Here is a 65,029-nt window from a genome sequence, read left to right on the forward strand (position 1 = left end):
GACATAGGGACCAAAACTGCAGGAAAATGGCAAAAGGTCAAAACAGGAGCAAGCAGGCAGCAGTTCTGGTGAATCATGTCAGATTCAGTCAATTACAATTCGTCCAGAAGAATCTGATTTTTCAGATTGAAATTAACTTTTGAACCTTTAAGCAAGTATCAACATACTTTTTTGCTAAGCCCACATTTCTTTTTGCATAAATAGTATTTTATTCATCCAATATTCTAATTTTAAACGTCATGTTTTTATTAGCTGTAAACAGAAAACCTTCATAATTCATAGAAATTAAGAATTTGAATCATCCATCTGTGTGCAATTAATCTATAATGTGTTTACCTTGGTAATAAAGAGTTTTCAATAACATTTTAATTTATTGAATGAGTCCACATAGTGATTGTTACAGACAGCTCACTCTTATCTCACTCAATTTCCTTTGACCTTCAAATGAAAATACAGATTTTGTGTTTGGCAACCAACTCAAGTTGGCAAAAGATGAAACTCTTCTCATAACCGTTCTCTGATCTAAGTGGAACATTATGTGTTTTAACTTTAATAACACAAGCAAATTGTTATTTCTGCTGCAAGAAAATCTGTATAAGATCATTTTACCCTGTCGCCCGTCCCTTCTTCAATATCCTTTGGAATGCTGCCTTAAGATTAAGAAAATAGGCTTATTGTGATAAATTGGAACCAATTCAAGACACAGTCATAGATAATAGATATTCAGAGGAATGCCGAAGACTTGGCCTAACATCATTAAAAATTAAATAACAACTGATCTATGATCATTATCATCTGCCATTAGTTAAGTGCTGAAGACAAACCAGCAGGGTATTGAGTTCTTACTTTTGTTTTCACCAAAAGAGTGAAGGTTGAACAGTGTTTATGATTCATGACTTGCTCTCTGGAGATAGATTTCGAAACAGAACATGTAAGAACGCATCTTGGAGTTTCACTGACAAGCCCTGAAATGGTGCAGCGACCTCTTTGCCTCTGCATTTCAGTAGAAAAGGGTTAACATCTGGCCACATTACAGCATCCAATTTCACCCTGATTAGCTCTAAGAATTTATCAGCACATCAATTACTGCTAAATCGTTTTGCTTCATTAATACGTCAAACTGTAAATAACACGAGGCGTATTCTCCGATGCTATGATTGTAGTCAGTAAAGTTCGGGACATTGGCGTTGAATGAAATGTAGGAATGATCTCGCAACCCGTTCTCTGCACTCAAAACAACTACCTTAAACTTCCTAGGGTATTTTTGTGTTTGTGGCATTCGATGATGAGTTTCAAATAAAGTTTACACGATCAGGTGCAGATAGACCTCAAAATACTCAAATCGGTTAAAAGTATGTTAGAGAATATCACTAAACCCTCATAAGGTGGAGTGAGAATATGAAGGATGATATTCAAAACTAAAACTAAACTGTGAGAACAAAGTTAAACTACAGTGAGAAAAAAATAAATAAAAAAGACATGGATAGTACAGAAACTAATGCAGTGCCAACTATTCCAGCCTAAAGAATAAAAGCTACTATTAGATCTTAAATAACAAAAAGGATTAATAATTAGTGAAATAAGTTTGGGTACTAATTAGGTATTAATCTAGATTTTTGTCACAATGTCAAAGTAACTAAGTAAATATCGGACCACAATACCCCATGCTATATTATTTAATCAAAAGTTGTAAATAACCTTAAAGTTTTAATTTTTTAAAATACAATTTAAACTTCCAGATTTCTCTATCGGAGTAGTTTGTTGACTTTTCCACATCTCTATATTACTTCCTGGCATCATTCAGTCTTTAATAACAATCCACAACTTACCTGGGACAAACTTAAGAGAAAAAGAAACTGAAGGTTTACAGACTTTCCTAAAAGAAATAATGGATTCTTGTAGTTTAACTGTGTATATGAAACACAGTTTACTGTTTGGACAAATCTCTGATCTAACTTTGCTCAACCATGAGGACTCTTACAAATATTACAGATAGATTTTAAAATGCATAATTAAGGGTTAGAAAAGGAAACATCCATCCATTTTCTGTTCACCCTTATCCCCAGCGGGGTCGGGAGGTGCTGGTGCTCCTCTATCTAGTCTGTAGCAGGGCAACACAGAAACAAACAGGACAAACACACACACACACACACACACACACACACACAACACACACACACACACACACACACACACACACCTAGGGAGAATTTAGAGAGACCAATTGACCTGACAGGCATGTTTTAGGACTGTGGGAGGAAGCCGGACAGAACCCACGCACGCACAGGGAGAACATGCAAACTCCAAAAAGGAAGCAAACATGTATTTATTTATATTACTTTATGATTCATGGCTTGCCTTGTCATATGAGCAGCCATCTTCCTATCTATAATGATATAACAACAACACCTTCAGATTTTAGGTGTGTTGAAAATCTCCACCTCAACACACCCAAAGTGGATTTAGGTTATTTTACTTTAAATATTAGCAGCAGGAAAATGATCAAATGTCCTCCTTCTCCTCCTCCTCAGCCTCTTGACAACATAATTAAAACCGAGCCAGTGACCTGGGCTAGCATTATTAGGGCCACATACTCAGCGGTTTTCTTGGCTCAAACTGAGTGAACTTGGCTGCTTAATTCAACGGTGTGAAATTCAAAATTAGGCTAGTCTCCCAGCATGAGCTTCCAACAATTTAAAGCAGAAATATTATCAAAATTACACATCAGCCCGTTGTTGTTTGTGGTAATCAACACTAAAAACAGGTTGTGTTTTAAGTGTATTACAGATGGTTGTGAAGGGGACAGGAGAGGCTAGAGGGGCCCACTTATTTCATTTACATGCACTCTTGTAATATGATCAGCGCCCGAGTAAGACAATACCCAGATTGGGACTCTCATACAAACATCCTAACAATATTATCTTAGTTGCATTATGGTTGTAATGGAAGTATGCACAACTTGATTTACAGTGATGGATAACCCATTGATTTTTAAAAGACTTTCAGCACACAGTATATAGAACATACAGAACATGATACAGGAAGACGATGCTTTTACAATCTACAAGTGGAAAAGCTCTCCGTCAACAACTGGCACAACTTGTATGAATGTACTGCAGTAGTTTGAACCAAAAAATCACCACTCCAACATGCTCAGTGAAAGGAAGAACCGCTGCGGAGCAGGAAACAGTGAAGCGTAGCTACTGTTTGTTTCTCTGCTGGGTGAGTGGCAGTAAGGGAAAACCACTTCCTATTTCCTGAAGCCTTCCGATCCTGCCCGCTTCTGAGTTTCTGTTTTCATCCTCAATGCCACCTGTGTCATTCAGATGTCAGCGGCAGCCCGACAACTAATAAATCACTGCTGCTAAGTGAGCTTTTCCTTTTTACTGCTTGCACACAACAACTGGGCTAATTTATAACCAGACGAGGCATGAGGCAGAGGCTAAAACTGGCTGTGGGGGTCAGAGGGGTTATCTGACAAGTCTACGCTTGGTGTGAAGGACAAAACGCTGCTGCGATCTTCTGTATGCACACATACACTTTCTCAAAGCATGTTTTCTGCTTTCAGATTGGACAACAGCTTTATTAAGAAAATTAAATAAAGTTCTCCATTCAACCTTTTCAAATTGATAAGGACAGATTCTGGGTCAGGAATGTGACTCAGAGTAGGGAAAGTCATTTATTGTACTGGTTATAATGTTTTTTTAATGATTATTCTGAGTAAGAATTTTGATAGTGCTTATATATGAATAACGTTAATATAATTTTTTTTGTCACTGTTCTATGAGTGCGGTGAAAATAAAGTATCTAGCATTACACAGTAATCTGATCTGATTTTCATTTTCTTTTTTGCTTGTTTTATTTTTTCTTTTAAAAAAAACCAGACAAAATGTTTGTGGATTTTGACATAATCTGTCACAAAAAAAAGACTACAAGGGATTTTTAATCATTATTTTTTATCCATATTACAATAAATGCCACAAAATATACTGGTAAATCTTTAAGTCTGTATCACCCATCCCTAATTGAGAGGATACAGTATTTCTTTTTCTCAGTGCTGAGTCAGCAGTTTGTGGTTTTTAGCAGGCACAGTTGGTGCAGAAAGAGGAGCCACCTCTGTTAAAAGTGCAACTTTTTGACAGCAAACTTCACGAATCCTCATGACGACGGCCCACTGTTCTGCTGCTTCATTATACCGTGACCTACATGCTCAAAATAGAGAACTAGATTGTGCAGTAGACATTGTGTCTGTGTCTATAAAAGAGCTGCGCTGCTGACTGAGATCCAGCACACACACACACACACACACACACACACACACACACACACACACACACACACACACACACACACACACACACACACACACACACACACAAAAATCCCCTGCATCATTTAAATAAGGCAAATTAGAAACAAAGACACGATTAGTTGAAATTACAGCTTGACTGCAGCTTCCACAAAAGAAATATGCTCACAATTGCAAGTCAAGATATTTAATTCCCATGTTGCTGCCATGTCTAATGACAAGAGGGAGCGAGGGAGGTAGAGGATGAGTCAGACAGAGTCGGGGTCTGATTTCCTCAAAGAGACGAGAGAGAGAGAGAGCGAGGGGTCAAAACCTGCCAACAGCCAATGAGCCAACAAGGTGAAGCACATAAATCACTGCACGAAAGTTCACCGGCTGACCAAAATCACTTCACTTTCTCATTTCATTCACGCAAAGTGAGGATGGTTGAGAAGTTTCTCACAGGTGAGGTTGAAATAAAAGAGCAAAGGAATAAATGGTGACTTCTAGCAAATGTTTTTGCAAGTGAGAAACTGCATTTTTATTTATTGTGTGCAGAAATAGGAAATAAAAAATAGTTTGCAAGTAATTTGTAAAACATATAGAGCTAATTCAAGATTTTAGAAATGCACAGAAACTAAATAAACATAAAATACTAAATGCAGCAATTCATTGTCAAATAAATACATAGTTCAAAATGTACTATAAAGATGCACAGAGTGCTGCTGAGGTATCCTTTAGATTTATCACACAATAGGCTCATTCAGAGAGCCTGCAGAGAAATGTTCATTTGCAACTGCAGCAAAATCTACTAAAATCTACTTCAGCTTTCTGCAGGAAGCAGACAGCAGTCATAATAATCTGTTACCTTTCACTTCAGCAACGACACCAAAAAACTTCTACAACCCTGAAGCATTTCAACAAAGGCCGACCAAATCCGGATCAGCGCTCGGCCGACAGGGCTTCACAACTCTGAAACTTTTGCAGATTTCTGGATTAAAAACAAGTGAGCAAACAATTTGTTATCAGACATGCTTGGTTTACAATTATGTAATATATAAGTTCTCTTGATCTTGTCCTCATTTATTTAAAAAATTGAGCTTTTTTGTGTGTGTGTGTGTTCTACAATTTATATCCGTCACAACTGAGCATTGGATAAATTTAATCAGGCAGAAACGCAGATCTCCTTCCCTTCAGCTCCAAATACAAAAGAGACGCTTCAGTGTCAGTGTCACAACTAAAAAAGTATTTTCGAGCCATCGTGCCATTCTCTTTGACCCCACCAAATTCCCTTCCCCCACACGGCCCCGTTTTCCATCCCCCCCACATCAGTCCACCTTGACCCTCAAAATTTAAAATTCAACAGCCTCTTACAGCCAGGGGACGAGAGCAACTTGAAACATAAAGTGAAAGAAAAGTTCTGTTTAATCATTTTGCCTGAAACAAAACAGCAGTCCGAGACTTAAAAAAAAAAAAAAAAAACAATTTGCTAGCTGTGGAGCCGGGCAGGCAGATGGAGATTCTCACTGACAGAACTTCTGAAAAGTGCTTCGCTAGAAACAGAAGAGCACTTACCACATAGTTCCCGACATCTGAGCTCGCAAATATAAGATTCCTCTCGCTTTATCTCCGATCCGCTTAAATTTTTTCGGAGCTTCCATATGGCACCCCCACCCCTCCGACAGGCAGAAAGCAGAGACAGCGCGGCAGAGGGAGAGTCAAACACCCCGAGAAGAGAGCGGGAGAGGGAGGGGAGCATTAGCCCTGGTGTGGGGAAGATGGAGGGGATTCTTGCAGCTGTGAAACACCACCACCCCCTCCCCAACCCACCCTGTCAGTATCTCCTCAAATTCAATCCTCTTCTCCATGTGTGTCTGCAGCACCGCGGAAAAAGGCTACGGAAACAAAGTGATCTCCTTACATGCAGCCCAGAGAAGGAGGCAGAGGGAGGGTGGGAGCAAGCGAGTGAGAAACATGCGCAGGCAGCGGCGGGGAAAGAAAACAAGCGAGCCGCTAGGAAGGCCGAGGCAGCCGGAGGAGAGCAGCAGGTTCAAGTTTTCAGCGTTTTCTCCACTTTTGTTGTAAAACTTGCCGGCTGAGTGGGAGGGAACAAGCGCTTGGCTTCTAGGCAAGGAAATAGTCCATAATATCTTCCAGCTTCTTTCACCCCTCCACACCCCTTCTCCCTCCCTCTTTCTCTCACTCTCTATCACTCTTTCTCTCGCTCCGGTAATAAGCCTGGCTGCTCCCACCCCCCTCCTCCAGGCAGTGGAATGCAAAGAGAGGCCCAGTCAGACAAACCCTGGAGTCAGTGCACCTTGACCTTTAGGTCAGATGTAGTGTGTGTGAGGGGCTTGCAGCTTTAACTGTGACTGTGTCTGTATATAATTATAAACATATATATATCTGTGTGTTGAGTGGAGGATGGGGGGGGGGCTCCTCATGAGATCATGTAACTGTGGTCAGAGAGCCACTTGACACAGATAATTCTGTCAGACTCTCAGAGCCCATCAGCACCAGCATTCCTCCGGCTGCTGTTACCTTCACATAATACAAGCCTTCCCTCCAATACAATCGCTCCGTTGAAGGACTCGGGAGCATTACTGAATGTTCCCTTTTATTTACTTAATAATTCACATCAGCAGGAACCGGCCAATTACGGCGCTATAGGGAGAGACGATACGTCCAGTAGAGTCTGTGGTGAGTTTCTGTATTATAGATTTGGTGTCAGATTAATGATGTAATGATGGCTGAGAAGAGGGACCGTTTTGCATTGCTTTATTTTGATGTTTTCTTTTAATGTGGTTATGTTTTTCGTTTCTATCAAATTATTTTTGTGGCCTGATAGAAAGGTTGATGTTTACACTATATAAATGGACCTTTTAAATGTTGGCCGTTAAAACGGTTGTTTCTTAATCAAGCTTAATTAAACAAACTGGCTTAAAGTCACAGATTCCAGTAATGGTTAAATTCCATAACACTGATTGCAATGTGTTGAAAATTTTAACCCTTCTAATGGCTTTTTTTAAACATACCAAAGGTTTTAGCCAGAACCTTCGTACTCAGGTGTTTCTGGTACACCCATAAAACTGACGCACATCCACAAAAAACAATGGACGCCAAAGCTGCTTCTCTTGGCCCACTGGGTGTTAATTCATGCTTCACGAAACGATTTGATGGGACGCCGGAAAAGACTCGCTGTGTGCACATTGTGCTAAAAGGAGTTAGCCTGTCAGCGAAGCTCTTCAAGCCTAAAATAGCATCTCAACGTTAAACATGCTGCAGCAGCACAGACGTTCCCAACGCTACTGTCAGCTTCCACAGTCAATATATCTAAAAAAGGATTTTTTTTTTCAAATAAGCTATACAAATGATCTCTGGATGGGTATAACAGCAATCTGCACCAATATGATGTGAAATAAGCTAAATAAATTAAAAACAACAAATATCTCTGTTGTTGAGAGGATAGATGTATGCTATGTTAGACTGGAGACCCACCTCTTGTCCAATGAAAAACAGCATTGGCCCAGTAAAACAAAGACTTTCTAAGAAACTATTGTGACTGCTTGGAAAATCTTACACCAAAATATGAACACAAATTAATTTTTGGATATTTTAAGTCACGTGTTGCTCTGGAAAGCTTCTAGTGAAGAACTTTTTCGATTTATTGGACCCCTCTGGGCTCGCTAAGTCAGTGAATGGCCCAACTGGGCGTATGACGCCAAAAACTTAGACCACAATATATTTTTTTAAATACAGTGATAACTATATCACTGATGATACTCCATATTGGATTTATCCAAACAAATATGCAACTTTCCTTCATAAACAGTCATCAGAATAAAAATTACATTTTCCAAATTAATTTATCACATGTATTTCATTTCCTTTATGCTTGTATTCCCTCTTTATTAGTATAAAAGGAAACCTCCCTTTTAAAAATGCTCAACATCTCCATTGAAGTGTCAATATTTCAATTTTTAGTTTTCATTTTGTCCAAAATATTGGAAAATATCAGAGTTGAAGGGCTTTTTGGACAAATCTATATCTGTCCATATATAAAGCGTTTCTCATCTGGGTTTAAAACATATCACAGAAATGCCGTTTTAAGGGTTTTTAATGACATATCTTTAGCATTGGATTCTGCTAACAATGTTTTAATTGTGCTGAAAACATTGGGAGGCTCTCAATGGCAGGACGAACATTGAGATTCCTCCCACATCTCTGATAGGAGGCAAGGAAAAATGTCCTCTGACGGGACTCTGTGTCATCCAGTGACTCCGGCTGTCCTCCTTTGTTTGACTCCCAGGATCACAAAAAGTCCAGCATCACAAGTGTAGGTGTGAAATGGACCTCAGCCTAACATCTGGCTCACATGTCAGTGCTGTGGTTCAGTTTCTTTCTTTCAGTTGTTAAGCCCCTCTGCACAGACGCCACCTCGCGACATTGATCCATGCTGTTATCACATCATGTCTGGATTATTGTAACGCTCTTTGGATTGAAGTTGGCCAGCCTTCCTCTCACATATGCAGCTGGTGAAAAGATGCTGCTGCACAATTTTTAACTTGTACAAGCAAATGAAAACATACACATGTAGTTACAACTTCCCTTTGCTGGCTTCCCAGATAATCCATTTCAGATTTTATTTATTTCTTCTTTAGTTCGTTAAATGGTCTCGCCCCTTGTTATTTGTCTGATCTGCTTCACCTTTAAATGCCATTTTGTCCTCTTAGATCAGCTGGCCTTGTGGTATTCACTGACATTTTATAAATCCAGAGGAAACAGAGCCTTTGCAGTTTTGGCTCCTAAAACGTGGAACGAGTTGCCGGTGAACGTCAGGCGTCGCTTCCTGTTTTTAAAACTCTTTTAAAAACATACTTTTTCTCCTTGACTTCCAACCTGGTGTACCAGTGCTATTTTTGATTTTCTATGTAAAAAAAAAAAGGTGTTTTTCGTTTCTTTGTTCAGAGTAGCAATCTGTGTCCAAACTATGCAATGTGTGCAAGTTTTTAAAACTGATAAGAAATTGTCTGGTGACTCGGTGATAATATCATGATCATGAATTTAGTGTAAAAAATATCAATATTTGTATTAACTCCATATTTACTCTTAAATACTCTTAGTTTTAGAGAGAGGCATCGATAGATAGTTTTGATCAGGGCTGCATCTGACTGGGAAAATATTAATATTGCTATTTTTTTCAAATAGTACAGTATACATTGTGATATGAAAAAAACATAGAAATGTTCAACAGATAACTATTTTCTTCTTTCCTCTCTTTCTCATGCATTTCCATCACTCTGACCTTTAGCAGTGCCATTAGTGTTTGGTGTGAACATCTTCTGCCATAAGACCGTCCAACTGGCTAAATACTACATTAGCATGAAAAATGCAAGTTCATAACACTGGGAACAACAGCAGCCAGAAATCATTGCACTCCAAACGGTCCTTTGCGATGAGAATATTGCACATACTGATATTGTCGATGACAATGTATTTGAGGTATATTGTGCAGCCCTTCTTTTGACTAAACTTTATATTTAATTGCCTAAAAACACTTTGAACGTTCATTCTCAGTTCCTCTCGGGATTTCCCTTTAAGTAGTTCAATTAAATGCTGATTTGTTTAAATAACTGGATTATTAATAGAAGAAAAGGTTGAGCAAACTGTTGCTTTGTGTCAGGGTTTTTGAACAGCTTAGGATGCTTAACTTGCTCTAAACTGGACTAAAGTGAGATTCCACAGGGCATCAGGAGCTGCACATTTATGATACTTTGAGGTTCGACTACAACACTCATTATATATCAAAACTAATCTGAAGTGAATTGCTTAGGACCAACTGTCAGCACAGGGTTAATAAAAAACTTCCTGAAAACAATAATCACTTTCATGTGAAACGACGCCTCCTGTTATTTGTAAACCACTCATTATGTAGCGCAGCAGGGTGTATTGATAAAATCAATTTAGTGGTAGAAAGGTTAATGTTCTGGGTTCACTGTAAAAATATATATATACAAGTATTCAATTATCTTTATTAAAACATAGCAAACCATGATTAGCATGTACGTGCCGGACCGTGATTTTCCTGATTGGTACAGATAGTCAGGGTTTCCAGCAGTGCAACATAAGCCTGCCGTCGACACACACACACACACTTCCCCCATTTATTTTAAATAATGGGTTTTTTATACATCTTTAACAGTGACAGTAAAGCCTGACTAAGCTGGGTTTGTAGTTGACGCATTGAACTGGGCGTGAACCAGTCCCACCTGCCTGTTAGCTCATTTATGGCGTTTCACGCTAGGCGTCCCACGTAAAAACGTGGGACGCCTAGCGCACCTACCAGATTGCTTACAAGACTTTCTGGGAGAAACCCAGCGTATTCTTACGAAAAAATACAGAGCTGTTTTAGCAATAAACACCTGAACAATGTTCATGTGTGGAACCAAGAGTGCAATGCAATGTTCCGAAGAGCAACTTCAACAAGTGACACCAAATCAAACCCCCAGCAATCACTGAGCTCTGCTATTAGGAAACATTATGGTTTCTCAAGCAGCTGGAGCACAGAAAGAAAAGTGGATCAATCCAGAATCTTTCACAGATTTCATAGAGCCCCACTTAACTGAATCCCTCACTTCCACATGTCAAGACTTTTCTTGACAGAACAGAATTGATAGAATTAAAACAATATGTTTAATCTGCATTTAATCTTGTACATTGAATTGTCTTCCAGAAATATATGTATGAAAAAACCCAGAATAAGACGAATGAAATGCTTTGCTTGGAAAATCAAATCAAAGTTTTCAGAGCTTGTTAGATTGTGTTCATTCCACTTCCTTTAGAACAAACTGTGTGCTGTTCTTGTACAGCAAATAAATGTAACTGGTGATTTAGGGGTTAGAGAAATGAGACACAAACACACAGAGGAGTTTAAATTCCTCCAATCGTTGCAGGTTTGCATCATTTGAACTGGAGAAGGTGGTTCTGTCTGTCCATTCAAAGCTTAGTACTCGAGCTGCTTGACATGCAAAAACCTATTCTTCTGATTCATTCAAGTGTCCCTCTTAATACGGGTTCCTTCCTGCTCGCTCGCTCTCACTCTCTGTGTGTGTGTGTGTGTGTGTGTGTGTGTGTGTGTGTGTCCCACACAAACTCACTCCTTGCCAGTTTACACATGTTCAGCAAATACTGAAGCAGAAGAATTGATTGCAGGTTTGTAAAAGTTAATTAAAGGAAATAAAAATTTTTTCACAGCTAACTCTCTAAATTAAATCACATAAGAAAAAATGTGCTGTAGCTACATCACTTTTTGAGAAAACCCCCCCAAAACGTTCTGAGTCCACTCTTCTGGGACAGACAAAAGAAAAACAACCAATAATAAATCTGATCACTTGCCTTTAACTGCCACAACCAGGGAACAGACAGGAAGATCCTGTTAAAGAAACAAAAATGCATCACAAATTACATTCCAGAAGCCAGATATACTTTGTCTGCAATTACAGAAAAATAGTGTTTTATATTTGAAGAACCAGGACACATAATGCCCAGATCAACTCGCATATGCAGGCTTGTTTTTCATGAGTTCTGATTATTAAAAACAAAAAAAACTGAGCAGGGCTTAAGCAAACTTGGCAGCTGCTCAGGACCTGCTGCTTGCGGGCTTAAAAGAAATTGAGTTCATGCTGACAAATGCACCACTAAGGAAATAAATGTGTTATGTAAACAGACTAATTTCATCATTTCCATGACTATGCTTGGAAAATATGTTATTCCCACCTTAACTATTTGCAAATAAAACAGGTTGTCATTCAATTTGTTGATAATTAACACATCATCATACTCATGTAGAACGTAAAAAAAAAACTAAGAAAATTTGGAGAAACAAATCAACCTTAGACAATGAATGAAAGGTGCTGCAGTGAACTGAAACAAAATAAGTAAAATAGGCTTTGTGCTCTTTGTACTTAAAGGCCAACTGGAAGAATATCAAAAATAAAAAACAATATATACTGTACAGAATGCATAGCATAGATTAGAAATTCAATTGTTTTCAAATAAGTAAAAATTGTAGGGGTTTCTTTTATGTTCATGGCAAAACAGAATATTTACCAGAAGGTGGAGAGAAAGACTTGTGCAGTGATGGTTAGAGTCCCAAAAGTGACGTCACGTTTGCCAGAGTTCTCCGATCTCCCAGCACCTGCAGTGAAGGGACATGCTGGGATAGTGGAGAAACTGGAAACAAACTGGAATCTCATTAAGGCCTAATTCAACCTTGAAGGTAAAGTCTGTGATTTGTGTTACTAATTTTAAAATGTTAACTTTTTGTAAATTAGAATATGCTAATTCATTTGAACGTGCATTTCTCACACAGGATAAAGAAGTTGTTTGGATGTGAGAAGACATCAAGTTCACCAACGTTTTTAAACTGATTACTAATATATTATTCGTAGCTTAAATTTCCAGTTGTAGATCTTTGAAGTTGCATTGATAAAGCTAATCTGCAGTTAGCAGGTTAAAATGAGTTGAACAAACTTGTAAAAATTTGCAATTACTTCGCTAAAAGTTGAACAAAAACAGCCTTTTCAAATCATCCTCATTGAATTGTCTTTATTTGTTGTTTAGTAAATGCAAAGCTCAGCTTCAGAATTCACCAAGTCCAAGTCGGTGAAGTTGTCACTATTGCAACAGGTAAAGCTAGCCCGACATGAAAACTGGACGTTTCGTGTCCAGTTTTAGGAACTGAGCCTCATTCTGTGGTGACTTTTATTGGCCCCTCTGGGACATTTCATGACCGAATGATTGGAGACACAAACTGTGGGGCTTTGAAATGTCTCATCTTTACGCCACCAATGTAAATTCCTCTGATATCCTTATAGCAGTTAAAATGCTCACATTGTTAGTCCATTATAGGAAAAAGCTATGTGCCTCCAGGCTGATCATGCAAATGGAAGTAAACCATTTGCTGTGGCTTAAAACCAGTTTGTGTCCATTTTTTGCAAGAAACGCCCCCACATGTCAGACTGAAATATTATTACAGCAAAACAGCTCATTTGTGGTTGAGTTTTAGCTCCTGTCTGCAAACAGGGGAAAAGGAAAAGTGACGGCTTTTGTCAAATAAATGAATCACCTTTCATTTTTGTCTCACCTCATTCCTCCTCAATAATTGATAGACTGACAGAACATGAAGAGAAGTCAGATTATCATAACTGATTAGCTGACAAAATTCCATCTGCATGAGAAATAATTCTGGTAAATTACAGCCTGTTTAATTTAAAATACATGTTTTAACAATATTTCTGTTTCTGATTACATTCTGAGTTCAGGATATAGGAACTATTTTCAAATACCAATAAATCAACTTCCCATAAATAAAACTACTAATTATTTCTACAGTGCCTTGCATAAATATTTATATCCCTTAAGCTTTTCTACATTATTATGTAAGAATCTCAAACATCAATGTCAATTATTTATTTTTGCAAATTAGAGTAAAATCTATAATCTGTCAATTAGAAGAAAAATAACTGATTTTCTGATTTTATAAATAAAAATTAGTTTTAGTCTGACCAGTATCCATTCTGTGTGTAAAGATCCATGTTCAGTTTTTTCTCACAGTAAATTCAAGACATTTTATAATTTTTTAATTTATACTTTATTCTTTTGTTGAATTTTATTTCATTTTACCTTTCTGCATACATAATATGCACCTCCAGCGTTTTCTCGCAATTCCAATCAACATGTATTTCCTCAGTTCTTTTTATAATTCCTAGAATTGATTTCTCTCATTTCTTATTTTTTACTGTTTATTACTTAAAGGAAGTTGTTTTATCTGTTCACTTGATTATTATTCTGATCATTTTGTTATGAGTTTCCTGTATTTTGTCCGTCTGAGCAGCACATAACTTCTGGTTCGCCCCAGTCAGTTCTAGAACCATTTTAAGTTGCATTTCTCTCCACTCTTACTCTTGTTTTTGGTCCGAGGGACGCACTGACAGATCTCTAGCCCACTACTGCCTCCCGCAGGTTATAAACAGTCATAGCTCAATTCCTATTTATGCACAGCTCAGTTCTACACTCAGTGGGGCTTAAACGAAATAAAATCTCTTACCAATCCAGCTTCCTACAACTTCACAAACTGAGGCAGAATGAAGAGCTTCATGTCGAAACAAGATGATGTTTTCAGAAGGACAGACTGCAGCACAAGTTTCTTTACTGGAACGTTTTGAAAAATTCAATCAGGCAACTGCAGCTTATGCAACATGTTGCTGCCAGACACCTGAACCAACACCAGGAAGATTATATTATATCACACATGTCTTTACATTGGACCTCAGTTTACCAAGGAAAATATTTTGAAATGATGATGTTGGCCTATAAAACATCAAACATTCTTGGGTCGAAATACATTTCTGGTTTGCTGGCCAGTTGTGAGTCATGTTGACATGTTTTTAGACATTTTCACTAAAATTACAGTACAACTGAAGCTAGAATGAATAAACTCAAGTGGTTAGGTGAATAGTTATGAGTAGGTCAATATTTCTTGCCCAAGAACTGCTGGAGTAGAACCAGTTTTGACAAGTGACAGATAATTTCACATTTGGAGCCTTACACCTAATAGACGCGTTTCACAAACACGTAACTGAATCATTCGCACACATGATGACAGATGTGTAAATTAGTGTCAAACGTGAGACACACAGAGCAAGAGTTTACATGCAAATCTTACTTAGGCTGGGAAGAAATTGTTCTCAATACAGTTTATGTTAAATATACAGAAAAAAACAAAAAAAACTTCCCTTGTTTAATGAAAAGCATCCAACATTACGGAGCGCCCTCGGGGACATGGAGAATTTAGTTATTATTTCAGTTACCTCGCAGTAATGTACTGATCTGTTCATGCGGCATCACTAAATACTGTCAGCCCTTTTGATTGTCATTGTGCTTTCTGCTACTACATAAGGTTTACGTAAGGTTCTCACATGCACGTTAATATCTAAAGGTCTTTTTCTTTAGGAAATGCACCACAAACCTATGATATAACCTGAAGCTTTCTGTAAGAAAGAAAGAAATACACTAAACTAGTATTTGCACTATTTCTGAGTTATTATCACGGGGTACTCAGTCATCTGACAGTTTTAATTCTGTCTTTTTAGTGTTGATGGTCTGTTTTCCAGTTCCATCTAAGCTTTACACAAACAAACATAAACATGTCTGTTTATGAATAAATTGATTTTCAATTTATTCATAAACAGAATAAATTGATTTTCAATCAGTTTTTCGCACCAAAGAGTTCATAATAATAAACGCGTTTTCACCGAGGCTGTTTTAAATGTGTATATGTTTGAAACTTTAAACTGACATTTAAAGTGACTGAATGCAAAGTAGACTAGCAAATGTTACGAGGGAACGCAAAATATATACATACATATAGGTTTTTTTTTTGTTGTTGTTTCCCAATGTCCCCTATAGGCCTCCATACAACAAAAAATGAAAACTGAAGCAATATCGCTAGCCTGAGCTCTGTGAAATGTTCTCAAAATAAGGTCGGCGCTAACGCAGAAGTCCAACAAATAAAGGCTACATGTATACAGTGTATTTTCATCTTAATACACATAAATTAGTTCATTCGTAAATGAATGCAGGACTAAGAAGTGAGAAAAGCATGCACGCCCAGTGGGAATTTGTGAAAAAACGTTAATTGCTAACCTCTAATTAGGCCACGGAGGGAAGCGTCGCGAGAGGAGCAGCGAGGCGGGAAGTCCGAGTTTATTCACCCTGCAGGCGGTGAATGATGGGAGTTAAACTGGGCCGAGATTCTCTCGGAAACAGCTACGATATATATTTATGTTTTTATTGTAGAGCGCTTAAGCGCGCACTTTAAAATAAAAATACACGTCTGTCATCTGTCTTACCTGAAACACCTGTGGCCCGTGAAAACTTGGCTGGGAAACCCCGACAGTGACACTTGGCCCCGCCCCTTCAGTAGCTCGCAAGGTGATTCGCTGAATATCATTAAAGTAAAACGGAAGAAAGAAACAATTTCTGGTACAAATTTACCTTAATGATGATCACACACCGCCAAATGTTTGATATTTAACGCTCAAGACAGTTTTTTATTTTTGTAGTAGAAAAGCAGATTTGCAAATGACTTGTCAGAATGAAGAGACTTGCTGTTGATTAGAGACATTTTGTTTATCGTTACTATTGGACTATCCAGTTCTGACCCACACCCCCTTTTTGGACTTAAAACTCCTCAGAGTCATTAAAGCCATACATCCTGATCCATATAGTATTAATCAGTCCCTAAAGAATTGTTGACTGCTCATAATTGATGCTAATATCCAATTCCTCCACAGCCCAAGGTGCTGCGTTGGACTGAGGCCTGGTGAATCAGTACAGTATCCATCAGAGGTTGGAATTGGTTATTAAGGAATTGGAAATGGTCAGCAACAACGCAGCGTTGCCACTTCTACAGCCACAAAATTGGATTCTTAACAGCTCGATAGCTTTCTGAGCTCTCTGAGCTGGCAAACAACGGCGTTCGTCTTCATGACAGTAGAGCAGAGCGTGTCTGTTGAAGAAGGAGCTCTGCTGGTTTTCCTTGAAGCCGGTGGAATAGATCGTTCTTGCTGGAGGGTTGTTTGCTGAGTGATTTCCCATCCCTTACCGATTCGATCGTCTCCAGGCTCTGCCCAGTGATTTTCCTGGCCGTACTGACAAGTTTATTGAGTCTGCTGGCATCTCCGGGCAGCGATGCTGCTCCCTGCGGCACATCGCAGTATAAAAGATGGCACCTGCCTACCTGCCAGCTCAGACTGGGAGGATCCCTCCAGCATCTCCCTGCTTACATTACAGAGATGAGGTCATCGTCAGTGAGCCTGCAGCCTGTTGAGATGCACAGCCAAGTTCTTCTATGACTTTACACGACACTGTGTGAAATTAAATGATAAAAAAAATCAAATTGCAGCATTTTTTTTTAAAATACTCGGGGCTGAGCATCAGCACATAAGGCTTCTATTTGAAACAATACAAATCCAAGTATTGGACTGATTATAGATATAAGAACAGTAAATTTGTCAAAAATCTGGAAATAAGAAAATTGAGAAAAATACAGTGGAAATTTCTAAGTTTAAAAGTTTAAAATTAGCAAGAAAAAGACCCTCAAATATTGATTATTACTGATCAGTTAATCTCAGAAAACCGTGGAAGTTTTCATAAGAGACTCGGGAATGTTCATTTGTGTCGAGAGAATTTCCGAGATCAATCTCGAACTTTCTGTATTTATTCTAGCAAACTTTCAACTTTTGGAGCTGAAAGATTTCCTTGTTTTTTTTTCTGGAAAACTTCTGAGTTTCATGGCAGACATTTACTCCTCCATCTACAACAAGCTCTCATTCGCCGCAGCAAAACCCAGAAACATAAGAGTTTGAAAAGTTTCAGAAGGACCCTTTTAAAAAGGTCTTGAAATCCAATTAACCAGGACTGCTGACAAAAAACAAAACAAAAACGTAACTCTTAGAAGAAATATTTATTTCAAACAAACAGCAAACACATCTTCAAGTTCAGTGATCCATCATCTCCAGAAGTTCTTTGGAGCTAAATATATATTCTAGTGGTCTCCTATTACACTTTAAGGAATACGTTATTGGTAATCAATGACGCATATTCTAGAGCTAAGCTAACTTAAAACATATGCAAACTCTGATTTCTTATGAAACTGACTGCCTTTCATGCATCCTGCCACCTGTGTTTAAAATAGAGGCACAGAGGGATGTCTCACCTTGCTTTTCTTAGCACTCATCATATCGTGTGACACCTTCACTCCTAACACCTCTAGCATGTCTCATCTGCACTGTGTGTACGCTGCCGTACCTGCTCCACATGCATCGCTTTCTTACATAATGTGTTGACAGGATCTCTCTCAAAAATGAGACCTACAGCGCCGCAAATAGACGTAAATGCCTTCTCTACAGGCGGGTAAAATTATGTGCTGTTCATCTTTGTGAAGAGCCACAGTTGAAGGAAAGTGTGGAAGCCTTTACATTTTGGGGTTTTTCATTTTTTAGCCTGGATTTTCCCCCAGTCCTTTTCAATTTGTGCTTCATCTTTTACAAAGAAAACATTTGTTTTTTTTATGAACGGACGGAGGGTTTTATCACGTCTTACCATTCTGTAATTCTTCAACTATAGTGTTAACCCACAGATACAAAATCCCAAAATAGAACTCAGATCCTAGAAAAACATCATATCCAACTTCTTCCTGCTCCAGTTCGTTTGCTGAAGAGCTGCTGGGATTTGCTAAATGTTCTTTGAACTACAGTTAGCAGCAGCAAACCTCAATAATGTACTTGTCCGCTAATTGATGCCAACGTGTTTTCATCTTCTATATCCAATGCTGCAGGTGCATGCTTGCTAACATCTTGTAAAGTACCATGTGTGCTGCTTATGTAACAACATGCCAACTTGTTAGCATGTTAAAGAAAGATAAAGAAATCTGACTTTCTGCAAAGACGTTTGAAGCTATGGAAGTACTTGACTGCACAGCAACAAACTAACCAGTACGGCCAGAAAATCACTGGACAGAACCTGGAGACATTCGAATTGGTAAGGGACAGGAAGTCACTCAACAAACCCTCCAGCATGACCTAGTTAAAGTTCAAAGCAAGGATCCCCAGGCGTTGTCTTGAGCTGTACATCCACCAGTTTTAAATCACTACTCTAACATCAGTTCTGCTATCAGTGGAAGCTAATGATAAAGCACTAGCTTCAGTTCAAATGATACCCTGAAAAGACTACAAACCTGCAGCACCAATTTATATACATTTATAGTAGAACTTATATGTCAATGTCAATATTTATTCAACTGAAAACTTTGCAAAACAGACAAGCAAACTAGAAACTTATAATTTATAAGGTTAGAGAAGCTATCCTTAGGGTAGCTTAGCTTTCCTACACTTAGCTTAGAAAAGGCTAAGTGTGTAAACATTTTTCAAAGGTAGCTAAATTGCTAAACAAACAAAAAAATATGCTCAACTGTGCCTATCAATGACCACAACTACATGATTTTATACTTGCACAATATAAAATCTGATTCAGAATGATTTATATATTTATTTAACTATTACTCTAATTATTTATATACATGTAGTCTAATCATGTAGCCGACTTCCTATTAGTTGGTGCCAACAGTACTCACACTTTCAGACACATTGGTCAAAGTGTGGGTATGAAAAGGTTATTTAAGGACAACCTCATAAATAACCTCAGTGCTGCTTATTGACTCCTCCCGTGTAACAGCCGCGGGGTTTGAAATAGAGCGACATATGCCAAGTGAGCTGGCAGGGGGAACAATGCTCTCAGTAAGTTCCTCAGTAATCTGCGCCATGAAGTGGTGGGAGGGAGGGCAATTTGAAGAAGCAAACTGTGAACCGAAAGGCCTTAGGTAATGATTTACGGCCGTGGCTTCCAGTGAATTTAAAATATATCGAATGCATCAGTCCGTTTCTCCTCTGACTGGGAGCCAAGAGACTCTTTTTGCTGATTGAGAGCTGGCCCAAATGGAAAATTGAGTGCTGCGCATCAGGAGTGATTTTGGTGGGAGTTCTCGTGCTGCCACTGCTGCTGCTGCTTTGCTTCTTTCACACCTCATTCTCCCTTCATTCCTCGTTGGCTGCCTCTCAAAGAAAAGCACTTTGTCATTGGATTTTAGCATTTTTGTGAAGAAGACAACTTCTTGGAAGTGATGGCATGGGGTAGTTACAACAACTAGAGGTTTTTGTGATATAGAAATCGGATTGTGGGTCATTGAAAAGGGTCACGGGGTCAGATGTCTCCACCTTGTATTTGTTTCAATCTAAATCTGTTGTCTGATGAGAGCAGAGACATACATGAAGGGATTGACTGGATATAACGAGCTTTGGTCTTGGGTTTTACAATCAGTCACCTGTGCTTACAGTAACTCACATCTTTAAAACAAAACTTAACAAAAAGCAGCAGTGACGACCCAGTGAGAGAGTCCTGGATTCAGTGAGGCGGTGAAGTTCAGTTTATCATGCCAATGGGCGTCAGTGTTTCTAAGAGTACCCAGATGATTACATCCGATTATTAACTTTGGACAAATTTCCTATATGGAATGCATGTGGAGATAGTAAAAAGGAAAACTGGTCTTGTGATTCTTGTTTTTTTTGTGGATATCCAGGTGCAGTGGGCTGGGCTACACAGTGGCACAGTTTGTAGAAGCAGGGTCTTTATTCATGAGGACTGCATGTTCTACTGCGCAAGTGTCCAGGCACTTCAGCTTTGTCCCACGGTCACAAAAATTTGCTGTTGAGTTAATTGGTCTCTCTAAATAGTCCTTAGGTATGAGTGGATGAGTACGTTTATTTGTAATACCTTGTGGGGACCATTTTCCTGACACATACTGCGTTGTGGGAACGGGAGCCTGGTACCCTCAAGGGGAAACGTTGTTTTTGGATCAGGAGTTAGGTTTAGGATTGAGGTGTGAATTGAGTTTTGGTTAGGGTTAGGTATGTAATGGTTAGGGTTAGGATAAGGGTAAGGTTTAAGGCTGTAGAAATGAATGGAAGTCAATGGAAAGTTCCCACAAAGATAGCCACGCAAACGTTTGTGTGTGTGATGTGGTTGTTTGTCCTGTCCAGGGTCTACCTCACCTCTCACCGAATGACTGCTGGAGATATACACCAGTGTGAAGATTTTATATTCTTCTGACAAAAACTTGGGTTCTGCCAACCATGCAGATGTTAGTTAGATTCTCGCCACCCACTCAGGAGTTGTTGCGGCCTCCTGAGTCTGCAACAACGGCGTTTCTGTTCGTGGAAACAATGTCCCCCATTGTCTGTGACCTCCTTGAGCAGAGGAGTCTGAAATGTACAATGACCTGTTGGAGGTGTAGATCTCGATCCATTTGGGTATCTTCAGGATGTGCAGGGAAAATATGCTCAATTTATACAACCTACAGAATGTGAAGAAACTCCTGCTGACAACTTGGCACAACGTACCACAGCCCACGTTCCAGGTTCTGGGTGAAGTCCTCAATGGGTCAGGGATGTTTTGGCAGGAATTGCAGTTGGTTTCAGAAGATCAATGTGTAAAAAGCCAGACCTGTTTTTTTTTTTTTTTTTGGTTTTTTGACCGAAAAGTTTGGAAATCAAGCAACAAAATCACATCCAGACTAAACCTGGTCTCTCATGGGAAAGCAATAGGAGGCACTGGCTGATTTTCAGTTTGTGGAGGTAGACAAGATCCATACTTAAGATACTTCCATGTATCGGCTGAAACGTGGAAGTATCAGCCGATCTACCAAAGTTAGAAAAATTGGGCCAATTCATCATCGCACACCTTATAAATTCTGAAGCTGTTCCACCAGAGGAGTATCGGTCTTCAGCTTGATCTTGGCTTAAGCTACAGGAGAATGAGTGCTAACCTAGCGTCAAATCTGCAAACAGAACGGATGAAAAAAGAAAAGTACAGACCTCAGCCTGACTCAACAAAAAAGCTCAACGAATTCAAGCAACGCTGTAAGGACGTCCTTACATTCCCAGTGCAAAAGCACGGCTCATTAGCACATTAAACCCAAGACCAAAGATTGAAGTTTCTCATGAAAAATAAACTCAGCAGTCTGCTCTGCTTATCCCCTGGGCAGCCGATCCAACAGCTACAACACATCCAACCACGTGAGAAGAGATTTATGCTCAACATCAGTCATTACCACTAAATGGTGATTAGCGGAGCTCCCACTGACAGCCCAAAGAAGCACATCTCAGCACTTTCAGCTGCAGCTCCTGGGCTTCCAGTAATGAAGCCGCCGCATTTATTGTTCGTCCACTGATGGAAGCCGTGTTTGGCCCAACTGCGTCTCCATGGAAGTGCCACCTTGAGAGACTCCCTCGCCCACTCATCCATCCCCTCTCCTCGCCTCAGTCCCCTCGTTCTCTCTCACCAACTTTCTCACCCCGTCTCACCCCCGTGCGGCAGGGGTTGCTGTGAAACACCAGCCGCTGGGCTGGCACGGGGCCCAGGTGGTATTGTTCTCCACAAACAACTTTGATGTGAGCATAAAACACAGGCCAACCAGGGCAGGGCTCCCAGAAAGCGCCTTTAAACGCTAAACGACCAAGCAGCGGTTTGGAATCCCTTCTTTGCCATCAGCTTTTCTCAGGCCGCACTATAAAGAGGTCATTGTTGACGGATATTCAGTGCAGGGAGCCGTTAAAGACCCACATGGAGAAAGAGGTTGAAAAAGTGAATGTGAAGAATGCCGGGGTTTTTTTTTTTGGTTTTTTTTAACAGGACGGCTACGAGTTTTTGGCCGTTTGAACATGAATTGGTCTTTTGCTTTTGAGGGGCTTTGGTCTGAATGAGCCAGTGCAGCTGCACAAGGCCAGGCTCCCGCTGCATGTCTATTTTATTTTTATTTTTTGCTTCGCAGCCCGAAAGTGCAAACACGAAATGCTGAGTCAGCTGGAAAGTCATGTCTTTTTTTTTTTTTAGGAGGGAAAAAAAACGGACTCAAAAAGATGATTTGAACCCACAAAATCACACGGCAGTGGAACCGATTCAGTCCTGATGCATTTCCAAAACATTTTATAAAACAACGAGGAAGTTATATGCGATTTTATAACGTTTTGTCTCAGGGGGATGAAATTCAAACCCCCCCAAAATTAAACATTTCCAGTAGTTTAAAATCTCTTGCACACGATTCTGGATTTATTGATACACAATCTGGTTCAGTCTGCAGATCAGGTAGTTTGATCGTACAACGCTGAGTTTTCTTCGGTGTAAGCCGACCAGGAGGAGGAGTCACTGTCTAAATATGGAGAAACCTTTAATAAAATCAGAGCCGAGGAGAACTGACCTGAGCAGAGACTTTCAGAGGAAATGTACTGGAGTCACTAAATGCTCTAGCTCATATTTCCTTTGACTGAAATCTGATCAATTCTGTAGAATTGCGGCAAAAGCAAATGAGGCGATTTGGCGCAGTTCGCCAATGTCTGATGGGACACATTAATGTGGAAGATCGTCTTTCTTCCTGTAAGTTTAGCTGTTAGCATGCCGTGACCGTCGTGCAGTAACAGCATCTTCAGTCAGAAGCTTCTTTAGACTCGTTGCAAGAGTGACTGCTACTGGAGCTGCCCACAGCGACTCTGTGGATTATACGAGTTATGACGTCCAATTTCCCTTTGGGATGAATAAAGTATTTATTTTTAATTAAACTGAAGTAGTTCATTATAGTTAAAGGGTTTGTTAGTTAAACACAAACAAAAGAACAAAGGAACTAAGCTAAATTAAATTGTTATTGTTATTAAATCTGGGAAGAATATTGTTGAACTGTCATCTTTGAGGAAAAAGAAAATGCCTATTCACAGTTGGGTTGGTACCTGCAGGAACCTGGAGATATAGTATAAGAAGAAAACAAGGAAAGAGAAAATGTTTAATATTAGGAGGATAATCAGTTTACAAGGAAGCATTCAGCTTTGGGTTTTAGTTGGACAAAAATGGCCCTTTTTCTTTTTTTGCAAAGGCATCAACCACAAGTCTTTATCTCGCATAATGTGCGGATGCTCTTACAGCCACCTGCTGCCGCCGTCGGGAAAGCTCTGCACCGGTGGCCGCAGCGTGCCTCTCAGCAGAAGAAAGACGGCGCCTCACCGAGCTCCAGCGCGTCTCGAATTCGCCTCTTTTACGCGCGAACACACAAGAGTCGTCTTGATCGAATCCCAGTTCACACATCAGCGTGCGTCGCTCTCCGCAGTCAAGTAAGCTTGCGCGATTGTGCCCCGTTAAACTGCAGGTCATGAAACGGGTCCATATGTCGGTGATTCTTGATGTAGCTGGAAAGGCAGTTCAAACCACTCATTAAGTCAGTCTATCAGTATCATTTAAACAGCCTCTGTTTCCACTCTATAATCAGCAGCACGCCTGGCTTCGTGCCCCACGTCGAGTCAATAGAAATAATGAGCAAAATGAGGGGACGCCGCTGCCAAAAATAAGATAATTAATGCCTCATAAACATTTGCAAGCCAACAATGTCCACTTAAACATGCCTATCTCTCCACATGGGCAAAGTCAAAGGTGGTTACACACAAACCAAAAACACAGCTCAGCAGATGAGGACTCCAGCTTTTTTTTTTTCTTTTCTCCTCCTCTCACTCTCTCTCTCTCTCTCTAAACAAGGGTGAAACAAGGACAACATACAGATCTCCACCTCATGTTACTGGCTGGATCTTATAGCGGCAGTTAAATTCTCACACAGCGGCGGGTTATTGATCTGCAGATAGATGCTGCCCACCGCAGGGAGCGGGTGTCGGGTGACACGCCGAGTGCAGATGCTCAGATGAGCAGAGATCAGCTAACGGAGGCGGCGTGAATTCCCCTTAAGCGTCAGAAAAACCTCCATGATTCAGAGAGAGAGAGAGAAGTGATGGAAGGATGAGGAACTCTGATTGGCTCGTGGAAAACCCCCCCCCAAAAAAACCCACTTCATAGAAGTACGTGTTTCCAGAAAGGATATTTAATTCTAATAACTAAAAAAATTACTGCATATTAAAAGCAATAATTATTGGCCCCGTTTCCCCAGGGGGGCCCACAGTGGGGCCAGGGGAACCATTTGCGGCCAATCTTTCAAGAATGACTCAAATTTGGCCCACAGTAAACCTTTTATTTTCTAACTGGGAAGAAAGATTACAAACTGAAATCTTATCAAAATACATTTTGTAAGTAACTACACTTTCTGCACCGTTTTGCAAGGACAAAATCTGTCCAGTTCCCAACAGAATGATCTGATTTCTGCTTTTACTGCCCCAAACTGACTAAATCTGTTGCTATTTATTTTCAATGAACGCCTGTCAAACTGTATAATCGACTTTGAGCATGATGTTATGTTATTCCCTCATCAAAATCATACCTGTAGTGTTGCCTCGATTCTTTCGTGCAGGTTAGATTAGTCCATTCAGCTGCGGCAAACACCTGAGTGGGCCGAGCCCCGCCTTCGAGGCGCAGCTCCTCCTCCGAGCTGAAGTTCCTTTTCAATTGTTTTTTTTTGTCTTTCCATTGGAAGTTTGTGGTTGGAAGAACTTGAAAAACATGGAGAGGTAATTGAATTCTGGTTGAAATGATAGAAAATCAAAGCTTGACCAAGTTATTTTTGCATTTTTATTATTTGCGCCACAAGCCGATTTGAAGTTTGCGTTTCACTCCGTCTGAATACTTACTTCTAACGAGCAGCCGTAGAAAAGTCTACCAGAACTTTTACTTACCTGCCAAACGTCTGTGAACGCAACGAGCAATGGCAAAGGACGCAAAAACAAAAACCAAAACGAGGCGAAAAACAATCATTTAGTTGGCCTAAAAGGGCCATAAATAAAATTTTTATTCTCTCAAATTATTAACAAGCCACAGGAAACCTGCGGCCGTCTACCACAGCACTTAAAACATCTCGTTCTGGCACAGTTCACAAAGACATGAGACCCATGTGAGATCCTCGGAGACATCTCAAGGCTCTCCTCCTTACTTTCTTAGAAAAATAAAACATGGTAATACTGTACCAAACAGGTGGCAAGAGAACCGGAGGGTCCATTCCAACAAGAGGGGCGGGGTGGGGGTTCAGAAAGGGTCATTAGTGTGGCTCGGGAAGCTTGAATCAAACGGCAACGACAATATTAACTATGAAAAACCTCGAAGCTTCTTGTTTGTTTTTTTGTTTGTTTTTTTTCTTATGTTGCAAAGCTGAACCACAATGTGATTGCTTTCAACTCTTCTCACCTCACAATACTGTCTTCCCTCCCCGCCTCATCCTTCCTCTACTGTTCTGTCTTAAAGAGACGTGTGGAAATAATATTCAGGATGATAAAACTTATAGCAGCAAAAAAATATATAATAAAGAGTAACAGAAAGAAGAACGGCGAGAAGCGAGCGGCGACCCCGGGACTGAGAAGGAAGGCGTTGGGTTGACGGAGGTCCGTGAGCGAGAGGCGGCGGAGCGTCCCGAGCTCATCTCCCCTCGCCGGGCGCCCGGCCGACGGCGGCCATGATGCGGCCGAAGCGCTCGCACAGCTCCAGGGTGGAGTAGCTGGGCAGCTTGGGGGGGTCGTGGAAGCTTTTGATCTCTGTGGAGCAGTCCAGCAGCTTGGGCAGGAAGTCGGTGAGCTTCTCCTGGAGGTTGGCTGGGAGACAGAAAGGAGAAGAAGGCGGTGAGCAAACGTCCAGGCTGAAATCGCCAGCTAAATATTTGCGGAGTCCGCCGCGCGGAGCCGGGCGAGATCAGTGGGACGGGACCGGACTGCTCTGGGTGATAATGCTCTGCTTTCTGCTTTTCATGAACAAAGGACAGGAAATCAGACAAGCAGCTCTCAGGGAACTGATAAAAGCCCCAAAGCGCTTTGCTCCAAACTTTCCCACAGATGATCCAGAGCAAAGTGGCTTCCGGATCTTTACCCAAACATTTGCTCCTGTCAATGAGATGACTATACGCCTTGTAGAAACGGACATCTCTGGAACTTTCCTCAATTTATAACCAAATCTCAAGACTTTATTGGGATATCTTGTGATAGACCAACAATAAGTGGTAAATAACTGAAACGGAAGGAAAATGAGACGTGAGGATCCCCAAGGTTGAATCCTTGGACCTCTCTTGTTTAGTACCGTCATGACCCCACTAGCTCAAGTTATAAGACATACCATCAGTCACATGATGCACAGCTCTACATTACGACGAACCCATCCCACGACGGAACAAATCATTAACGGCACTTGCGAAACTTAAAAGCGGATGTCAGCAAGACGCTCTCCATCCAAACCTCAGCAAAAACTTCACAGCTGATTGAGACAAACTCCACCTAAATTCTGCCGGTTTAAATTCACGTTTCTCTTTGCTGCAATAGTCTGTGGAGGTAACATGACAAATATAACCAGGCTAATCAGTAAAATAATCTTTTTTTGAAGTGGAGTAGCTATTTTTGTTTTTTTTTAAACAGTCTTTGTGGTGCTTTACTGCAATCATCCTAACTGATGGTAAAATTCAAAGAACTGTGCACATGACTGATACAGCATATAAAACACTGCATTAATCTGCACAGCTGAAAGCGTTTCCTGTGGACAGGAGGCCCCCGGTACGTCAATGCTGATCCAAAACTTCCAAACCTCTGATCCCCGTCTGACTGCGTTTCCTGATCTTGCTCGCCTCGCTTGTTCTGAAACCGGATCTGCATCCTCCGTCGTCCGACCCTTCAGGCCTCCGGAAACAACCCTGGAGAGCTCACCTTCCATCTCCTGGCCCAGGTAGGAGCACCAGCGGTTCCTCATGTCCTCCACGGCGAGCAGGTCCTTCTCGGCCTCCTGCGCCAGCAGCAGGGGGATGCAGGGCACCACCAGCTCGTTCATGATGCCCAGGCCCGTGCCCACTTCTGGCTCCTCTCCGGATTCGAACATGGCAGCCGCTTGCTCGTTCAGTTTCTGCGGGGAGGTGATGGAGGGGGGGAGAGAAGCCGATGAGTTCAACACAGAGTTTAACTGGGCGGATAAACAGTTCGAATGTAAGCTGGCTCCGACTGGAGTTTAAACAGAGTTACTTTAAAGAGAGTGACGGGTGGCGCTCCTTCGGTTTCCCTGGAACGACGGAATGTATTTTTTTTCTGCGACCAGATGGCTTTGCAATCAGCTGAGGTTGTATTTATTTGGAGCGAGAAGAAAGCTAGTGGTGTCCTTCAAACCAACGTCACTGTCATACGGAGACCGGTGTGTTTATGGATGCATTGGATAACATGCAGGTGTTTTAAGGGTGACGGTTAAGAGGTTAATCCAGCTGACCAGCAATGTGCAGCAGCTGCTGTACTCCTTATAATCAGCCTGTTTCTCAATAGGATACAACTTCTGGTCATGTTAATAGTAAACTATGCCTCAAGGTTTTTTTCCCTACACCGTTATTTTAAGCATTCATCTTTGATTTTCACTGAACTCGTTTTGGAAAATGAAGCCTGAGCACTTTAGGAACGTTCCAAACACATGGAGTCGATAAAGCAGAAATTATTTCCTTAATTTTTGGAGATTGGTGATCAGCCGATACTTGCGTGTGAAACCAATGTCACCCACTGATCTCATCTCTTGGAAAAGGTCTCAAAAATCAACAACGGTTCTCTTGTTCTCTGCTGAGAAAGACCGGCCCACCAGCTCATGTCCGGACGTCTTCACTATCAGGCAAAATGGGGATCAGCAGGACAGGCTTCTCAAAGATCGGTAGTCTGCAATCGCCAGCACTGAGAGACGGGATACAGAGCGCTATGCGCCGTGTCGGACTGGTCTAAAGTTTGTTGTCGTGCTTAGAACTCAAAAATGAGAAAAAGACACTTTAACGTTTCCATTTGCCAGCCTACCACAGAAGAAGAGCTCTGAAGTTAGCCTGCTGCCAGACACCAGGGGTGGGGACAAAGCAGACGCCGCCATCCTTCACAACGTGTTGACAATTAAATCCGCCGCCAGTTTTTAGTTGATGTTCATGCTGATGAATTGCTGTGGCTCTGCTCTCAATGGCCATATAAGTCATTTAATTTCACAAAACTCCTTTTAAATATTACTGGCAAACTCTAAATGCGCGACCTTTGCATCACTGATAGAAAAGAGGAATGTGAAACCCGATGGCTGCATAAAGACCGTCTTTTACACGGCTCAGAAAAATGAAATCTGAACATTTAGCAACTGAACAACGCAGTTGCAAAACATTAACTTTGTTAATGTTAGCAGATTTTTCTTTCCTTCCCTCCCCGTCTCTCTTAGTCCCGTTTTATTTCGTCTCCTCCTTGAGATGTTTTTCATTTCCTTTATTAGATTTGGGTTTAAAAGCGGGTCTTGAAATCCTTGCCTGAATGCAGATACGAGCTTTTTTTTTTTTTTTTTTCCCCCTCTCTCTCTCTTTCCGTTCTTGGCCCAGCAGCGTCTTGTCGTCACACACAAACTCGCTGACCTCCTTCTCTGAGGAACAACCTGCTTTTCTTTTTTTCCTCTCTCCCTCGCTCTCCTTTCTTTTTTTTTCTTTTCTCCCTGCGAGCCAGTTTGGAATCGGGAGCGGCGGGCTGGATTTGCAAAACGTCCAAGTCCATTAACTGTGTCAACGTTAGCTGTGTTTTCAATTAAAACAAGAGGCGAAGGTAAACAGCTGCGAGGACGGCGTTCTGGCCGGGGATCTGAGCTGACCGGCCGGGCGGAGGTTAGCTGAGGACGCGCTTGTGTCTCATGGTAATGTGTTTACACTTGCTGGGCCTCCTGCTTCCTATTCCCACTACAATGATTACATTATGAGCACAATGCTGGTGTAAGGTTACCGAGTGCAGCAGCAGAGACAGAGAGAGAGCGAAAGAGAGAAGAGGTTCTGAGGACGGAATGGATCGGGTTGAGAGAGAAAAAAAAAATCCCCAGCCCTGACCAATAATACCGGAGCGCAGGCCGGTTTGTGGGGGAGAAATGAAAAGAGGCTCACATCACGACGCTGAAAGGATTTTCATCAGTCAGTATCAGATTAAAAAAAAAAAGAAAGAAAAAAAAAAAACTTTCTGTGGAATCTTTTGTGGGCTTGAAGCAAGCCAGAGCAATATCTCAGTGAAAGCAATCTGATTATAGCAACCAAGCTCATCGCTGAGGGGGGGAAAAACATCCAGCTTTGTTAGTTTCTGCTGAGTCACTTTCGCGACGGAGGCCTGATAGAGAGGAAAGGGAGTAAAAGAGAGGAGGCGGGGATCAGAGGGATGAACTACTTCACACGCAGATTTCAGGGAGAAGATAATGTCCTTCGATTGCGGGGATATTCCAGACGGAGGGAGAGCGTCTCACCAGCAGACACTCTCTGCGGTGATAGCCCAGCAGCTCCTCGTCATGGCCGCGGTACAGGCCTTTCAGCAGCAGCTCCCTGTTGTACTGGTACGAGTAGATGAGGTACATCAGGGCCTCCACGTAGCTGCACGGGAACACACACACACACACACACACACACACACACACACACACACACACACACACACACACACACACACACACAGAGAGAGAGAAACATTCCGGTCAGATAACAATGCTGGATCAGAGAAACGGTGGAAACTAAAGAGAGATCCAAGCGAAGAACTCATTGACCCCCGGTCTGCCATCAAACTGGGAGAGGCGATGACTGTGAAACGGTGCCCCCTGCAGGAGACGCCGGGACGGGACATTTTGCTGGTGATGGCTGATCAGAGGATTTTCTACAACATGCACTGACGCCAGCACTCCAACCGTCCCATGACATTCTGGTTTATATTCTGTACTAAAGCAGGTAAACTCAAGAACTATCTATGGTTTTTTTTTTCATTAAAGAATACATACAAAATATTGACATTTATTTCTAGCATATTTAAAAAATAAATAAATAAATAAAATGATCAGGCTTTTAATTTGTAACTTAACAAAATGCCAGATGGGATGGAAAAGAAGAATGTAAAGAGAAGAAAAATACAGAGTAAAGGAAAAATTTGAGGGAAATAAATGCAGAATGACAAAAAGAAAGAAAGAGGAAGAAAAGACGGAAAAACAAGTCAAAGACAAAAATAAATGCAAAAGGAAAAGAATAACACAAACTAAAACAATCAGAAAGAAAAAAAAACAGAACAAAAGACAAAAAGAATGATAGAAAGAAAAGAATGACAAAAAAAGAACAAACGACAAAAGAAAGAACGACAGAGGAGATTGTAAACTGTGTTGAGAATGTTTCATCAGTCGTCCAAACTCTTTCATGAAAGAAATCTTATTCACCGTTTTTAATATTTTATCAATTACTTCAAAATGTTCTCCCAATTTTGGACTGAAACTGATGCTATCTTAGAGTCTAGCGCTTTAATTTGGAAGCGTTCGGTGACATTTACTGAACCCTGACTCGTATCCAACTCAGTGGCTTTGCTTTTTGATTCACTACAAAGAAATCAGAGAGATATCCCAGAGCATTTGAGCGTACTTTGACTTCTGGAACAGCTCCAAACCAGTCACCATCAGCACCGTTGTCTCTCGGAAATTCCTGTAGTCTTGATGCCACATCTGCAGAAGGAAAAAAAAAAAAAATACAAAAATAAAAAGTTCAAACAAATTAGATTAGTGGAAAACAAAGACGGGAAATATTCTTTTACAATACAGTGGAGGATCTAACTGGCATGTCCAACACTGTATCAGGCTCCCAGAATATCCATGGGACTCCATTTTGATCAAAACAAAGAAATCAGAGGAATATCTCAAGTAATATTAGCAAAAAGGGAAGAATAAAAACCAACTAGCAAGGGTAGAAAATATAAAAGTGTCCGGAAGTTAATTAAATTCTGTCGTGATGACACTTTATTGTATTTAGAATGTATCCGTTTTAATTTGTATTTTCCTCGGTTATTGTTCTCTGTGCTTATCTAACTGCTTATTTTGGAGATCAGTATTGCTGTTTACTAGTCTGCATTAATTTGTTAGGTATGCACTATTGCTATTCATTTAGTTATCATAACTAATAATTATTTCTAAAAATCCTTAAGATCACATAAAGTCTTTAATACACAGAAAAATCTATACTGGGTTACGTTTAATCCCAAAAACTGAAGCTGTGACATGGCAAACCAAAACTACATTTAAATCAAAGTAAAAAGCCATTTTTTTTTTCAGATATTCTAATTTTCAGCTTCAGATAATGGAATTAGATTGAAGACAAACCTTTTCTCCTCCAGTTGTTCATTTTTGATTTTCCCGTATTTATCCTGACTTTAAAATCTTCGGTATACAACAACTGGAAAATCTCCTACATCACTCCATGCACATTCAGCACATGAAGTGTTACTAAATTCAGGTGTATGTTATATATTTGTATCAAATTGATGGCTGGTATTCAGGAATTCATTTTTTATCATTTCAAACAGTGTGAAACGGTGCGATTGGGCAAACAGGAGGGATCAAAGTGGGATATATTCTGCTTTCTTAGCTAAAAAGGAAGAAAAAAAAAGAAAAAGAAAAAAAGAGTCATTTCTCACCTCATATTCATCCATGTTGACCTCCTCAGGCTTAATCAGGTCCAGTTTAACGCGGGCCACTTGCATAATGCTCTTACATCTGAGGGAGGTGGGTGCGAAAGGAAGACGAAGCAGTGTAAGCAGCGAGACGCTGAGTCATGGTGAGGTACAACACCAAACGAAACGGTCGGCGCTGCCCCAAGGCCCTAACGCGGCCTAATGAATCACTCTTAACTGCCGAGAGGAGAAGTGAAACGCTCCTCCGGAGGCTCCTATTGAGGCCACATGCACGCATAAATCTAATTATCTTGCTCAAAATAGAGGAGAAGGGAGAAATCAATTTTGTGCTCATGAATATGGATTGAGGCCAACATGCACAGTGAAAAACTTTTTAAGAGATAGTTAAGCACAACGCCCCCAAATGACTAACAATGCAGATTTTAAAAAAAAGATGGTGAATCATTTAATAAAAAACATACGTCTATACACGTGGTTTTTCTGGGTTGCTTTACATCTGAAAAAATTAATAGTCATGTAAACATGGAAATGTTGCCTGTGCTGACAAATCAAAAATTAAGCACTACAAGATTAAGGACTTTGCTGCCCTCTGCAGGACGCCAACAAAAACACAACGGTAGGTAAAATTCTGTTAAATTAAACCTCCATCTACCAGCTTCCTTCTGTATCCAGGCTCGGTTAGAAATGACGGAAAGTGTCAATATCAGTGTGTTAATCTGTCTGTTTAGCATCATCACAAAACATATCGAAGCTATGAGGGTTGTAGTGTAGTAGTAGTGCATGGAAAAGTCTGAGTCATATGAATACTTCTGCACGGTACCGATCTCAGAAGTGCAATAAGATTTGAAACTATGGACCTGAACCGTCTTGCATACCTCTCATCAAAGGCAAGGTTCCTGTCAGCAAACTGTGTGAGCAGAGTCCTCTCCAGGATCTTTTTGGGCGCCTCGTTTTGGATGAAGTAAACGATGACGTGGTGTAGCCTGTAGTCCAACTCGGGCGGCGTGTCCTCCTGGGCAAACCGTAGGAGACGGGCGTATTCCAGCTTGATGGCCTGATCGGAGACAAAGCAGAGGGACGTCCAGGGTTCAAGCTCAACACAGCAGGTGGCCACCGCTTCTCTCTAATTTAGTTCACTTTGGGAAATGACTAGGGGTGCACCGATTGCAGTGATTGATTGCATTTTTTTTGATAGCAGATCACAGATCTCTACAAAGCCTGACAAAAGACATTTTTTTTGGTTTAGTCTGAAAAGTTGATACGTTAGGGACAGCGGGGTAACTATTAGCTGAACATATGCCGTCTTTCATAGCAAAGAAAAAGGTGACAATGGCTGATTTTCAGGCTTTAGTGACAGTAGACAAGATTAGTGGATAAAAATCTGTTTCACTCAAAAAAAAAAAAAAAAAAAAAAAATCACATGAACAAACCAGTTTCACTTGTGGCACTGAGTTTGCAACACAGTAAGGGTATTATTTATACACTCTCAAGCTAGAATATGGTGGCTGTAAAACTTCTCTCTCCTTAAAGGCTCACCCACTTTCACGCTGAACTCAAGTCTCTCCACTGTTGAGAACTGTGGAAACAAACTGCAACTGGTTGCAATCAACCAACTGCAGATCTCCCAAAAATAAGAAAATTGGAGCCAGCTTCTCAGTGCACCCCTAGAAATTACAGAAGACTTTCACTCTGACACTATGTAGACTTAAAATCAGCAAAAGACTTGCATTTTAAAATAAAATTTTAGAAAAGAAACAAAACAACAAAAAAGCAGTTAAGAAACAAATATAAATGTGTGTTTCACATTAAGGATTTCATCTCCATTATGGGTTGATAGGTTTATGGTGCAGACTATTTGTGAATATCAATATATCAAGGTATCCCAAAGCCAATTCATTTCAGGAATTGGATTCTAAACGTGAAACCAATATATAGATTAACCAAACACAGAGTGATATATTCTGTTTGTCATCATTATGACTACCCGCTGTCCTCAAAATTCAGTTTCTTACAGAATTAGAATATTTCGTTGGACCGATTAAAACGGATAATTAAATCATGGTGAAGGCTGCTGACTTGGCAGCTGTCCAGAAGGAAATCTGACATCCTACCAGGAGTCATGATAACTGAATAATAAATTGTCCCAGAAATGATTGGAATGAATGACAATATTGTCATTTTGAGACCATTGTCAAGGAATCTACATAAATATATTGTTTCGGTTGAAAGAAACACGAGAAATACAAGCATGCAAAAGGACATTTTTGAGCCCATTTTACTTTATCATACGATTAATTGATTTATTGCTTTCATGGCAGCCTTAGCTCCAACTGTCATAATCCTTACGTCAAGCCACTCCTGAACAATGCAACGCTAGAACTGTCTTACCTGAGTTTTCTGAGTCAGGGAGAAGCTAAACTGTTGCTGATTGGCTCAAAGTCCTTATTTTAGATGAAAGTAAATGTGTTTAATCCAGGGTGCGTTGACACCAGACCTGTTTCGGACCACAACAGAAAACTCTGGCCCGCCGACAAACCGAGGCTTTGGTTTGGTTGCAGTGAACGCCGGTGGCGTTTGTATGTATGTAAACGCCAAGGGGACCGGAAAACGCTCCTAAAGCAGAAAGTTGGCAACAGCGCCTGGCATTCTGGGTAAAAACAACCAAAACAAAACGTGCAGGTCTCACAGGAGAAACGGTATTTTACCAAAGACAAAAGAGAAATTCTAAAACCGCTAAAATTTGTTTTGCTTACATTTTGGTCTCTAATCAATTCTAGTCTACCGGACTGTAGAGTGTGAAAACACCTTTAGAAATCCAGTTCATCAAGGCCAAAGTCAGAGCAGTCACCAGGAAATGTTGCTGACAAGCATAATGCAGATATAGATTTTTCTTCCCCCCCCAACTCAGCAGGACTCGGCCCCTGCCCACCCTGCCCAATGTACAGCAAACCTGTCTGTCCTTACCCCACAGAGACTCCTGATCCAAAGGATCAGCTTAACTGATCCATTGGCATTTACTTCTCAAGAGATCTATATTTCAGCATTTAAATTTCTTTTAACCCCCCCCCCAGCCCCCCCCAAAAAAAAAAAAAAAAACCCTGATTGATTGTACGTAATATTCCCATATTCTGAGAAGCTGAATTTTGGACTTCCATGACTCAGGGTGGAATAAGACATTATATCAGTTCCACATTGTGATTTAAGTCACTACGATGAGTTTACTGTGCAATGCAGAAATGATCATAAAACAAGAGGTGAATGGTTGTATGAAGTGAGAGACAGTGGAATGAAGAGAGGTAGAAGGAGAGATGGTACCTTAAAAAAGGCTGCCTCAGGCCCGTTCTTTTCATATATGCTGCTGGATTTGCCAATGGCCATAATAATACCCTGCATGTTGGGGGTCATCATTATCTACCCAGAAAGCAGGAACCATGTTAAATAAAATACCCTTCAAGTAAAAATATGATTAAATACACAGGTTTCATGGCTCTCAGGCAGTGCAGTAGAGCCTACAGGAGTTAGGGCATGCTATTGGTTAGCCAGCACCGCATGCACAGTTAGTGACAAGGAGGGACACAGCCAGTGTGTTTAGGGGCAAGATGCACATTCCTCAAAAAGGACGGTGTGTAAAAACCGAGACAACTGACATCAGTTCCTGCTGTCTCAGAGTGACTCTCAGTAGGAGCATGGGAATTGTTATGGTCAGACAGTGGGGTAGCTGGGTTTTCCCATCAGACCGTCAGTTCCCAGAACCACACACATAAAAACAACAACAACAAAAAACCTATAAAAGCGCAGTGCAATCCCGCCGAACCACAAAGTGGGTAAAAGACTTTTGAGGTGTTATTGACCCTGTGTCTCAAGACCACAGGAGGGTGAAAGAAAATATGAGATTTAAAAACAAACAGAGCATAAAGTCAGTGTCCTGTGTGGGATCTCTAGACAAATCATTCAAACTGATTCACATGATAACTCCTTGCTTCTTCCTTCAAACAGCATTTTGACTGTTTCAGGGTGGGCATTCATCCCAGAAAACTACCTTTGTAAGGAGCATTTTCTATTAAGGAGGGAGGTTTTGTGGAGGAAGAGTACTGTGCATTTCTTCTTGGATGCCTTTTCTCAGCATTATGGGGGCTTCGGCTTTTCTACAGTTCAGATTTTAGAATTTTACTGCAATAGATTTTAAATGACATCAGTGGGAAAGAAGGGAACAGAATCTCCAGTAAAAGAACAGCTTATGCAACTTTCATGAAAAAAATAGTTTTTTTCTTACATATTTGTTGAAACAGGTACCATGTTGTGAGAGTATTGCATGAGACAGTTTAAAAAAAAGATCTTCTAAGCCTTCTCTCAGTGATAACTATAGATATACACAGCTCAGTCAGAAACAACCAATAAGAGTATGAATTAACGAAGGAAAATGGTCAGACAACTCAGCAAACTGTATCGACCTCAAAGTGACAACATGAAATCAATGTACAAACTTCAACAAAGGATATTAATACTTAGGGATACGGAGATCTGAACATTGGTGTCAATGGCGATATTAATGTTAATGTTATGGCCGATAATTGCTGTTCACCGATATTATATACATTTCCCTATCCTGATTCTCTGATTCTCACAGACGTTGCTTTTTTGCTTCATTTAATCACCCGACAATCTGGCGCTAACTCACTATGGCATGATAAAATAAATGTCACATGATCAACTTCCTATGCTCCAGAAAGACAAACGGGAACAAGATTGAAGTCATTATTGATCTTTAATATCTTATCGGACCAACACCGGTATGTGCTGATGCAAGTATCAACGATTGAGAAACAAACACTTAAATTAAATTGAAATTAATCATATTTTGCCCTTCTTGTAGCTAGACAGAATCCCGTGCCTTTAAGAAATGTTGCCACCATCTAAAAAAAACATTATAAAAATTAAGCTATAAAGAATTGCAATACACTGCTGGCAATTCTGAATCAATTCTAAATACTCAAATCTATTTTGAAATGAGTTAAGTTGCATGTCTTCCTCTCCTGTTTGCGAGTATATTGCATCGCATTACATATCCACCTGGCCGTCGTAGAAAAATTATTTGATACTTTATGATTAAGAAAGGGCCAGACAGCTAAGCAGAAACCTATTTTTGTTTAAACACAACTTGATGGGATTTGAAATCTTCCAGAATAATTTTAAGTAAATGTTATATTCGTTCACACTATTTTTTTATCTTGTTGGTTACAATTTAAAAAGAATCTCTGGATCTTTTGAATAGAAAAACTGGTTTCTGGATCGAATTGTGACCCAAAATAACAGAGTCGAATCTCTAGACGCTGAAAAATCTGCACCTCCAGCTTGAAGCACCAACACCAATTCAGGCAGTGGCTGTAGGAGGAACGAGCATCTTTGGTCTGTGTGTTTACTTTACATAACCAGCACAGTCCTAGCGCGGTATCAATGGGGAGAAAAACAAAAAAATAAACACTTAACAGGCCCGGACAGAATAAGACTTCCAAGACACAAAAGCTGAAGAAAGCAACATGAAAACCCTCCTCTAGAGAGGCAAACAGCTTCCTGCCATAGAGCCAAAATGCAGATTGGCTGAAGTAGAGATTTTTCATGTGAAGGCTTTGCAGATAGGGCAACACAGGGTTAGCGTCGGAGCGTGTTTTCAGCCTGATGCCAAGTCCTGAATCAGTCAGCAGAACAAAGTACAGCTCAGAATCATAGATAGCCATGGGAAGAGGCAGATTAAACGGCCTTTGACGTCTGTGAGCAGGAAGAGACAGAAGAGAAGCTGAGAGGGAGCTGCAGCTACCTCGTCATCATAACCCCCCTCCTCTGATTCAATGACAAAGGTGCCCACGTGAGGAATGGCCACCTCTACGGTGCGCTGGCAACGGGCCTCAGCCTCTTTAACCTGGTCAGAGGGAGGGGCGGGGCTCATCTGGGCCTCAGGCTGAAGGGTGGAGGGAGGGGGGGCTGACTGGAGAGGAAGTGTAACAGGTGAACAGGAAGGACAGATGAAAGGACAAGATATGTTAGATGGAGGAGAGGGAAAAAAACAAACAAAAAAAAAAAAAAACTAGGTGAAATATAAGAATGCAGCTCTCATAATCTCAACACATCTTCAGTTGCAGCCCAATACAAACTGAACGGGCAGATGAACCTTTCCTCACCCATTATAGTGCAGGATTTAAAATGGCTCATCAAACAGCCCTGAATTTTAGTGTCCAATAAGGCTGCCGGGGATATAGAGTGTAGTGAAAGCTGCATATACACACTTTTGATTAGACGTTATAATGGTCTGGAACTTGACATCAGTGGCACGTGTTGTGTTGTTAAATATCTATTATATATATATTATTCTTTTAGTGTTTAAGACAAACAGTGGAGAAAAACAGGTTATCAGCTTGTGGTGCAAACAGTAGCTGGAACAAAAACAAAGAGAAAATCCACTGTTTTCCCAACAGAAACTCTGGAATGATGAGCAAAACTGGGGAAAACGAGGAAAATTCAAATGAATAGCATGAGTGGAGCTGGATATGCATTAATCATTAAATGCTGTTAATTAAGGCGGTTAAAAAAAAAAACGATTAACCATTTCAGAAATTAACTAAGGTTTTCTTTGAAAAATGACTGAAGTGACATGCCTTTCAGCTTCAGAATGTTGCTGTTTTTAAGGGTAAAAATTTAATATTCCACAGAAATGAACATTAGGTTAAATACAGGGCTCTAGCAAGTGATTTGTATTCATCAAATGACTGAAAATAACATTTGCTGAAAGTTTAATGGTAAAAAAAAATTAAAAATGATAAATTATGCAATTTTCTGTCACATCTATTTTGCTTTGGCTAAAAAAACGCCCCCAAAAACCCGAGGGACATGAATTACTGCATTAAATCGCACCAGCTGTCTTCATTTCTATGCCAGGTTTATTTTGTGGAGTCTTTCAAATAAAGTTATTTTAGTACAAATCCTTCATTCTGCTATTCTAAATATCTGCGAAACAACAAGTTTAATGTTTTACCATCTATTTCAGTCCCAATTTAAAAGCCACAAGTTCAGTGAAACAGTTCAATATAAGAGAAAATGTTTTCTCATTTAACTTTAAAAACAAAGAGTAAAAACTAAAGATCAATTATGATGTTATTTGCTTTGATTTACTGGGCCACAATTTGAGGTTTTCTCAGAAACATTTTTTGTTATATTCTAAGCATGGAACTCAAAAACTAAAAGACTTGTTCAAATAGAAATCTATAGAAATGGAGTTTCCTTTTCTCTTTTCCCCACCAAGCCAGATATGGAAAATCTACAGAAAAAAAATCCCACACGTTTCAATGCGTTGCAGGAACTCTGCTGAGTATTTATTTAACCAATTTGGTGAAACACTGATTATTAAAACCCACACGCTGTGTGTGTAAAGGTTTGTATTGACAGTGGATTTTCTCTTTGACACTCCTGATGTTGTGCGTTAAATGAAGGACCTGAAATGGAACGTTTTGGTGAAACGAGATGTTTCCTGCAAGCTTCAGTTGCAATGCAGCCCATACGTACAGCGTTCAGCAGGACTTCAGGGCTCCTGTCCTCCTGCTCTGCGGCTGCTCTGCTTATGGCCCTCTCCGTGTCCTCCTGCAGGTGCTTGAAGTCGCCAGTGGGCGACGGCTGCTCCAGGTACTCCGGATCCTGCTGGGCTACTGCAGGATAGCAACAGATAAATGACAGTGCAGGAGTGAATCGGCTTAGCAAAAAAACCCCAAAAAACTAATAAGCATTAATTTCAAATCTGCTCTGATGAGCTCCCTGGCGCCTACCAGTATTGTCTGGAGGGCTGGATTCAATGCTCATGGGTTGTGGAGAAGAAGTGGAGGTGGAGGTGCTGGACGGTGCCGCAGACGCAGCTGCTGCAGCCAGAGCCAGCTTTTCCTGCTGGGCCTTGCGGGCCTGCATGGCGTCCCACTCTTCGATCTCCTTGTCGAACTGTTCGTTATCCTCCTTCACGTACTGCTTCAGGTCGGGAGGCAGCTTGTCCATGCCGCTCAGGATCTGGCCCGTCTCTTTATCGAACTCCTCTGCAAAAGAGTGGGGTGCTGGTCAACACATGGGAAAGAGGTGTAAAGCTTTATTAAATGGAGGGTTTGGGGAGCCGTAAGGCACGGAGAAAATCTCTATGCGTGCTCGGTACGAGGGACTGTTATCAAAAACAACGCTTCCAGTTGTTGCTACCCGCCCATCCAGGGGGAGTGAATGTTTCAAGTTATTAGATGTGTTGCCATTGATCATATTAACACACAATTTGACATTATGAAAATAAATTTGCTCAATAGAAACACGGTTATTTAGAAAAGAATCTCTAGTTTTTGTCGATAAGTTTCGCTGCTGGGATGAGGTGGCATCCAAATTGGTCTATTTTGCAAAGAGAAAATCCTTTTTTTGCCCCACGCAAGTCATGTGATCAACTGGATGTTGCCACTGGCGTAACCCAGGAAGCAGTCGGAGGATCACGTTTTTTTAATGACTCACGTAAACAAGCGTCCGAAGTTCTGATGCCTCAGTGTTTTGGGGGAATTTTTATGTAATCTAAGAATGTTCGTCAAACATGACACCGGTGCCGATTGTACCTTCTATGAGGAATGGCTTCTTGTCATTAATGTACATGAGGCAGTAGGCACTGGCGTTGCGGTAGCCTCCAAACGAGTCCCTGACCAGCTCCTCCCAAGACGACTTGGTGACCGAGATGTCGTTGTACTTCATCCAGCAGCGCTGGTGGGGGTCATAAATGTAGGCCCAGTAGTGGCCGGCGTTAGCCTGGCCTTCATGGACCAGCACTGCATGAAGCCGGTATGGAACCTGAGGAAAGAAGCCGAGGACGTTGGAAATGCGGACGAGAAAACGGAGCGTGAAGCTGATGAGTTTATTTGTTTTGATAAAAAAATAAAACTCAGCTCACCTGCATCATAGATTTGTCCGAGTACATAAGCTCAATGGTTCTGTGGATTCTCGTTATACTGCCCTGTAGATCTGATGAGAAGAGCAGGACGTTATTATATTGTGATAAATTAATGCAACACACAGCGTAAAGATTTGTTAGGAACAGGGATGAACCGATCCACTTTTTTCCCCTTTGACACCGATATCTGAGGTTTAGCATCCACTGACACCGATCTGAAGCAGGAAAACGGTGCTGAATTCACTTGAAATGTTACAAAACACATAAATGCAATGAAATACACATTTATTTGATAACTCTTCAACAGTACAGCACACTTAAATACACCAATAGCTTCACAAGCTTGGTCAAACATTTAAAAACAACACAACTTGTCAGTGTAATTAATTGTATAAAAGCCAATTTAAAATAAACCGACAAAAACAAAAGGGTCTCTACCTTGGTCAAATATGGAAAAATAAACTGCAACAAACCTTTTAAATGGTTCAGAAAATGAAATGTTCTAAATAAATAAACTAAATAAACTAAATGAAATAAAGTGACATCACTCAGAGAACGGAAAAATAGAATTAGCCTGAATAGATCTGCCCTTATCGTCACCGATACCCGATCTAGAGTTTATTTCGGGCATTGGTACCGACACACATATTAACGTTGGATCGGTGCATCTCTAGTTAGGAAGCCGTGATGAAGACACGATGGGAACGTACCGCGGGTGTCGTTCTCCACCTCGCTCCTCCAGCGGTGTAAGCAGCCCTCCAGCACCCTCAGCTCTTCTTCTGTGATGTGGCGTGGGGCGGGGTGCATGGGGAGGTCGGGCGGCAGCCGCGACTGAGTGAAGGGCTTGTGAACAGGAACTCTCTGCTGCTGGGCTGCAGGGGGCACCGCGACAGGAGCAGAAGCAGGACCCGAACTCTCCTGAGGAGGGACAGAGTCCGGCTCAGCTGTGCTGCTGGGAGGGAAGACAACAAAATAATGAATCTGAGCTTTATGAAGAGGAGTACAGTAAAAAAACAAACAAAAAGTCATTAATTCAAAAGTATTTATGACCTAATCCTTTATTCACATCAATTGTTTGAATGAGGAGTGGAAAAAATTTATATAAATCAATTCAAAACTGTTCCATAATTTTAGTCCATGCACCAAAATGTGCATTTGCTTTGAAGTACACACTGTTTTACTTTTAAAATTATACTTCCTTCTGTTATTTCAGTCACTTGAACTGAAGAACTTTTGGAAATTAATGGGCAATTATCTGTTTCCAGATCTAAAAATGACTAATAGCATTTCTAAATTTACTAAGTCCTTTAGTTTCAAAATATTTGATTGAATAAACAATTATTCTCCAGCATTCACTTTATAGAAAATTCCCATAGCTTGTTATGTCACAAAGGTTTAGTGTTGATTTTATATGTGTTGCCCCATATTTCTCTAGCGATAGAGCAAATAAATAAATAATATGACGTTATTGATGGTTCAAAAAAAGTGTTTTACTTTATTTGGAGTCTAATACTTGGGCATAGTTTTTGTTTTATGTATGTTGTACAAGATGATATAAACCTGAAGTCAAAAGAAAATCTGGGTCTTGAAAAATCAATATTGCCATGAGCATGAGATCTTTCTCCAATCTGACTGAATATAACAGAGACAAAAGGGAAAACTTACAGCCTCCCCCATCTTTTTTTTTTGCGCGTGTGCAAAATTGTTGAAAACCCAAGTGATTTTCCTTCTTGATTATCAGATGTGCAACTACCTCCATTCTGGTGGTTCTGTGAAGCTGCAGAACCATGACACAGATTAGTATTTAGGGAGGTTGTGTTTACACAAGGCTGCTCCCCCACCACCATTAATACAAGCAGGTTTGGGCTGCTTAAGAGCTGAATCCACAGAGGTTTAGTGTGAACCTTCCAAGTGGTGGCCAACCAAGCTGCCTGACTATAATTGTAGCTAAAAAATAAATTTTAAAAATGATTCGTCCTAAAAGTTTCACAGTTTTCCGGCAAACTTTGTGAAAAATCAAAATAAATCCCAGAGAGTTCAATAAGCAGTCAGGATGTTTTTTTGGAAACGACATCAATGACATTAATTCTAAGAAAGCATTTGCTTCATCCTCATGGAAAACTCTGTTGGAAAACAGTAAGAAATAGTGGTTGTTTTGTTATCTGTTTTCGGTTTGCCTGCTTAAAATGAAGTCCATATTTTAACGCTCCTTGAGTGTTCTGAAAAGTAAAATCCATCCACTATTCATTCAACCCATGAATATTTCCCAAGCAAAAACCCAGTGTGCTGAAAAGTGCCTGGGGTTTTTTAGCTGAACTTGCCTCGGTGGTGGTAACTGTTGCCCTGTCGTGCCACCAGGGGGGGCTGACGTGTCTATGTCCTCCACTGGGGAGGTGCACACTGGCTTACTGGAGGCGAACTCCATGGCATACTGGAGGACATCTGCCAGAGGAAACCTCTTAGGGCCTGACCCGTAACTCAGATATCTGAAAAGAAATAGAGGCGAGCCATGATGGAGGGAAACGCAGGAGGAGAGGGGGAATAGAGGGGAGATGATGAAAGCTGGAAGCTCTGAGGGGTTTCTCGAGGGGAGCTCTGCCGACCTTGCTAGGGGTCAACAGGTTTTAGTAGAGCGTACCTCTCCAAACGCTGCTGCAGCACCGTCAGATGCTCCTTCAGCCGCCTGATCTCCTCCCTCTTGATTCTGGTTATTTCCCTGTTTCTGTCCATGTATCTGAAGCACGGAAGGATTTATTTACGATTCCACTTCATGTCAGCAAACAGCTTAATAATGATAAATATCAACATTTCACCATCACCTGTCCATGTAGAGCATGGAGGGGAACTCCAGCTTGTTGTGGATCTTCTCAGGTCGCCCTAACGCCTGATTGAACTCAAATCTCGACAGTTCAAAGGTCAACACGGGAGGGAGCTCCGTGAACCAGTGCTGAAAAAAAAAGGTCACATTAAAGTGATTTTGCCTTGCTGCTGTATATTGAAGGAGAAATAAAAGTAAAACATAAAATACAACTTGCATATGTCAAAGTGTTTTTACTCTCTGGAAGGAATAGTGGGATTTTGTAAAGAGATGGCAATGAATACCAGAATTATTTGAAAAAATAGATTTCCAACCAGCCCTGCTGAATTAAGCTTTGGTTTACTGTGACATTTTGCAAATCGGAGAAAGCTGCTTTTTGCTTCTCCTGCTAGTTTATGGTGGAGGAAAAATACGTATAGGGATGTAACAGCAGATCACGATATAAAACGTCTTGTGATTGTTGCCCAGTTGCTGTATCGTTCTGAAGTGGAATAAGCCGTGATATGAAGGTGGAGGCTTTTAAGCTTCACAACCTCTCATTGTTGGATATTTCAAATAAACTAAACAATCCCTATGTTACCTTCAGTGATTACAAGAAGGTAACATAGGTAACTATTTATTGATGTATATATCAATAAATAGTTGCATCTGATTCCTTGAAACTGGGCCTTAATATGAATCCTTTAAATGGGGGTGTTATCGCCTCCTAGTGGTCCAGCATGGAAGTACACTTTTTTTTTCTTTTTTTTTTTTCTTCCCTGCAGTTTAACAAATAATGCAGCTTCTCTCATGGTTAGTTTTTTTTCTTGATTATGTAAACAATTACAATTTCTACTGCAAGTCTTACATGTTTTATACTTGTATCTAAAGGCTGACAGTATTAAAAACTGTCAGTTATTCAAGGCTAAATCACATTGGATGATACATTTTGCTTTTGGTGGTTTACACTTCTGTGATGCTTTGCAGGAAACTGTCTGATCCAATATGATGTCAAAGGAGTCGTCTCTACTTCACCCCCAGCTCAGTCCCTCCACCCAGTTCCACAGGGCTGTACCCATCTGTACCTTGACCTGATAATTAGCTGCTCACAACTGCTCTGGGATAGTGAAGTGAAGACTGTGTCAGAGCAGAGGGCAAATCCGAAATAGAACAAGTGTCACAAAAAGAGCAAGGGCTTTGGAAAACAACCCAACCAATTGCTTCGGTTGTTCAGTTTCAGCAACTGAACAAAAGAAGATCATGAGAAGAAATGCAACAGGAACCAGTTGGTCTAGATTTAAACTGACACTTATAACTGGAGCATAATGGATTACAAGATGACCCATTATGTCCCTCTGCACAGTTATGAAAATAATCATTTCCACCTTGTTTCATCTCTTACCTCCTGCCCAGATCTGGCAGAGTTCTCTGCTGAGTGCAGGGACTCGATCTCCCCCTCCACCATCGCTGCCTCCAAACATTCATGGAGGTCCTTGAAGCCGTTCACCTGCAGGGGGTACTGGCCAAACATCTCTGTGTTCTCAAACTTTTTCCCTGAGGGATTCCACACAGAGGAGACAAACTGTAAGCTATCAGACTCTCTTAGTATAATTAGTCCAAAACTCTAGCCTCTGACAAGAGACGATTAAAAAAAATATTTCTTCTTTTTTCAATCCTAAGGAACTGACTTTGTATGCCTTTCAATGGCAAATCAGTTTTTTCTAATCTGGATACAAATTTAATTAATTCCAACAGAGTTTAATGTGTACAGCTGAAACTAGAAGTTGACATAAACTGAATTAATAGTCTTGATTTTAGCTCAGTTAATAATTCTGAAATTATTTTTGTTGTCTAAATGGCAATAATCACAGAATATGTCAGCTCCATTTAACAATTTCTTCAAAATATATTTATATACAGATGTATTATGTCTGCAGGCTGCAACTGCATTACAAAAAAAATAATAATAATAGTTATAATAATAATAATAATGCAAAACAAAATGATTTGTTCCAACATCCCACCCAAACATGCTAGCATTTCTGGAATCATGCGGCGCTGGAAGAGAACGTGTTCCCTGTAGCTCCACAGCTGATTCTCTTTAAATCCTTGGCAGTTAATCTGCATTTTTCCTGCACACTGCTTATGACCCAATAAGACATTCTGCGACTACGCCCCAATAACCTGGAAACTTCTTAAAGAGAATTTGGAACTTATAATAATTATAAACACCTGGATGTAGAGTTGGCCACACCCTCCCTCGTTACATAAATGCATTTCACCCCACATGCTTAATTCCTCCTTCATCCAGCTTGAATTTGGAAGACAAAGCAGAAGTTAGTAGAAATCATTCAGGGACCTTACTTATATTTAAAAATAAAAAATAAAAAATTTTAAATGATCAGATTCTTAATATATGCTTCACCTGGTGTCTGAAGTTTAAGTTGTGATTCCACTGGTACTTTCAAAACCCCTGAAGGCTGGCGGTAAGATTCACCAGCTCCCATTGAACAGAACTGGACTGGTTTTGCGATGGATCATTTTAGGATCAACTTACAAAATAACAATCATCAGTGTCTAAATTGTCGTTTTATCAATACTGTGAAGCACGCATCACACACTGATGTCAGTCCAGAAAAAGAGGGAGCGCGCTCGCAGACATACAGATGAGGCACTGAAGGACATTTTACGAGCAGCAGAGTCCACAGACCCAGCTTCTGGTGGCTCTGGGCCAGTGTGTCGTGCATAATAAACACAATGTCAATCAGCCATCAAGGTCTTCCACGATCAATGTAACTGCTCTGCTGTTTTACATGGAGCTCATCTCATTAAGACAAGGGCACCTTTCATTACTAGGGGCAAGGACTCGCCTGTTTTGAGGATGCTGATATCAGACCCCACCGCAGCTTGCTTCATCTCCAGATTCTTCACCATTACTATGTTTTAAATTTAAAACTCACTCTCACCTTCTAACACACCCACAGCGAGGAAGCGGCCGTAGAAAAGCTCCACCATCGGGTTCTTTGGCTTCTCTCCCACGCTGCAAAAGAAATATTTATTTCAGGAAATACAAGCCTCCTCATTTAATCGCCTCGCAACCACATCTGCTTGTTTGAGGTGAAAAACGGGGTAAATTTCAAACATTGGGCAGTAAGTTGGTGGTCAAAAGAAAGCACACGTGTGCAATGAATGGGAGAGTTTGAACAAAAATATTAGATCTTCAAATCCTGAATTGCTGGGGGAAAGAATGTTCACGAGGGTGCACAGGCTGCAGTTTTCAGGCCGATACAGATTTTGGCTGATACCTTTAGTCTACATCTATAAGTAGGCGACAAATTCATGAACTTGGCAACAGCGGGGTGACCATTTTTAAATCTGGCAGACATAACCAGGTTGGTTTTAATCCTTTGGCATAGATAAAAACCAGATTCACATACAAGTATTGGCCGATCTCCCACATTTAAGAAAATTGTGGTCGACCGTTCACATTTAAATATCAAGCATCGCATTGTGAAGTAGCTCTGTCGGAAAAAAAACAACTGAATTTTACAATAGCAAAAAGGAATCTAAATCTAAGCAATCACACCTCAGTGTAATTGCGTATTACACTGAGGTGTGTGTTTGGAGTCAGAAGAGTGCTGCAGCATAAAACGAGACAGCAAACTGTGGGTTTGTCACTTTATATCCTCAAAACTTTAATGTATTTTATTGCATGAGTAAGCTTGCACAGGTCCATCATAGAAAGGCCTAATAAAATAAAATGAATGTAATGGTTCTGACGTCACAAGGGTTCAGGAAGTATCCGTCACCACGGCAAGGACAGGTTACCTGTCTTCCTCAGCCTTCATCTGGAAGGCGTCCTCCAGCCAGTCGAGCAGCTTGTGGGTGAACTCGCTTACATCCTGCTGTTAAACAGCACACAAACGCAGGTAAACGTTTTTAGTATTACCCTTATTACAATCAAACCAGTGCAATCCCTATGCTTTACACAACGTCCATCAGCTTTCGAAATAAGACGACTCGTCTTTGACATGGAGTTCACAGAATGGCGAACCTCACAGATAACGTGAACTCCCTGAGGCCTCTCTCTCTTAGTCGTCAGTCAGCAAACGGTAACTCGGGTCAGTGCCTTTCAGACGTGGCTAAAACTCACGGGAGAAAGGAGACTGATGAGTAGAGGCCAGAAGGCTGACCTCATTTTGCTTCTGCAAAAGTGCTGGCTAAGAACAAACGGCCAAAATGAACAGTTCTGCGCATTTAGCACGTTTGTCAAATGCAATGATGAAGAGTCCTGTAAGGTGGAAGAGTTCACAGGAGATGAAGATTAATAGTCCGTAGATTAAAGAGGTCAGGTGTGTTTGCTCCAATAGAGAAGCACAAAGCACATGACGCAGACAAGTTTGTAGCTGCCGCTAACGCCGTTTGAAGGAAGTTGTTTCTTCCCACTGTCGCCACATGTTGATAAGAGGAGGGAAGGATTTCTGGAAAGTTACTCCTTGAAACTGGGCTTATGTAAGATGGCTAACTTCTTTTAATAATTGAAATGACGAACAGGGCCTCATTACATTTTAAAAATAGGATCAAACTGGAACGTATGTTAGTGAATTTGAAGCTAAAATCAATTGGGGGTGGGGGAGGGGTTTATTTAGGGGTATCGGAATCAAATAGGCTCAACTTGTTTTTGTAATATGGATAAGTGTGGAAATCTTCAAAGCTGTGCTAAAACTTTTCTCACAAGAAAATCAAAAAGCAAGACAAACACTACAAGAAGATGCCTACTCTGGTTTCTGACCTGAAGCCAGGCTCTAGCCAAGCTTACAACCGGTTGCTCCTCAGAAAACACGAGCAGCATTAACACGCTGATTTCTGACTTGGCAGCTGGACAACACGTTGCTATGGTGAGCAGGTTGTTGCAGAAAGAGGCTTACCTGCTGTGACTCACTGGATTTGAAGGCGTCTTTGAGGATCTCCACCGCCCGGGACGGATCCACGTATTTCCTCTTGGAGCCCACCATGAGCGAGAACAGGTTCCTCAGCTCTTGCATAAAGGGCAGGTTTCTGTGCTCCTAGTTGTTGCAACACAAGCAGGAGAAAAGATAAAACAAATGAATTAACATCTTAAATCTAATCTAATGAAAAAGGGCTGCACAGTGGCGCAGTTGGGAGCACTGTTGCCTTGCAGCAAGAAGGTCCTGGGTTCGAATCCCAGGGTCTTTCTGCATGGAGTTTGCATTGGCTCTCTCCAGATACTCCGGCTTCCTCCCACAGTCCAAAACCACGACTGTTAGTTAGGTTAATTGGTCTCTCTGAAAGCCAGATATGAGTGTTGTTTGCCATGTCTGTCTCTGTTTCCGGGCGACCTGTATACCCCGCCTCTCGCCCGAGAAATGGTACTCCTTGTGAGTCTGTGTCAAACCAATTGCTGCTCGTAGATCAGTGCTGGTAGAAGCAGAAGCGGTGAGCGTTTTTTGGGGACATTTTTGGGTCCGTTTGTGGCTCTTGGAAGCATTTTTGTCTTTCTCACACTGCATGTGTCTCTCTACAGTCTTAACTCTTGTAAGACTGTAAGAAGGTTGAGACTTACGAGGTTGTTTTCCTGTCTCATGGGTTGGCAATAAATTTGCACTAACCGTTGATGGAGGCATACATTAGGCAGATATTAGCAGCTAGTTAGCAGTAGCCTCAATAGCCTCAAGTCGCACGACGCAATGAAGATATCTGCATGTGACTCAAACTTTTACCTGGCAGAAAAGTCCCACGAGAAAAGGAAAAAAAAAACATTAAAAGCACATATATGAGGCAAGATTAAGTTGAAGCCCCGCCATTAACATATTTAAGACCAAATTAAATTTTAAAGCAAATTCAAGGCTTTAATTTTAGATATAGAAATTGGTTTTCTTTGTAAGATGAAGTGACTAAAAGGCAACTAAAACTGAATTGAAAAACAAACTGTTTGGTTTAAAGTGGACCAAACATCCTGATTTTTCTCCAATGGAGGGCGTGAGGGTCAGGGGGAGGCCAGTGTTGCTGATGTAAATCCAACATACTAACAACCGCCAGCAATCTCACACGCAAGTAAAGTGCCAGTGATTGGAATGAAGGGTGTCGAGATGAAGAGGGGTCAGCCCCAAATTACGTTTCCAGAGCAGAGGATTAGATCAGATCCGCAGCAGCAGGCCGACCCTAATGGACCGCTCTCTGGAGCTGAGATGGCAGACTGAGTGTGCGGTTAAAGTAATTTACTCTAATCCGAAAGCTGCTCTATCATGGATACAGGATGTGAAGCGTTCAGCCGACATGACCTAAGCGATGTCCCCAGAACCCAACACGGCAGCTTCTGATTTGTGGCACTCCACCTGTCTCCACAGGAACTGCGAGCTCCAGTTAAGAGCAGCTGCACTAACAAAGCTTAGAAGATGTTACTTCAGCTTTCAACTCACCTTCTGGTTGCGAGGCAGATCAAGGACTCTGGCGGGCGGCGAATAGTTGAGAACCAGCCTCTGGAACTCCAGCAAGTTGAACAGAGACTGGAGAGCAAGAAGAAATGAAGCCATGTTAGAGACGTTGCACAGCAACTAAACAATTGAGGATGCAAAAAAAAAAAAAAAAACAGAAAAAAACAATAGCTTTAACACAAAAAAAGGTAGAAAATACCTTTTACACCTTAAAAAAGACCTTCTGCAAAGTGTTTTTTTGTGTCTTTTTTTAACTATTTTTTTTATTCCAAATTGAAAGTAAAGTCTCTATCGACTGACATATGGATTTTCCCGTCCAAACCACATCATCCAGGTCTCCAAACCTGCCCTGTTTATAGTGAAGTCTGAATTACCTCAGAGACATTAGATAATCATCTTCCAACCCTTTAATATTTATTAATACTTATCTTTAAACAGTCTTTTCACCATTCAAAAATCTACTAATTCATATTTTGAAAATTGTTCAAATGAAATATTTACCTACTTAGAAACGTAAATAAGCATTTATGCTCTAAGAAAACAAAAAATAAACCTCAAGTGTTGAATATCTGAATGAATCAGTCTTTGTAATGTCTCAAACTTGTTTATTCTGTCTTTATATTGTTCACTCCATTATATAGTGCACTGATAATAGTTTGGCAAGTTTTCTTCTGAGGAAATTTTAATACTTTTGGGAAACTATTTCTAAATACACATTTAAAACTTTCGTCCAGAATTTCAGTTGAAAGGTTCGAATTTAAGGAACAAACTACACCACGATGAACGAGATAAAAGAGTTGAAAGCCAATAAAGGAGAATGTTAAACCTCTGAAAGAACAAAAGAGAAAGTGCTTTTATTTTGATGCTTTTAGCCGAAACTATCCTTGCGATGTTGCAGCTAGCTTATCAGCGAGAGAATGAATAGCTGATATTTGGAGAGACTTTCATGTGGTCATTATTCTGAAGCAACAGCTCGCGGGAACACATCGTTATGAGACATTAACGTCCCATAAATCCTCGATAGCTCTAGCAGTTAATCAAGCTAATCCTTTCCCAGTAAAACGTGCAGCAGCAGAAGTCTGCAGCTGCATTAAAGAGTCGAGCCTCAGACCAGGAGTACAAGTCTGAAGTCTGGTGGATTTACTTGGGTTTTTGCCACTTTTGCTACGGTGACTTACAAAACACAACTTCTTCAATGCAGTTATACGAGAATCCCCACCGCATTGGTACCCTTAATTTATTCACACGTCATCTTTCTATGAAGACTCATCCGAAAGTGCTCTAAAACAACAGTATACTAAGCAGTGCAGCTGAAATATTGATATGCAATTAGATGGAAGGCAGAAGCTGCTTAAAAACATTTAAATTGATTTTCTCTCTGCTGCATCAGATATTGTGCCGCAGCTAATTGTTGTAGGTTGAACCGTGGTGGAGGAGAGCTAGAAAAACGCTGCTACTGATTTATTTTAGGACGCTGAATTGTGGCGCTGATTAACTGATCAGAAGTCAAATAAGTGTGCTGCAGGAGTTCATGCCTGCAGGGTTGCCAATGTGTATTAAATTGATGGGTCCGTATGACTTGAACAGTGAAAAAGCCACAGACTTCAGCTTTAACAAATGAACATTCTCTTAGGTTTCGTTTCACTTTTGTCGTGTTTGTGTTACAACCTTCCCGTTTTTCAAATTAAAAGCTTTTCCTGTTCAAGTCATTTAAAAGTTCTACTGAAATGTGTGCAAGCTGAGAATACAAATGTTACTCATATTGATTTTTTTAAATTATTATTATCAACTTTGATTTAACTTCTCCTGCCTGTGAATGCACTTTGATTATTTTAAAGCACATGTGCCAAACTCAAGGCCCGTGGGCCAATTGTGGCACACCATAACCATTTATGTGGCCCTCAAGACTCTAGAGTGAAGAAATGCACTCAAATATTATTACATCAGTCAAACCAAATCAGTTTTTATTTGTATTGTGCCAAATTACATCAAAGTGAAAAGATGCCAAAAATTTCATTTTAAAAAATAATTATTGAACGCAGAGACAGCTGTAGTATTTTGTTCATTGGTAGTTTTATCAATACATTTCGCCACAACCTGCTGTTTGAGGACACGCATGATCTTGATGTAGCATGAAATGAAAAAGACTTTGACACCAGTTTTAGATGGATCTTGCAAATAGTAAGATAACAAGAGTTGAAAACAGAGAAGAGTCAGAAACTTTGAACACCGATGCATGAAAGTATTGATCTCATTTGATAAATTAGTGAAATCATGGTGTGTCGTTAAGGCAAATGAATACTCGTCTTTGGAAGGTTGGGAGTTTTTCTCCCCGCAGGAAAGAAAAAAAAAAGTTGTTTACTTCAAAGTGAGCAGGCCAAAGCAGTGCCGTCTTCTTAGCCGTATGGATAACATTACAGGCGAAAGCCAAGCATCATGTGATGGTGTATCCAGTGTTCATTTGGCATATTTCAGCTCAGATCACATTTTACCACCAAGTCCAGCAGCACATGAGATGTAATTAAGCTTCCCTGGATTTCTAACATTATGACAGCTGACATGATTCCAGTAATGAGAGTTTCACATCATTACAATCCGTTGGAACTAAACAAGAATACAGCAGTATTATGTGATTTTCCGCACACAAGTATTATTTTACAGCACAATCATGTAACCATCTCACATAAAATGCTACATATATCAAATTGGAACTAAAAGCAAATTTGACTCTTTAATTTACCGTCTTGAAATTTAAAAACTCCAGCTCTTTCTGAAACTCCACTTTCAGGAAGTCTTAGCAACATTACTTCTCCATTAACCATTTAACAAAGCTTTTACCGTTGCGCTGAGATTTAGCTCCTATATTGAGCTCAGCAGATGAACAGTTCCGCCAGGTGTTTGCTAATTGCTGCTGGCTAGTCTGATGGAGCTGAGTGGGGGATTTGCGGAACAGTGGAACACTGTGAGGCGGAACCTCGAAAGCTTGGAAACTGCTGCAGCTCCAAGGAGGAACTTTGTAATTTGAAGGTGCCACGAAAAGTTAAAGGATTTCTCAAACGTGCACGGAGGAATCAAGACAAAACTACAGGTATGTTTTTGATGAGGGAACATTATAACATAATGTAAAGCAAGAAAAAAAAAAAGAAAAACGATTTTATTTAATACTGCCCCTTTAAGATATCTCCACCACCACCAAACATTCATACAACAGGCTGAAAAATTATTCAAATTCCTCCCAGTTGGAATATAATGCTCATCAAATATTAGGCATTACTATTGCATACACTTATGTTGTGTGAATGACACCAGTCTGCTTTGTGCAACTACAGTAGTTTGGACCAATATTTTACACGTTTACCTGTATGACAGCACTGAACCAGCAGGTATTGCCGACGTTCTTCAGACCCACTGGGCAGCTGTCTATCCTCTTTCTGTCGTGTGGGTTGGGCGAGTCGCTCCATACTTCTGTGTGGGTACGCTTTAGACTCGCCTTGTTCTCTGCTATGCTGGCCTCCAAAACCCTACCAGGACAGAAACCAGGGAACATGAAAAAAAAAGAAAAAAAAAAGCTTTTGACTTCGACACAAGAGATTTTCGATAAATCAATTTAGGATCATTTTTAAACAACAATGACAAGACCTGCAAACGGCAGTGTTGACATTTTAGCCGAAATTTAACCTTCATCCAACTTTCACACTAAAAATCAGATTTTTCTTTTACAATCGTATCAAGGTCACAAATGTTGAGACGGTTTTAAAAGAGACTTTAGTCTGAACAAATATCACATATAATCAAAAATTAACACTGGATGTGTCAGACTCATAATTTTGCGCTGTCGGAAGCAGGAAGCTGCGAAATTGGATGAATGAAGCGAGCTTGGTAGATCTTGTGATTGCTGCTCTATTTAGTTACTGCAGGCTAGCAGGTTTCAGCCACGTGCCTATGTTCAACCAACCTGACACAAAAAAGTATCCAAAAATTTCTACTTTTTTAAATTGCCATGTTTCCATTGAGCAACTTTTTTTTCTTAAGTCCAAACTGCGCAAATATAAGGTCAACGGAAACGGAGTTATTGATCACATTCACAAACTGGTGGTTAAAGCAACAGTTTAACCACAGGTATCAGTTCACCTCATAGGTGAGGTTAACTAATGTAAACCTCATAGTAATGCACGTTTGGAGGGTGGAAAAACAAAATTAAACAGTTTTCTGTTAAAGGGTACACAGTTAAAATCCACTAATATTCTTTTAAACCCTGCAAATATAAACGGTGTCTATTAACTTGTTCTAATTTTCTGACTTCCACCAAAACGGCAGCCGAACTGACCAACACTTAAAATATGCACTGTGATCAAATCTGTTCACTACAGAAAACTAACTATGACTGTTAATAATTAGAGATGCACTGATCCACTTTTTTCACTTTCGATACCGATACAGATAACTGAGGTTTAATATCAGAATATCCTGATCCGACACAAATAAACACAAACTTTAAAAAAAAAGATATAAATGTGGTGATTTATAAATTCATTTTATGACTCTGCACTAGTACAGCACACTTAAATATACCTATAGTCTAACAAACTTGTGAGCATGTAAAAACAACACAACTTTCATTTGTTCAGTTAGTTTTGTTAGTAGCATAATCAGCCCATTTAAAATAAACAAACAAACAATAGGTCGACTGCTTTGGTCAAACGTGTAAAAAATAAACCAAAGCAAATAGTTCGGAAACTGCGATTAGGAATTATTAGAAAGGATATTCAAATGACATCGTTCAGAGCGCAAAGCATAGAGTTAGACTGAATAGAAAGAGCTAGAATCCTCACCCCCACCCCAATATCTGGACCGATCCAGACATCAATATCGGATCGATGCATCTCCACTATCTTTGTCCTGAGCTCACCTGCTGATGGCCTGCTCCTCATCAGTGATGCCCGTCTCCCTAAACGCCCTGCTGGACTCCTCCAGACTGAGGGCGATCGCCCTCTGCAGGTCATCTTTATCGTCTCCCGTCAGGTCTATTACATCTGCAGCAGCAACAACAAAAGGCACCAACAGGAATTTCATGTTGCAAAAAACGTTTGCACATATTGCTCTTAGAATACGTTTTGTGTCATCCCACTCTCAGGTAATGTGCTTACTTGTGTCTGCCTGGCTGCCAACGCTGATGTATCTGTCGCTGGCCACCTGGGAAGTCTGGTAGTAGGTAGTCTCATCTTGCTGAGGAACCTTTGAGTTCTTCTCTGTTAAAAACGCCACGGCCTCAGCCACGTCTCCATTGCTCACCTGCAGTGAAACCAAGCAAAAAAAAACAAAAAACTGAACGTTAACAGAGCAGGAAAAGTAAAGACATAATTCACACTTTCTGTGTTGAATCAAACACAAACTGCAGGAGATTTTGACTTAAGAGGGATGCGTGCAGTTTTTGCAGTAAACTATAAATATGGGGAAATGTTAACCCTGATTTGATACAAAAGGGGGAGGAAAGAAACGGATTTCTCGAGAGAGGTGGCCTTTGCTTTCAGCTGTACCTGCAGGGCCTGCTGAAGCAGCTGAATGTCTGTGGTGCCTGTGACCTCTCTCAGCTGGTTTAGTAGCGTCTGCTGGTGCTGTGGAGAGAGAGACAGAAACATGATAAAAATCCAGCTCCAGGCAAAGCTCAGTAGAGTTATTGGTTCGATTATTCTCTTTACAAATGGAAAACAAAGACAAGGAAGTCAGCAAACTGTAACCAAATAACAGCAAAATGCCAGCTGGCAGCAATGAGCACTTCTAGTCTGTGATTTCAGGATGAGCAAAAGCCATTCAGTCCTTACATCTTGTGCTCAACAGTGCCTGACTGCAATTCCATGCCGTTACCAAAAGTCGACATATTGTGTTGTTTTTTGTTGTTTAGCTTGCCTGCCATGACATTCGAGTCCCTAGGCTCTCATGTTAATCTTCAGTCGCATGAAACAATCCCATTCAAACCATAAGGTTCACAGTAAACAGAGCATGAACTCGTCCAAATGAATCTGGGAAGTGAACTATATCAAAAATCTTATTCATGACTGTCATCAATGAGAAAGTCGCCGTACTGTCTGGATTTCCAACAATGTGTAGACTTCACTGCAACAACACAAAGAGAAAAATAAATAATTTGCAGGCTGAATTCTTTACTCAGGCCACAAACTACTAGAAATAATGGCTTTTAGGGTGAGACTGATATCAACAGCACTGTTGTGCAGAAGCTTTTTAAAGGTGCCCTTATGAATCTGAAACAGTTACAACAAAAAAGGTTATTAAAAGGAACAAAAAAAAAAGGAAAAAGGTAGCGCCTGGGGAAATAATGTGACGTCACACAGCAGCACTCGCACTAAGTTAATGAAACTTTTATCCGACAAGTGGAAAGTGGAAAACTCTGCATGCCTGCTGCTTCTGCAATGCAGGTATGCATCACAGCGTTACTTCAATAGAAGAAATTGGTATTAGAAAATCTCAGCTGGGGGGGGGAAAAAAGAGCAACAGGCACAAAAAAATAAAGAAGGCTGACAGAGGATTGTTGCATGTTGGTAAAATGCTTAATGACAAAATGATCCAGATCTGAGTTAAAAAGGGAGATCAGTTACAGCTTTTCTTTCAATGTGTCTGCATGAGATTCTATTATGTTTTTATTGGTCTTTTCAGGCATTTCTTGTTTTTAGATGTTTTCTTTTTACACATCTCCTTTCTTTATTCGTATGCACCACCTGGGAATTATGCTATTTGCCTTGTCAGAAGAGTTTGTTTAATGAGCATCTGACTAGTAAGAGGAATATTTAATCAATTTTGTTTCATGAAGGCAACATGCAACCTGGACTAGAGCCACAAATATTAGAAAATCCAGTGGCAACAGTAACGCTGAAAATTACAGCAATCACGACATCGTTAAACACTTTGAGCGATGTCATTAGTGTCCGGTTTGAGCATCTGCTGCTGTGAGACTAACTGGCTAAATATAGCATTAGCATGAAAAGTGTAAGTTCAGAAGTTCTGGAGTAGAAAAGTCAACAACAACGGCACGGTAAATGACGAGCAAGTGAAAAAGTGCCGTTGATGTTGTGCTGATTTATAACAAAACAAAAGGTGTTTTAATTTAATAATCACATTTTTAAACAAAAACTACATCAAGAAAATGAAACATTTTCAATAAAAACAAACAAACAAACAGTTTTTGGTAAAATTTGTTGAATAAATAGATGCACAAGCTCAACTACAATTATGCTATCTAGCTTATTCAACTATCAGATTGGTGCAAAGTGCTGCTGCTACATGTTTAGTATTGAGATGCTATTTCGGGACTGAATAGCTTTGCTGATAGATAGGCTAACTCCTTTTTAGCACAGTGGGCTTTTAGCAAGCTGTTCAAGAGGAATGTGTTTCTGTGGATGCCGCTTGTGTTTCATATTTACAGGTGTACCAGAAACACACAAATGCAAAGGTTCCGACTAAGGACTTTTGTGTGTAAAAAATAAATAAATAAAATGCTAATTGCATTCAAATTTTAAACTTCTTAATATCTATGTAATTAATCAAAATGAATTTGTTAAAATCCCAGCCTTAGTTCTGATGTGCGAAACAAAACAGAAAAAAACATAATTTGACCTGCTAATCTCTAATCAGGGCTGATTAAGAAAAGAATTATCCAATACTGAAGACTGGTGCCTTTATCTATATATTTTTTTAAAATAAAAGTGATAAACAAAGAATAAATGAACTAGTCAAACAACCCCAGGAGAAAACATTTGTGAGTCACAGCTGTGGATCGTAGATCCAAGTCTCCTGTTGTTGGGTTGGGAAAATCTGCTTGTTTACACAGATGGTACAACTGGAAGGACACACAGCAAAGGTGACTCTTGTCGCCATTTGTTCTGGAAATAACCAAGTCTAATGAAGTGTGAGGAGAAGTTTTGAGTTTCAAACTAGTTTACTTAAAAACAGGAACGGGTCTGACTCTCCATACATTCTCAGTATCTGTTTATAATGGAAGAGCATTCACTCCTTTGCCGGAGGCTAACATGACAATGTCACTCAGTCAGCATCAGAAAGACTGATGGGTGCTGGTCTAGATGGCATGGATGGTGTCTTCCCGATCAATGAGGTATGGTCTGGGCTCAGCTTGAGACAGTTTTAGGCCATGCCATCTACAACAGCACTGACTCAGACATGCACACGCACGTGTATCTCAGTGAAACACCGTTGGCACCAGAACAACTCAGGGTTACAGACCAGGGTGGATCCAGTCTCCGTCTGGTTCTGTACCGCAGGAAAACAAAACAACCTGACAGAAAAGTCCATTCCTCTGACAGGTCATCACATGAAAAATGGCACCACACCTGACACTTCCAAAAACTCTCTGGATGAGAGTGTACACACTCTGAGCAGATTTTTTTTTTCAAATGCGTTGAATAATAATAATAATAGTAGTTGCTAATATTTCAAATCAGGGTTAGAGAGGAGTGGTCTGCACTGTTTACAAACACCAACCTGTAAAATAAATGCCATTATTGTTACTCAAGTTGAAACTGCAGGCCCTGTGAAGGTCAGGGCGGTTTGTGTTGCTGCTACTTTTAGGTTTGAGTCATTGGTGGAAGCTTCCGTAGTTAAAATCACAAGAAGCGCAACAAGAAGCGCATCAAGAAGCAGGACGTCGGACAGTGATTATATAACGTCGCTGCACATAACCGGAGCGACACAAACGTAAAACCGGCGGAGCTACGCACGACGGCCACGCTAAACCCCCTGAAAGCACGGACCTAAAGCAACGGCGTGGACTCTAAAAGCACCTTGGTAAAATGAGAGCATGATGGGATGTAACATAATAATCTGGCTTGCCGGCTATGAACCGAACCATCACACGCTTGGCTCGCTATCAGACCACTCAATCGCATCAGGGCTCGGCTGTGTGCCGCCTTCGCCGTTGGCCACGCTTTGTAAACAAAGACATCAGCTATGTGATGAGTAACCAAGGAAACATTCGCACTCGTAGACGCGGCGTTGCTATTTATGCAGCACCGCACATATAAACGCCAGTGATTGAGGAAGCCCACCCAGAGATTCAACAGTACAACGCCCGTTGGTGGAATTAAAACACGTATTTAACAAGAAGACGAGGACAAATACCAGCAATAAAGCGCAAACTGCCACTGGGGCTTGCGTTTTAGAAAAACAAACAACATAGGAGTTTACTCTATTTCGACACAAATTCATTTACTGTTTTATAAGTGACACTTTGAACAGCAGCCAGCTTTCACAAAGCCGGACATGGCTCAAATTTGTCATAACACGGTCCCGTTAGCCGCAGCTAACAAACAGCTAGCATAATATTGGTCAGCTGCGTAGCATTGGGCCTTCCTAAAAAGGAATTACTGACCACTTCCAAACCCTCTTCTTTACAATAGGTTGCCAAAAACAAACTCATTAAACCGCAATTAAATGCCAGTCTAACTAACCAAGACGCTGACTTGCGGACTCCCGTTTGTTGTCGAGTCCTAAAACTATGCGGCGAAGCAGTTAGGCTAAAGTTAGCTAACCGTTAAGTTATCTCCCACGGCAGGCTTACCTTCTGAGAATGCTGCTGGAGGACATTCTGCTCCACGGTCATGGCCGCTTCGGAGAGAAATGCCGTCAAATTCAAACCAAGAGCAACGAAACACGCGCGGTACCCGTCAACCCGAGAAGCGAATTCAAACCGAGACGCTACGATGTCCCCTCCTTAATCAGCGACATCACGGCCGCCATGGCAGAGTGACTAGCGCAGCTCGTCGGCAGGCATGACAACATTGCTCAGCGCTCGCGAGAGCAGGGATCGATTTTTCATGTCTGCCCGAACCGCAAATACGTCATTACCGTTAGTCAGGGCACGCAAGGACCCTGATACGCATCATAATGTCTCTGCGGTCTGAGATATTAGCTAGATAAATGTACATTTAACACAAGTATTTTTTTTTAATTAATTTAACAGGCAATAATTAAATTTGAAGGGGAAAGGAATGAGATGCTGAATAAGAACAAGTTAATAGCTAAAACAGAGTCGATTAACCGAAGGATGTGTTTTTATCAACAGATAAAAATGAACTTTAACTTCAGGAGACAGTTCATTTTATCTGCAGACCTGATTTTAAAGGTTTCTGCACAATCTCGTTTTGTCAAATTAACCCGAGTTGTCGAGCAGAGCTGAAACTAAACCTCTTATTATCTTATTACCTCTTATCTTAATCCTGAAAATACTGAGGGCAACGTAAGGACAAAGTCTCTGATGTCAACAAGATTTCGAATAACTTAGCTGGAGGGCCATTTTTCCAGTGTTTTTTTTTTTTTTTAAACAACGGTGAAATGAAAAGAGTTGTAACTGATCATCTCCACATCTGTCCTTGGTTTTCTTGTCAACATTTAGATGTTTATCCTCTTAATTCCTCTTAATCTTGAATTAAGAGCATAACACAGGTAATATCTCTCAAATCTTGGGTTGTCACCTTGAAACAAACAAACAAACAAACAAAAAAAGAGCAATATTTCATCATTTGATATATCAAGTAAGCCAAAGATACAGGTTGCAGATCCCTGGCAGATGGAAAGTGTGATCCTATCTCCATACTGCAGCAAAAAGTGCAACACTATGATTTTGAATTTATTGTCAAAGTAAAATTGTGAAGGTTAAATAAATCCACCACTGAGTGTTAACATAAGACATTTATTGAGTAAAATTTATTCGGTGCCTCATTGGCCCCCATCTAGAACCGCCCCTGGGCTGCAGGTTTGGATTTGGTGCATTGATGATGCATTAAATGACCACTGAATGCATAAAATATATTAGCATATCAACACAAAACATACAGAAAGCCCTCAAAAACCTTTTAAAGTAGGAAATATTATTTACTGTTAACCTATTAGTATGATTTGTTATTTAAATAACCAATTATTTTTGGCTGATATTATTGTACATTAAATCAGCAAATAACCAAACCAATATAGTCTACTAAAAGCACAATAAGAAACTTAATCATAGCTAAATGTTCTGTACCATATCAGCTTCAGGAGATAATTGAGGGTGTTGGGAACACCAGGGTTTTGGGTGTTTTTTTGTGGGGATTTTCTGTTTGTCTGTTGTTTCCCTCATCAACCACTAAAGGGTGCCAAGAGGTTGCACTTACCTGGAGGATGTGCCTGCTGTTCTGGATCCAGCGCACCTGTGATCAGTCACATCATCGGCTGGGAGTATAAGAGGAGCAGGCTGCCGGCACGTCAGCGCCTGAGTGTTTGCCGGTTATGGTGTTTCCTTGGATTAAACCAGAGCTTCTCAATTGCATGTTTTATATGTGTCTCTGTACCAGAACAGCTGACTCAAATGATCACATGAAGTCTTCTGCAGCCACCAAGTCCTGCAAGATCCTGTTAGTCACCCAAAGATTCAATTCAGGTGTGTGGCGGAAGGGAAAAACCTAAAACCTAAAACATGCAGGGCAGGGGGACGTGAGGACCGGAATTGAGAAACACTGGATTAAACCCCTTTGAAGCCCGAGTTTCTGGGCTTCTGGATTCCCTCCCTTGTGTCGCCGTGGATGTTACACACTGGTTGCCCGAGTCCCTCTCCACCTCCATTGAGGAATCATTAACAGTTCCTGGTTATAAAGCTGGCAGCTCGATCGCTCCTCACCTCTCCACAAGAACTTACCTGTCCGCCCTCCACTGAAAGCCTCTCCTTTCACCGTCAATCAACTCTCCGTCTGGACTTCTCACCGGAACCTGGATCACCCCAAGAACCCTGCACGAGACCACAACCCCAGAGACCATAGTACCTTCCCTCTGGCAGAACTACATCATCACTCAAGTAAGATCATTCCATTCATCTGAAGATCCATTCGAGGTGAATTCGACTCACCTTGAACTCACCATCACTCTCTCATTATCTTCATAGCGTAGACGACTCCGGCCTCCATCTTCTGGATGAGAACCACACATTCCTATATTTCACCATTGTTAAAATAAACTATTTATCAATTTTTTCTGTTTTCCTGTGTTCTGTATGTTTGCAGAACAACTTGAACCCAACATGACAGAGGGATGAAGAGATGCTGATGTCTGGTTCTTTAGGTCCTGATCCATTCTGTCTGGTATCATGCAGCACGCCGCGCCAGGACGAACACGTTATAATTGCCTGTATTCATCCTAACATTATCTTCCCTCTCATGTCTGTATCTTTACGAGAGGTTTTGCTTCTAAGCACAGTGGAGTATCGGGTGGAGGATGTTTTTGAAAGACGCGGGTTGATGGCAGCTGCACAGTCTCTAGGCAATCAGAAGAGTGTCGGTTCGTAGCTTTATTGGGGGTCTTATTTACATCCAGCCACAATATTTTAACTGACCTTAATTTACGTTTTATTTTGGTCATTGTTACATTTTGTTTATGTGTATGATAAGCGTGTCTATCGGACATTTGTAGAAATGCGTAACAAATCGCATCCCGTATTGGTTCAGTACGGGACCGGTGGCAACCAACCACATCCCATTTCCATTTTCTTTAGCGTGACAGTTTTCATTTGACCTCTTAGATGTTCTCCAGCCATAATTAGTATTGCTCCTTTTCTTGTCTTACAATATTCATACAGCACGCCTGAGGGGGAAGCGTGCCTTCTCAGAGTCAAGCTATGAGAAACTGGTGAGGGTTGTCGGGAAGGGCGTCTGATGTAAGACTTGAGCTGGAACAAATATGCAGATCACCAAAAATGACTGCCGTACCGAATCGGTCTTGGCCGGGGTGATGACGACGGCCTCTGATGCTGTCGGCCAACAAAGTGCTGGTCAGACGAGAAAGATGATATCCCGCGCAAACTGGATGAGGTGCAATATGGCGTCTCCAGAGGGGAGAGAGTTGTGATAGAAACAGATTGCAAAGGCTATATTGGCGAAGGAAACAGAGGTGACCAAGAGGTGGTGGGTAGGTACTGTGCAAATAGATGGTGGTGGAGTTTGGTTATCAATCACTATCACAGGACTGGAAAATGACAGTAAAAGAGAGAAAATTGTAGGAATGTTTGTGGTGAATTCCAGACCGGAGGAATAATCTGGTGGTTATAATGTTATTCCCTCATCATAAGCATACCTGTAGCATAGCTTAGATTTTTTTTTGTGCATGTTTTAGGAATCTTTTAATCTCCCTCGGCAACCATTCAGCTATGCAAAATGCATGGGTGGACCTTGCACCGCCTTCGAGGTGCAGCTCCTCCAGGGAGGAGTTTGGGAGCAAGAGCACCTTGCCCAGCAGCAATTAGCATACAGCTGGTGAAATTGCACGCATTATGCTAGCTACTTCTCAGTGCAACACTAGTAAAAATAAATAATAAAAATGTTACCACACGGTTAATAGAGGAGCAATGTTGTGATGACTTCCTGAAGGCGGAGTCTCAAAAAGGGCAACATTATTTTTAAAGAGAAAGGTCCATTTTCAGGGCGTTAAATTGGGAAGTCAAATTTCTTTTAAGTCATGTTTGACATATGCAGAATTTTATAACAGCTAAAGGTAATACAGTTACTTGATTGTGCAATAAAATGGCCATATGTGTCTCGAGAATATAGAATACGGCTTGTTTAGTGCTTCATCGGACTCTCAAAAAGGCTTATATAGACGTAAAGCATCTCCCTCTCCCTCTCCCCACTCGCTGAACTTAGTGACATAAAGAGAGTGTTACTCAGAAAAAAAAGAAAATTTTGGATTCTAAAAGATAATCATAAAAGGTCTCAATAGTTTATGAATCTGGCCATAACTCCCCCTATTAGTGAGTCAGATTTTCTCCAGATGCAAGCAGCAGGCTATAATATCTCTGATCCAGAAGGAATGGAAGGGCGAGGAGGGGGTCCCTTCATTTAATCAGAATCACCCGACGAGCCAAGAAAGAGGCCAAAGCCAAAATGTCCGGCTTTGATCTGGGCAAATTCGAGTCGAGGAAAATGTCAAAAACAGCTGTTAAAAGGATTGAGTTCAATTGGACGGCTAGGAAATTGTGACACGTCTGGAATCCTGACGACCAAAACTCAGACGGGAGACGGAGAAGTCCAATAAATATGGAGCAGAGCACAAGGAGAAGAAGTCTTACACTTAATGCAGACGGGACTAATACAAGACACATTTGGTCAGGTTTAGCTCAAAGCTAACCACTTTGAATTGCACCGCGGCGTGTCGAGACTGACTGAAGTGGAACGAATCCCAAGCCTCATCCTGAGATCCTTCCAGTTGACAGGAACAAGGAATCTGGTCAGAGTTGGTGGGAAAAAATCGGGTGGATGTAGCTACACTCAGGGTAGCATTGGCAGAAAACATGTTAGAGGTTGAATAAGACTCGAGACGGGAGGGGGAGGGTTCGCCTTCCAGTAAGAGAACGACAAAATATACAGCCTGAGCACAGATGGAATGATTCAGACCTGAACATGATCATGTGTCAGAATGTCCCAGTCAAAGTTCATACCTAAATACCACTGAGTGTAATGTTCAGACTAT

General features: G+C 40.7%; 1 protein-coding gene across 5 annotated transcripts; it reads right to left on the reverse strand.

Annotated features, from left to right (window-relative positions):
• Window positions 1–25,641: 25,641 nt before the first annotated feature.
• usp25 (ubiquitin specific peptidase 25) lies at window positions 25,642–60,334 on the reverse strand. 5 transcript variants are annotated; one of them, XM_055046583.1, is made up of 26 exons: window positions 60,099–60,334; window positions 56,050–56,127; window positions 55,660–55,804; window positions 55,422–55,545; window positions 53,871–54,033; window positions 50,498–50,584; window positions 48,986–49,123; window positions 47,886–47,959; window positions 47,024–47,097; window positions 45,460–45,611; window positions 44,080–44,207; window positions 43,899–43,994; window positions 43,582–43,746; window positions 41,971–42,212; window positions 41,261–41,331; window positions 40,932–41,160; window positions 40,125–40,382; window positions 39,868–40,007; window positions 38,129–38,296; window positions 35,629–35,724; window positions 33,189–33,367; window positions 32,317–32,395; window positions 31,272–31,351; window positions 30,125–30,248; window positions 27,565–27,757; window positions 25,642–26,469 (listed from the first exon to the last, which is right to left on the reverse strand). In XM_055046583.1, the coding sequence occupies exons 1-26, from the start codon at window positions 60,138–60,140 to the stop codon at window positions 26,297–26,299; spliced, it is 3,498 nt and encodes a 1,165-aa protein (XP_054902558.1). In that variant the 5' UTR covers window positions 60,141–60,334; the 3' UTR covers window positions 25,642–26,296. The 5 variants fall into 5 exon arrangements, with proteins under 5 accessions (XP_054902558.1, XP_054902557.1, XP_054902556.1 ...); XM_055046582.1 differs by having other exon boundaries at window positions 41,971–42,209; window positions 47,886–47,962; XM_055046581.1 differs by having other exon boundaries at window positions 47,886–47,962.
• Window positions 60,335–65,029: the final 4,695 nt, after the last annotated feature.

This window comes from Poeciliopsis prolifica, unplaced genomic scaffold (genome assembly GCF_027474105.1).
Source record: "Poeciliopsis prolifica strain line A6 unplaced genomic scaffold, Auburn_PproV2 SCAFFOLD024, whole genome shotgun sequence".
In the NCBI taxonomy this organism is placed as follows: domain Eukaryota; kingdom Metazoa; phylum Chordata; class Actinopteri; order Cyprinodontiformes; family Poeciliidae; genus Poeciliopsis; species Poeciliopsis prolifica.

Bases quoted from the DNA above. Each gene is read 5' to 3' on its own strand.
- usp25 (XM_055046581.1), bottom strand. From the start codon at position 60,140: ATGACCGTGGAGCAGAATGTCCTCCAGCAGCATTCTCAGAAG. The intron at 54,034-55,421 runs GTGAGCTCAGGA...CTGTCCTGGTAG, and splicing joins GAGGAGCAGGCCATCAGCAG to GGTTTTGGAGGCCAGCATAG. The intron at 41,161-41,260 runs GTGAGCTGAGTT...TTCTTTCCTCAG, and splicing joins CGGACAAATCTATGATGCAG to GTTCCATACCGGCTTCATGC.